The sequence below is a fragment of the Phalacrocorax aristotelis genome, chromosome 1, assembly GCF_949628215.1.
Source record: "Phalacrocorax aristotelis chromosome 1, bGulAri2.1, whole genome shotgun sequence".
In the NCBI taxonomy this organism is placed as follows: domain Eukaryota; kingdom Metazoa; phylum Chordata; class Aves; order Suliformes; family Phalacrocoracidae; genus Phalacrocorax; species Phalacrocorax aristotelis.
In genome coordinates this window covers 42,611,829-42,683,917 of record NC_134276.1, presented here as the reverse complement: position 1 = coordinate 42,683,917, position 72,089 = coordinate 42,611,829, and positions in this window count along the sequence as shown.

Genomic DNA, 72,089 nt, shown 5'->3' with positions numbered 1-72,089 from the left:
TTTGTCAGGGCAAGCCAAACATTTCTTTTTGTTTTATATCTCTCACCAGTAATATTTCCTGAACTCAGAAAATTATGGGAAGACAAGTTGTGGAGATATGTGATGCTCTCACAAGTGATGTCTGTCTTTATGCCTAGTTCACAATTTCATTGTGGTTTTTTTGTGTTTGTTATTTTTTTTAATGACTGTCTCCTGGTCTTACCAGGGCTAATGCATTAGAACCTCTGGAAGGAGAAAGAACATTTTGCATGAAACCAAAGGACTGTGGGCAAGGAGAGGGTAAGAAGAAACAAGGAGTCTCAAATGTAATGGCAGACAATCCTTTCCCTGGAGAGTCAGAGAGCACTGGGTGGACATTCTGAGGCTCCAAAAATCATTGCATTCCTGTACTGAGAGCAAATGTGAAGGACTTCTGTCCTGTCTCATTCTGCTTTGAAAAATTCCTTTGTTCTAGCACTTCCTAGTTCTCATTTAGTGTGTGAAATCCATGTTTTTGAAAAGTATAGTTCTAAATTTACAAAAGCCTTTTCATATTTTTTAAGCTCACCGTTTCAAAGTTGCAAGCAGGCCCTCCTCAAAGCACTCACCAAACTGGAAATCTGACAGAAGAGACATTCAGCCACATTTGACCTTTCAGGAAACCACCCAACAGGAAACATGTATATTTATAGATGGGATATAAATTGGATCTATACTATCCAAAAGTGATTTCTGATTCAGCAGTATAAGATTTCAGACTGTTTCAGAAAAAAAAGACTGATAAGTAAATATTTCAGCCCGTCATGTACTATATTCAGTGCTTCAAATACCTGGTGAAAACTGTGGAGGTCTACACTGTGTGCACTTGTGTACTCTCTCAGAGCTAAGATTCAAGTGGACTAAATCCTTCAGAAATGAAACATATGCATAGCTCTCACATGAATTATGACTTAGGCTGGAAAAAGAAACATTTATACCAGTAGAAGTATCGGGGCGGTAGACAACAAACACTGGGAAAATTATATGGAGTTTCATTGTATGACTGGGTCCAGCTGAAATAAGAAAACAGGACTAAAAGGGAAATAATTAAGCCTGTTTATAGAGAGGAAAAATGGCCTGTTTATAGAGAGGAAAAAGAGGGAAAATCAGGTATACTATGCTCTGGAATTAATTTGGACTAAAAGTGTTTGAAAAATCCTCACCTATGATACCAGGGAATAAATTCTGAGGAAAATAACATAAAGTTCATGATAAAGGGCAATTTATCATTAGTAACAGCATGGACTGGATGACCTGCTCATTGTTTCCCTTCCCAAGTGACTTTGAACTTATGATACAGGGGTTAAAAGGTACAAAATATTGGTTAACCACTGGCTTGAGATCTAACCACTGAAAAAATGTTGACTTGACACCTGGTTAAAGCTTGTTCAATAGAAAGTATACAACAAAGTGACAGTCAGTTATTTTACAAAGGCATAAAGATGAAAACCTGAAAAAAACTCTCAGTTATAATATTTAATTTTGATAATTGAAGTTATCAATATAAAAGAAAGTTCCCAGATTTCCAGAGGTTTTCGGGGCTTTTAGGTCTCATTAACATTAATAGGGTCAGAAGTGCTCAGTACTCGTGAAGAAGTCAGACTCCACAGTGTGATGACAGAATATGGCTTCAGGTTCCTCATTTTAGACATTGCAATTTGGCAAACATTGCCCGTAAATATTTCTGACCATGTGAAGTTGCAATCCATAGAGTATTTCTGCAAACCTATGATCATCATGCAGTATTAAACATTTAAGATTGTCTAGATTATTCATTCCATTAGCATCTTGCAGTATTAATCCTGGTCAATGCTATACAGACAGAACAGATAACTACTTATGAGATCAGAACAGTAGTGTTGCCAGTTGATAAAGGTTAGAAACATTAGAGCTGATTTTTCCTGTAGGACACAGCATGCTAGAATTTAATTGTAATCTTGCTTCATTACCCATCACATTCCCTTTTAAATAGCAAAATGATTATCTTTATGTCTTTATTTCTCACTTCCTAAATTATTGTCATTTGGGAACATAAAACAGCATTCTTAAATATTTGAATGCATTACTTTATACTGAAAATTATTTTCTTTCTAATTACTTATGAATTTATAGTTTAGGTTCCCCAATGAAGGACTTTAAACTTTACTTTTGGGATTTTTATAGTAATTTGAGTAGATTTAACAGTATATTATATTTTACCCCCAAAAAAGGAACAGCTGGCCTATTTATGTACATCAGCAAATGTCAGTTCCTTTAGAAAATGAAGGTCTTACTGCATATTTATCATCACCAAAATAACCAATAGTTAATAGAGACAGAATTTCATGTTTCCCACGGCTCTCAGGAATTCTTTCCACATTATAATTATAATTATTACTATTACTATTGCTATTGCTATTGAATATGTGGTAGATTAATAAGAATCTTAGATCGCTGGAATGAGTGTCAAACTAGACCTTTTCTCCAAATCCTAATAGCACCTGCAAAGGTAAGTGCACTTGTGTCTGAAAAGGAGCATGTTTGCCTCCTTAAGAATTACTTTGTTGCCAGAGATGTTGATTTAATTAAATTGCTCTCTGTTTTAAACAATTTTAGCTTTGGAATTTTTAGAGGGAGGAAAGAGTCCGTGGGTGACTCCAGGTAAAATTCTTTGCAACACAGAATTACACTTCAAATATTGTAAACATTTTTATCACTAATCATATGATCCAGAAATGGACCACGTAATACAGTTTTACATCCATGTCATGCAGTTTTACACAAAAACTGGAATTTCCCCTGCTTATGAATTATGTGATTAGACAGCTCACTTACACAGTTTTTCTTTAGAGCTTAAAGAATTGTTATTTTCAATAGACTGATTCAATGGAAAATGTGATAAGTCCATTAGTACCCTAAATGTAGCTTTTATGTTTATAAACCTGAACACTATTTTTAAAAAAAACAACTGAAGTCTTCTTGCATATACAGTCTGTGAATGGCAATAACAAAATTCAATCTAGTATGAAATTTGTTATCTGTAAACACAACAAGTATTTTGTTATTTAAAATACCGAGCAGTGGTGAATTTGGTATTTAGCTATGAACTCATATTCTGATTAAAAACGTGAAGATAAAAATGTTGTCTTATCATTAAAAGAAGATTGGATTTTGAGTGAATCACATAGTATACTGATCAAAGGTATGCTCTCAGATAAAATCAGATGACATATTGACATTTTTTCTAATGAAACTTTAATATTTGCTCCTACTTCTTCTCTCCTATTAATACACTATTTCTTACAGCATAGCAAGATATTTATTGCAATCTTTATTTTCTCAGTTATTCTAATAACCATGATAATGAAATGTCAGCCTAATTATTTTCATGTAGGCACAAAAATACCCAAATCAGTCCTCCACTTTGACTGTTGAAATTAATATTGAAAAATAAGAAGTAACATAGGTCTTTAAAATAATGAAATAATCCTTTTCCTACAAGTGTGTTAGTTTTATGAATCATTTTCACCTGTGATTATAACTAGCAGCCTTATGTTAAATTAATTTAACAAAACTAGAAAATAAGTATTTGAATGGCAGTCAAGTCCCAACCCAGTGAAAGCAGGATCAGGTGTACTACCTTAAGTCATTCTGCCCATCTCCACAGTGCTGAAAAGTCAACCACAATCAAACAAATACATACATACTTTACTCATAAATCTCTTTTCTTTCTGCTGACACAATACTAAAGTGTCTGGTTGTTTGATTTTTTTTTCTTTTTTCCTTTTTTTCACTACTTTATAGGTATAGAAATTGAGAAGGAGCTGGCATTGCAAGAGTTATTGCAAGCAGTCTAGTGGATTGGGGTGTTGAAGGTGATTGGCAACTTACACCCAGCACTGCAGAGCATCAAGCTTCTAGTTTATGTCAGTGTGACTAAATGACACACAGGATGATAACTATGTGAGATGCAGTAGAATACTAAAATAATAGTGGTTCCTTTGCAGTATTGCAGTGTAATAAAAGCACAGGAACTTAACGACAACTGACCCTAACCTGAATGATTTTCACAGCTTTCCATTTAGTGCCTTACTAAGAAACTTGCTGGTTTATTTCCAATGATGCAGCATTCAGGATTTCTGAATGGGAAGGTCACATCTCTTGGATAAAACTGATACCCCATCCCAAAACCAAAAACCAAACCAAAACAAAGTAAAACAATTGAAAGGGATAGTTGGCCATAAACCTTCAAAACCCTTTTGACTATTTAAGTCTTCTCACCATGTGCCTGCATTTTATCCCCTCATTTTGCACCTTTCATAAAGTGTCAAGTAGGTCTATTAGCTCAGACTGTTCTTATATTAGCAAACTAAATAAGTGCAAGGCTCAGGCACTGACCTGAGACCACTGATACAGCTCAATTGTACTATCTGTGGCTCAGTTTTAGCCTGCCCCATCTAGCACCTTCCTACACAATTTTTTGAGACAGCTGAAGGACAGTTTGCACCAAAGCCTACCCCCAGTAAGCAGTTTTGATGTGGACAGCTTTGGAGCATAAGAGAAGGTAGCCATTTGGACACCAGCTATGTCTTGCCACTTGGTCTCAGAACCAGAGAACAGTTCCTGGACCATTTTATTTTTTAGGAGAGCTTTTGCCTCAAAAAAATGCTTTGAGCCCTTTATGCATGGATTTCCTCGCTCAGCACCTAACTGCTGCTCTACAAAGACACTGAGGGCACGGTGCCCATACACCTTGCCAAGAGAACTGGGACAGTGTTCAGAGCCAAGAGGAAGAGAGGGATGAAGAAAACAAAGTCTGTGTGGGAGGTAGGGTTGACATATAAATACACCCCTCTCGGTCAAAGCGTAGCCCTGTCCATTTATCTACCATACCGCCTGCTGTACCCAAAGAGATGAAGTGGTGCAATGGGACACAACAGAGGGCAAGTGTACTTTCTGTGCCTACTGGAACAACAGATGGACCTAACTTCCTCGTTACTCTGTTTCCCACCACACTGCTATTTACCTTTGTCTCCATCTGCTCTGTCTTGTCATGAGCTTATGTTGTGAATGCTCTGGATCAGTGACTGCACCTTGCCAAGCTCAGTGGGGTCATGATTACTGCCTGGAGACAGGCTGTTAGGCTATACATTCACAAGGGAAATTTATGCCACAGCTACTTAGTGAAATTCATACTGTGCAGTCCAAACAGCTAGTTGCTTTGTGTTTTGTTTGGGTAGAACTTGGTGTTAAAGAATGGAATATACAAAGGTCGACACAAAAAAAAAAAGACAGTGACTTAGGCAGTAAGAATAACTGTAGGGAAAAATGGGAACTAGGGGCATAGTCATATAACTCCCAGCTCCAGAGAACACTTAAATCCATATGAGATTCATATCTGTATGTTTCTTCAGAGATTAGGGCCCAGAATATGATCAGAGACCTAATATATTTCTGAATAAGGCTGGAAGAAAGGGATGAGCTACTGACAACACTCCTTTCTCTGATAATTCAGTAATAGCGCACTTCACTTGTGATATGGGACAGCTAATTTCAAATTTGTTTTTCTGCCTGGGTAGATATGAACACATATCTCCAACTCTAATCACTAAGCAGCTGGGTATTCGGAGATGAGATTCAGTCCCACCCACCAGTTGAGTACTCAGTGGAAAGGCAGTGTTTTCTGTCTCAAATAAAGACTGAAAGCCAGCAAATGCAAGCGTGAGTCTATAACTTCTTGCCATGGCAGTCAGCTTGAAGTTGGCAGGCCTGGAATTCCATGTCCACTATTCAATTTTATGTTGGATCCCACTGCATATGTCCTACACAATAACTGGATCAGAAGCCAACACTCCTGCTCTGAATTCCTTGGTTCTGTGGTCTTTTCTGTCTGTCTGTCTCCCCTTGTGCCTATGCATGTGTTCTGTACTCGTTTTTCTTTCCTCGGACCCTTTTTTCAAGTTAGGTGCAGTTCTTATTTTTTTCTGCTTTCTCAGTGGTAACAGCTGAAGCACTAAAAACCCTACAGAGGCAGAGCATACCCGTGTAATCTAGTGCAAGAGTGGGTTAGAGGTCCCTGAACTAACTCTAGTGAGATAATAGCTTCCCTTCCAGTAGTAGTTTAGCAGGTGTGGGGTTTTTTTTCTTTCTTCATGCTGTAATTATTTAACAGCTATTTAACTGTTAGGGCTCAGCCAGAGCATGAGGCCTGAAAGATTTTTGCTCATAATGAGAGCTACTTATGGTGAACAGGGTTGACACAGCTAGTGGCATGAACATGGGAAATGCAAAACAGCAACTCTTTAAGCAACAATTAGTAGGGTTTTAAAAGCATGTTCTACGTATAGCATAACCTTAAATTGTGAAAAATGAACCTGTTAAGTGGTTAGATTACAAAATGTGAAGCATATAAAAAGGATGGCATGAAAAGAAAGGTGTATCTCAGAAGAATAATATTTGTTGTCAAAGCTACCCTGGAAAAATTGTAACAATAGAGTCATTTAAAAATATTCATTATAGAAGGTGATAACACAAATAGGAAGAGGAGAATCGATATGCCTCTAATGAGAAGCTGTGATTTCACAACCTGTTTTGTGAGGCGCTAGCATCAGTTCAGTTTGACAACAGATCAAACCTAGCTCAAGACATACAAACAAAATAAGCTTTTGTTATTCTGTGAGAAATAAATGTAAAATTAACTGTGTGGGGGTGGTTAGGTCTATGCAGACATATTTCCAGAGTCTTGATAGGGATTTCAGTGACACAGGCATCTGCCATTGGACATCAGCTTCTTAGTGCTAAAGATACTTTCAGAGTATTGTAAAGCCATATTGAATACCAGCTCAGTGAACAGGGTATATGGAAAAACACATTCCTCAAAAAGTATTATCAGAATCCTAATACTATCTTTTGAAAATTCCTGCAGCCTATCTTAAAAAGAAAACATGCACTATAGTTGTTATCCAAAAGACTGGGGATGTGTAATATATGCAGCATTAAAGAGCCTTGTGAGAACAATTTTGCAGAAGATTTCAAAAGACGAAAGTCTTTTAAGCCTTCCATGTTAATGGAATTAACTAGCAGAATGAAATAAATGCAATATCTTTGCTGAACTTATATTTTGATACCTGAACATGATTTAGCACTGTATGAATGGAAAGGACAGACATTTACAATTTTCACTTGGTAAGGTATCAACAGCTTGATGTTTATAAAACCGCAGCAGTTGATGAATATGAAGTCAAATGTTATTCGGTCTGCACTGGCAATTATGGAAGCAAAACCTGAATGACTGCTATGACAACAAATGTAAACTATCACAAAGTTGGCTTAGAACAGCAGGCCATAACCAAACAGAATCCAACAAAACAAATATTAAAATATTTTAGTTCTTACAAACAGTAAGTATGTGAGTAACAATAATGATACTAAATGTTAAGAATGCAGCAACAAGGCTGAATTTAAAAAGCTTCAGCTGAAAACGGGTAAAATAATTCATTGCAAAGGCTCAAAAAAAACCATCATTCCACCTTTCTATTTAGAAAACTTCCACTTTTAACTCACTCCTAGAAATCATTACTTTATTCTAGAGAACGAATAGTCTTACATACAAAAGATCCATAAAAGTTTATTTCAAGAATTTTACTTAAGACTGAAGCATTTAAGGAGGAGATTATTTTTTATTAAGGGTGCAGTTCATCTGCAGGCTCTGTTTTGCCCCCTTAGGTTCATCATGGAAGTGATAGTGTTTTTGTCCAAGTTTTAAGGAAGAAAACATCTTCACAGATAAAGTTCACCTAAACCATAACAAAACAGAGATTTAAGAAACCAAATAAATCCTAACACCCAAATGGTAATCTATCTTTCTGGAATCACCTAACTCCACAGGTACACAGGTGTCTTTGAGTATCTACAGTTATTTACCCATACATGCAGACGTATGTTCTGGGAAATATGATGGCAATTCAGGTTAACATGGGCAGCCACTTAATCTCCCATGACTGTCAGGAGGAGATGACGACAGCAACCTTAAGCATAGGAAAGTAGATCAGGATTTAAGTTCTTCCCAGAGGACAGTGAGAACCCACAGCTTTCTTATTTGCAGGGAGAACCCTGAAGCAGTGGTAAAAGCAGCAATAAGAATAAAAGGACGTAAAAATGATCTGAACAGTAAGAGATGAGTTAATTTCTTGTTACACAGATTAATAGAAGGTAAACTCTAGCTGCAGATACTCTCAGTAATGACACCTCATTATGGCATATTCTGGCCAAGACCCCTCTTCACTCTTTCAAATGCAGCTGGGTCAGTGTGCAGCACAGGAATGCATGAATCATCAGACCATTAAGAGAGTGCTATATTGTGTGGGGTTATGACACTCGGAAGGAAAACTAGACACGTATGGGTTTTTTGTTTGGGTTGTTTTTTCTTTCCTCAGGTGGTTTTAATTTTTTTGTAGCCTATGTTGGTTGTACATTATTTGCATCCATAGTCCAATGAACAATAGTCTGCATTCTCTTGGATTAGATTCAAATTTCCTCTTACTATCTCTCCTTCCATCCCCAGGATTCTTGCGTTTTTGACGATGCAGTAGCTCACCTCTAAAGCTGTTTCTCTCCTTTCTTACTGTTATTATAGCCTAGTGTTATGAAACTCTCCTGCAATGTGAGACATGAAGGCTGAGGGCAGCTCAGACTGAGTCAGGATAAGACCATATGTATCTTATTATTGTGACTGATTGTTCTGATAACTAAGCTAAGAGGCAATAAGTGGGGATTATTGTTTTCTTTCTGAAAAGGAAGTTTGCTTTCCTCCATTAGACAGGTGTTCTTTGGAGATGGATAGTCATACCAGATACTAAGTCAATGTGACCACTGAGGATTTCTTATTTCTTCCAGTGCAGGGAAGAGCATAATACCACTGAAGAGAGATAGCCTTCTAGTTTATACTGGCTCTTAGGCGGAGGGGAAATTCTCTGAGGCGCTTATACTTTCCTGAACTATGCACCATGTGCGGAGATGTGTATGTTGGGAGGATTATATCTCCAAAATCAAATATGAGGACATTTTAAATAAAAACAGTCCACTTGACACTGATTATAGGACAGGGAGAAAGTATTTTTGCTGCAGACAGGAAAGGCTAGCCAACTACTTCTATAATATTTCAGCGTAGTAGTACTTATTGTCAACAAGGAGGAAAACCAAACTTAATTCTTGTAAAAAATCTTCTGAGAGTAGGATTATGTTCAGTGCAGAAAAAAAAAAAATGCCTGAAGCACTACCTTTCTAGCATCTTGCTATTACCTGCCATAGCTAAAGACAAACAGAACTGTAATGCCCACTTTTTCTGGAAAGAGAGAGAATTGAATGGTGAGGGAAGGAATACAGAAGTCACTCATTAACATCAGTGATCCATTCAGCAACCTCTTTTTCTTTCTTTTTTTTTTGAAAAGAGTGCATTAACATGATATATGCTTTAATAAGGGTGTGCAGAAGACACATCAGAGCACCATTTAACTTATCTCCCTTCTGTGTCTTTTGCACAAAACATACATGGCTATACTGAATTACTGAGGAATGCTTAATACAGTCTTGCCTAAATGAATTCCAGAACAAATGATAGCATGGAATTTTTACTGGAAAGTCAAAGAAAAATGAAAGGGTTTGGTTGAGGTTTTTTGGGGGTTTTGGGTGGTTGTTTTTTTTTTTGCGGGGGTGGTGGGGTGGGGGTTGGTGTTGTTAACACTGTCATGAATTGACTATTTACGTACTTATTGTTGAGCATACATTCCTAAATTAGAGCCGCAGACCCTAACCATATTCCCACTAAGATTACTGGGACTTGCCGGGTAATCAGCACTTTTAAATGTCAAACAGCTTTAGCTGCCCAAGCTGTAACACTGTATAAAGATTCTGCCTATTAAGGGCTCTGCACCAAATTTACGGGCTCTAACTGATGAGTGTCTAAATGAGACTTTTTCAAAGAGTTGGATTTTTAGAAACTGCTGTGTGCCCACCCTCAGAAAATCTGGTTTTTCAGTGTATTCTTAGGGCTTTGATTGACAAGAAGGCTAAGACTGGGATGGCTGAAAAGGTTACTGTGTCCCCCATCCCTGCTGTTCTAGAATCAGATCCTGAACCATGGCAGCAGCATGCTGTCAGCTCAGCCTCTTCAGTTGACTAACAAGCAACTTGTGCAGGGGAACAGGGCAGGCAGAGGGAGTGGTATGTTCTTCACCTTCCTAGCCCACACCACCTCCCCCCAGGCACTGAAGAATGCCCTAAGGAGATTAATTTTCTGAGAGTGAACACTCAGCAAATTCTGAGCTCCGTTAGGGAATCCTATTTGGACAGTGAAATCTGTGGATGCTATACAAAAATTGTAGGTCACACAATCCCAGATAAGCAACCTATAAGTTCCCTTCCTGAAATCCTTATTTTAGACTGTAGAGTTTGCACTAACGCCTGTGTAAGGCAGGTAACCTTACTGTACCACCATCTACACAAAGTAAGTGTTTTTCAAGACCTCCCTTAGTAGCTTACTTTTCTTAAATGCCTTAAGTGTTGCAAAGCCTTGCGAGTAGGTCTTTGTTAATATATTGCATGCTTGTTTGTGACAAACTTCATCATGTTATTTTGTACTATTATTTCTATTGTTACTTCAGTCTGACTATTAAAATGATATAAATATTTTCTGTCAGAAAAAGATGTTTAGTGAGCAGCATAGGGAGAATGAAATGAACCTTTGCATTTCTTGAGTCCATGCAAAGAGCACAGAGAACTGAACTGCCTGTTTCTCAGTGGCCCATATTGTTCAAACTTTAGACTGCTGTAGATCTTCACATGCAGGGCTGTATGTCCAGTGACTCTACTTATGATCCTATCCGTATGTTGAATGAACTCTAAGAATGTAAAAATTAAATTTAAAAAATATTGTAGGCTCAGTAGGAAAGAGGTGCACTGTCCCAGAGCAGGTGTTAGAAGACGCTCTACCTCATTAAGACAAAGTACCGAAGCCTCCTGGCTGTGAAACAGAGAGGCAACTCTCTTAAGAGTTTTTCTTCTCTCCTAACCTCACTAACTAGCATATAAAACTATGGAGCTTTCTGCACATATTTCTCTTGTTTTGGCTCATTTTTCTCTTGTACTTTTACTCGCCTGTAAATTCCATTCTGGTCTTATATTGTAGAAGGTGTGTGATGGAATAATCTTTGCCAGCTCTTTTGTCCTCAACTTTGTTCAGTCATGTAAAGGGATATGGATAACCAGAGACAAATGGATGTACTGGTACAGTGGTAGGCCAAGCATTTCAGTGCCTCTGGCCTTCTTGCAGAACTGAGGGTAGTAAGAGTCCAGCTAGAGGGGGATCAAGATTTCTTATAGTGAAAGAAGGGCTGTCTGGACTTCCAAATTAGTCTAATCCATAATAAGCTTGCTGTTCTGTGACAGAAGTGTTTTGATATAGAGAAATATCTTTCCAAGCATTCAGCAGATAGGTTTGAGCTTTTTTATAAAGCTGACTAATTCTGCAAAGAATGTATTTTGGTTTCACAGATACGTAGGCTTTAAACATGTATTATTCGCTTTCAAATTACACTTTATAGAGTATTATACCCTGGGAGAAATTATTCATAAATGGCACTAATGAGTGTCAAGCTGCATTGCAAGGCATTTTGAAAATTGTCCTATTAATTAATGGAGTAATTAAGCTTTTGTCAGTGACATATCATATTTCTGACAGGAATAGATGGCCTGTGTAAGTCTGTGCTAGGCAGCTATCCAGGCAACCACTGTGTTTAATGGATGGCAGCAATTTAGTCCAGGTTTACGGTGATGGGACCACCTGCATAGGGAGAGCTGGCAACCTGCATACACAAACAACACTTTGCACTTTTCCTCAGTAAAATCGTCTTAGTTCTAGATTGATGTAGCCCTCCCTAAGATGACACATTAGCTTTTTGCCATTAAACCATAAGTACTGTTTCTCTGAGCTTTTGTGACAAAAATGTCAATTAACTTCCAACTTTCATTTCCATTTAATTTTGTATTCTCATTCTATTTGCATATTAATGTGAACACGGTGCAGAACTGTTAGATTAAAATACCTTGCTAAGGCTAATAGCATGTAATGCATACTTATTGAGTGCAATAGTTATGAAAACCTAAAACTTCTAGAAAAATATATTTTCAAGTTACCATCTCCTTCAGAAAAAAATTTGTTCAGACACCTCTCCCATCATCCTGCTCCCAAAAACACTGAGTGGGTGACATGTACAAAGATAAAGAGAAACACTAAAAATAGGAAGAGGAGGGGGAGAAACTTCTAAGTGCCGATCAACACAATAAATATATATATTATTTCATTCCCTTAGCAACAGATCTCTATTAATTCTAATATTAATAATTTATAGCCTGGCTTCATTTAACAAGGTCTTAGAATTGGATCCAGAAGAAAAAGGGCATGAAAGGGGAGAATTGCATTGGTGAACTGATTTTACTTCCATGTGGTTACACAGTCCGTATGCTTAGATTTATTAGCTGCACATCTTAGAACACATCTGAGTATTCTCCAATGTAGATGAGCAGAATCATTGAGCCAGCATTGCCATAAAATATCCACTGTCTTGCTTGGGAGAAAAAGCAGCAAGCTAGCCTCAGCACTACTATCAGTGCAGTTAAACACTGTTTTGCAGCTGACTTCTCTGGCAGTGCACTTCTTGCAAAAAAAAACCACTCACAATGGAAAAGCAGGGAAGGATTTTATGCTGATCAGTTCCAAATTTTCCCTTCTTCCAATTTCAGATGATTAAGAGTCTGTTTTTCGTCAGTTTCATGAAGCTGCTAAACCCAGCATGCTAAGCACAGCATAACTGATGTGATTAAAGTGTGGAAATGTCTTATATTTAAAATATTGGGCCAAATCTAATTCTGGTATATCTAACTGAAACAATCAGACTCACACCAATGATTAAATTGTACAAGAGTGAATACGATAACTAAATACCAATGTATGTGAAATAATTACTGTCTGATCCCATTCAAAATATATGATTCTGAACTGAAATTTTGTTTGGCTGCTGCAAAGATCAGAAGATACGGAAGTTAATTCAAGAGATGAAATAAATATAACATGTGGATGACAGGCCCGACACTCTTCATGGTCAAGAAGGCAACTTGAATATCAGCTTCCAGGATAACTCCATTGTCCTGAAAGAGTCGGGATTTTGATTGCTTAGATTTCATTTGTCAGAGGTTTTAGAATATTCTTTCAAGCATTTCCAACATCACTTTGGGAGGTTTGGTAAGTATGAAATACATTTAAATTAAAATGGTGATTCATTACAATGCCTAAGACACAGAGTTACTTTGTCATAAATTACAGGTAATCTGCACTTTTACATTAGCTCAATTACCAGTAATAGAGTTTTAATGCAGTACTTACATGGTGTTAGAGGAGAAATCTTCGGTACTACCGGATTTATCTCTAGGAGGAAATGAAAACTAAATTGGAAAGGCTGGTACAGAAGAAATTCTGATAGTACACCAGGGAATGGAAGCGAGGACAGAAAGTCATGTCAGTCACATGAATGGAGAAAGAAATAGTAAAGATAAGAAAGAAGAAGATTAAAACAAACCACGTGAAGGAAAAAGGTAGTGTACTAGGGACACCTGAAGAAGCAGAATAGCAAAATCTAGTAGGGCAGAAAGGGTAGTAAAAATGGGGGAAGAGAAAGAGAACGAGAAGACTGATAAGATCAGTTATGCAGAATTGGCCTGCTTCTAGATAAACTTTGAATAACAACATCAGAAATTTAATAGAAAGCACAAAGAGATTATGCTGATTGCATACTTTTTCCTGCAAAAGTCAGATCTTTCTTGAAGGAGAACAGCGAAGTCTGTTTCAAATGATTCCCAGTCAGTCTCTTCACTGCTTTAATTCAAATGTTGTTTCTGATTAAATTTTCAAACCCAAATTTAGGTGATTTCCACAATTGTTGAGCACTTTTACCCAAAGTTTAATGGGATCTAATTTTTGCAAAATCAGACTGTTTCTACTCTAATGAAATATCTAACAACAGATTGAAAAATGTTAATTTTGTCACTCAAGTTGGAAGCATTTTCCAGTTCTGTACGCATTGTCCCTTACATTCATGAACCGGTCTTTTGAAAGAAAGGAGTGATATCAATAAAATTTAGACCCCCACATAGCTAGAGATCTAACTGCATAGTTGTTTCGGTCTTCAGTTAACTGAAGTGCAGATCATTGGGTTCAACAATTTGTTAAGAAAAAGAGGAAAAGGAAGTACAATTGAAAACAAACTCCACCTCCAAAACTCCCATACTTCTCCCTTTCCTGGCTGAAATACCACAAAAAAATGTATTTGAAAAAGCATCACAGGAGAGGGAAAAACAACGGACCAAACCCACAAAAACATACAAAAAAACCCACATAAAACTTCCAGAATCAGAAATGCAGGTGTACCTCAAAAAAAAAAAAAAACAAAACCAAAAACCATAAAATGCTAGAATCTGGAAAACCCAGAGTCAATATCCCTCTGTATCATACTTTAACACATGGTAAATTTAGAACGAGCTGCTAAGGGCTCATTAAACAGCCTTTGATGAGGTTATTAATCTGGAATACAAGAGATTGAGATTGAAACCTCTCATCTGTCTCAGACAGCCCAAGGACATGAATCAGGCATGGTATTCCCTCCCTAACTAACACTGTTGATCACAAGGTTATTTGTAGCCCTGGGATCCAGTACCTGCTCTCCTTTTGACCAGAAATTCCACAGTCTAACTGAGAAATCTTTCTGACTAAAAGTTCTGTGAAAAATGTTATTCTCCCACCATCAATAAATTCAATAGTCATAGAAAATGGCTGTCCTGTACCAAGACTATGACAGGTGTCAGCTCTGGTTTTGATTCGTTGTTGTATTTTTTTAGGTAAATCTCCTTTATCATTCCTCTAAATTGCCTATACTTTACTATCTGACTCATCCAGGCCTCTTTGCTGCTTTAGAATCTTAAATTATCTCCAAAACCTCTCTTCTATTTCCCTCCAAGTAACAATTGACCACATCATTTAGAGCTTTTAGAGCCTTCTGGAGTCAAATAGCCTACTCTTCATAAAATCAACTTCAGCAAATCAGTTGCAGAAACAATAATAATTTCTTCTTTGTTGTTTTTTATTTTTTCAAAATATGTACTAGAAGAAAAAAATAAAAAAAGTCTGAGCATATATTGCTTAGAAAAAATATTTCCATACTAAACCGTTTTATCGTGCTTCTGGTATATCACAGAAACCTTGTCATATAAAAAAATAAAGATAACCGTAACATCATACTACCTATTTTTCCTTTTTCTTCATCATATGAATTAAGGCTGGAATTTCCGCAAAATTTCAGTAGCAGCTTTGAGCTGTCAAATTTTGCCCAGAAGTTAATAGCGCTTTTTAAATTCAAATTTGATTCAAGAACACTTACAGTACATGGGTACATGCACCCTTTAGATGCGTGAAACAAAATTATTTTAAATAATTGCTTGTTTATTAAGCTGCAAAAATCTTTTTTTTACCATAACAAGTTTAAGAATTAAAGAAACTGAATAAAACCTTTACTACTGAATGGAGTCAGAGTAAACACAAACGTTGCTGACATTGTTCAGAGGTTCAAGAAAGCATTCATTTATTTTAAGTGTCTAAAAATATGAATTACTACCATCAAAATAGCTACTAAAATTACTGAAACTGCACAACATTCATGAAGCTCAAATTTTATCATCATTTAATGATTTCTGTATCATGTAAGCATTTTAAAGAATATTTATGTTATGCTGGGAAGGCACAGTTTTTTCTGACCACAACAAACTCAATCCAAACTGAGAACAACTGAGATGGAAAATACCCTAGTACATATCCGAGAGCATAAAAGAGACAAAATTATACCCGAAAGCCCTTTGTTTTCCTTCAGGTTATATATTCAGTAAATTATATTAATGTGAAATTCATAGTTTTCTGTAATTTCTAGATTAATTGTATAAGAGATTTCAGCATACTAAAAAGTTCTTTTGGTGATGCATGAAAACAAGTGATAAAGGAAACCCTAAAGGTTAGCAAGTCACTAGTTGTGTGATCTCTTCTTTTTTTTTTCTTTTTTAATTTAGACACAGTTAAGATTCCTGAATACAAATGAGGAGATATAAGCAGTAACCGTTTTTACAAAGCAATGTTTTCTGAAAATACCTCAGAAGCAGATGTCTTTTTTTAGTGTAACACATTTTAAATGTGTGTCCTGGTTTCAGCTGGGATAGAATTAATTTTCTTTGAAGTGGCTGGTGTAGTCCTGTGTTTTAGATTTAGGATGAGAATAATGTTGATAACACACTGATGGTTTAGTTGTTGCTAAGTAGCGCTTACACTAGTCAAGGACTTTTCCAGCTCCCCGTGCTCTGCCGGGTGTGCAAGAAACTGGGAGGGGACACAGCCGGGACAGATGACCCAAACTGGTCAAAGCGATATTCTATACCATATGACATCATGCTCAGTATATACACTGTGGGGAGTTGGCCAGGGGCACAATGACTGTGGCTCAGGGACTGGTGGTGTCAGTCAGCAGGTGTGAGAGGTTGCATCACTTGTTTCTTTTCTCATGGGTTTTGCTTCTCTCTCTTTCTCTTGTTTTCCCTTCATTACAATATTACTGTTACTATTACTATAACTAGTTTATTTTAATTATTCAACTGCTCTTATCTCAACACATGAGTTTTCTTATTTTTTCTCTTCTGATTCTCTCCCCAGTCCCACTGGGGTGGGGGGAGTGAGCGAGTGGCTGTGTGGTACTTAGCTGCTTACTGGAGCTAAACCACAACCATCCTTTTTGGCACCCAAAGTGGAGCATGAAGCGTTGGAGATAAAAACAGTTTCTGGTCACACCATTAATTGATCTGTTCTCTATATTAGTTTATCTGATCTGCACCATGGTCTTGTTTTTGCTGTACATGTTAAAAGATTGGTGGTGTTTTTTGCAGCATTGTGCTGGCTTTGGCTGAGAAGGGGTTAATTCTCCTCACTGTGGGGGTCGGCTACCTTTCCAGCTTCCCGCGCTCTGCCGCGTGGCGGGGGGGGGGGGGGGGGGGCTGGGAGGGGCAGGGCCATGGTGGGGACGGCTGACCCCGACTGGCCAATGGCACGTTCATTCCATACCATGTGACACCATGACCAGTATATTGAGGGGGGGGCAGTTGCGGCTCAGGAGCGGCGCGGCGTCGGGTCGGCGGGCGGCTGCGGCGCGGGCGGTTTGTTTCGGCGGTTCGTTCCCGCCCCCCCCTCCCCTCCCTTCACCCCTCCCCCAGGGCTTTGTGCCTCTCGTTGTTCTCCTTTACATTGCATTTCTGTTGTTGTTTCTTTTAATTTTAATTATTAAACTGTTCTTATCCCAACCCACGAGCGTTACCCTTCTGATTCTCTCCCCCATCTACCGGTGGGGGAGTGAGAGAGCAGCTGTGTGGGGCTGAGCTGCCGGCTGCACCACGACAGGCATGCTGTGCTCTGCAGTGATTAGTGATGATTTGCCTAGGAGATTTGCTATTAAAACACTGGCCTTGAGCTTTATTGGGTATTTGTGTTTTGTGCTGAAGCTGTTACTGTGCTTAGGGTATCACTTAATGGAGGCAATTTGCAAATATACCTCTTCCTCTGAGAGGTTGTTTATTGAGGAAATACAGAATGGCACCTTTGCTACCTTCTATGGCTTTTCCTCCTTCATTACAACAAACTTTCAGTATCTTAAACATCCTTGGGTAGTTAAGATATATTTATTGGTATTTCTTGGAAATATTGTTTTGGTTTTGTCTAAGATTAATAAGCAATTTAAGAATATCATCCAGAGGTCTGCCAGAGATCTTGATACTTATGAGTGGCCGGGTATGTGGGACAGTCTAGGGAAATACCTAGGATGGTGGGCACCTCCAGTGTTTTGGAACTTCACCCCTGAACAAATGCAGAATTCTGGAAAGCTAGTAAAGCATTTGGAGAAAGTTTGTTGTCACCCTGGCAACTCCAGAGATACACAAGTCATTGCAGTGTGCTGGGACCTAGTCCATACCTACCAAGCCCTGTTTAACACTATTCAGTACCCCCAAAGGGAAGAGAATGTCTCTGGATCTGAAGACAAAATGGCAGGCACTGTGGCCTTTCCAACCCAGGAGACATGCATTGTGGCCACTCCAGCCCTCGTGACAGGCACAGCAGCCTTTCAAACCCTCACTACAGGCACTGTAGCTGAACCAGAAAACTAACCTGGGCCAGTATCAGTCACCCCTACACACAAGAAGAAATCTTGGAAGTGAAAGTCAGCTGGTTTAGAAAGAGATGATGGAAGGTAGGGTCATCACAAGGAGAGGAGGAGGAAGTGGAAGAACTCATAAATGAGACAGAAACCACCTGATCCCTATCCGTGAGTGAGTTGTGAGATATGTGAAGAGATTTTGGCTGGCTGTCTAGGTAAGCATACTGTCCCCTGGCTACTCCAATGCTGGGATAACGGGGCCAGTAGCCTGGAATTAGAGGTTAAGGAAGCCAAACAACCCCTTTCTAAGGAAGAGGACATTGACAAAATGATTGGAAAAGGGGCACAAGCCCTCACCCTCTGGAAGTGACTCTGTCCAGTGTGAAAGAAAGGTATCCCTTCAAGTAAGATGTTATATATTACCCAGCAAAATGGACAACCATGGAGAAAGGTATCCAGTACCTGAGGGAACTAGCTGTGCTTGAGATGATTTATGGTGACCTGGACAATCAACGGTCATCCAAAGATCCAGGTTAAGCCCAGTGTACATGATCCATGTGGCAGAAGTTTGTACAGAGTGCACCATCTTCATGTGTAAACTCATTGGCAGTAAAAGCCTGGAAAGATGAAGAGGCATCAATGGTGGCAGAGGTGATTGATAGACTCTGGGATTATGAAACAAATATCTCTTCCTCCCTCATCTTGACTGTGGAGACACAGTCCCAGGAGGTTCAGCAAATCAAAGAAAATATGTCCTACTCCCCACCTCTAAGGACCAGTATCTCAGCCCTTAGGACTAGGCATCCTTTTGCTCAAGAGAGAGGATACACGCCAAGGGCCACCCTGTGTTTTTACCTGCATGACCACAGAAAGAACATGAGGAAGTGGGATGGAAAATCTACCTTGACCCTAGAGGCATGGGTACATGAGCTGCAAGGAAAAACAGTCACTCAGGGGCCTCATCCAGGAAAGCTGCTGATCCAGTTTCCAGTAAGCTGGTCCCCAGACAGAGGAGTAGAAGCGCTGATTTTTGTTCTGATCTTAATAAGGAGACTTCTGATTCGTATTTACAGGAAGTGAGTAGTGAATACTACAGTCAGGACTAGAGGTGCTGTGCCTCCAGCCAGGTGGAGGAAAAGGACAACTGGGTTTAGTAGACTGTGTGGATCTGATGGGCTGGCACATCCGACCCACAGGAGTATAAGGCTTCAGTGGACACCGGTGCACAGTGCATCCTCACGCCATCAAGCTAAGTAGGGGCAGAACCCATCAGCATTGCTGGAGTGACAGGGGGATCCCAAGAGCTAACTGTATTGGAGGCCAAAGTGAGCCTAACCAGTAATGAGTGGCAAAGGCACCCCATTGTGACTGGCCCAGAGGCTCCGTGCATCCTTGGCATAGACTACCTCAGGAGAGGGTATTTCAAGGACCCAATAGGGTACAAGTGGGCTTTTGGAGTAGCTGCCTTGGAGATGGAGGAAACTGAACAGCTGTCTACCTTGCCCGGTCTCTCGAAGGACCCTTCTGTTGTGGGGTTGCTGAGGGTCAAAGAACAACAGGTGCCAATCGCCACCACAACAGTGCACCGGCGGCAATATCGCACTGAGACTCCCTGATTCTCAACCTTGCGTTCATTCAGTGACTAGAGAGCCAAGGAGTCATCGGTAAGACCCACTCACCTTTAACAGTCCCATATGGCCAGTGTAGGAGTCTAATGGAGAGTGGAGGCTAACAGTAGACTATCGTGGCCTGAATGAGGTCACTCCACTGTTGAGTACTGCTGTGCCAGACATGCTAGAACTTCAACACGAACTGGAGTCACAGGCAGCCAAGTGGTATGCCACAACTGATATCGCTAATGCATTCTTCTCAATCCCTCTGGCAGCAGAGTGCAGGCCACAGTTTGCTTTCACTTGGAGGGGTGTCCAGTACACCTGGAATCGACTGCCCCAGGGGTGGAAACACAGTCCTACCATTTGCCATGGACTGATTCAGACTACACTGTAACAGGGAGAAGCTCCGGAACACCTTCAATACATTGATGACATCATTGTATGGGGCAATACAGCAGAAGAAGCTTTTTGAGAAAGGGAAGAAAATAGTCCAAATCCTTCTGAAAGCTGGTTTTGCCATAAACCAAAGTAAGGTCAAGGAACCCACACAGGAGATCCAGTTCTAAGGAATCAAATGGCAAGATAGATGTCGTCAGATGTCCAATGAGTGTGATCAACCAAATAACAGCCATGTCTCCACCAACTAGCAAAAAGGAAACACAAGATTTTTTAGATGTTGTGGGTTTTTGGAGAATGCATATTCCAGATTACAGTCTGATCATAAACCCTCTCTATCAAGTGACCCAGAAGAAGAATGACTTTAAATGGGGCCCTGAGCAACAACAAGCCTTTGAACAGATTAAAGAGGAGATAGTTCATACAGTAGCCCTCGGGCCAGTCCAGGCAGGACAAGATGTAAAAAACGTGCTGTACACCGCAGCCGGGGAGAATGGCCCTACCTGGAGCCTCTGGCAGAAAGCAGTCCCTGACTTTGGAGTCATGGTTACAGAGGTTCCAAAGCCTGCTACCCTGCAGCTGAAAAAGAGATATTGGCAGCATATGAAGGGGTTTGAGCTCCTTCAGAAATGGTTGATACTGAAGCACACACAGATCCTCCTGGCACCCTGACTGCCGGTGCTGGGCTGGATGTTCAAAGAGAGGGTCCCCTCTATACGTTGTGCAACTGATGCTACATGTAGTAAATGGGTTGCACTGATCGTCCAACGGGCTTGACCAGGAAACCTCAGTCACCCAGGGGTGGCCAATGTATGACAAACTGCTAGAAAATGAGAAACAATATGCCCTGTTCACTGATGGGTCCTGTCATCTTATAGGAAAGCATCAGGAATGGAAGGCTGCTGTATAGAGTCCTATATGACAAGCCGCAGAAACTGCTGAAGGAGAAGGTGAATTGAACCAGTTTGCAGAAGTAAAGGCCACGGGAAAAGAGGCCAGTGCTCTGCCTCTATACTGACTCCTGGATGGTGGCAAATGCCCTGTTGGGGTGGTTACAGCAGTGGAAGCAGAGCAACTGGCAGCGCAGAGGCAAACCCATCTGGGCTGCTGCATTGTGGTAAGATATTGCTGTCCAGGAAGGGAACCTGGTTGTAAAGGTACGTCACATGGATACTCATGTCCCCAAGAGTTGGGCCACTGAAGAACATCGAAACAACCAGCAGGTAGATGAGGCTGCCAAGATTGAAGTGGCTGAGGTGGATCTGGACTGGCAACATAAGGGTCAATTATTTCTAGCTTGGTGGGCCCATGAATATCAGGCCATCAAGGAAGAGATGCAACATAGAGGTGGGCTCGTGATCAAGGGGTGGACTTGAACAAGGACAGTATTGCACAAGTTATCCATGAATGTGAATTGCAAGCAAGCAAGCCAAGTGGGTAAAGCCTATGTGGTATGGTTTTACCACAGAGAGAGTCCTGGCAGATTAATTGGACCACACTCCCACAAACCTGCCAAGGCAAATGCCATGTGCCTACAACGGTGGAAGCAATCTCCAGATGGCTGTAAACATACCCCGTGCCCCATGACACTGTCTGGAACGCTATCCTGGGCCTGGAAAAACAAGTCTTATGGTGACATGGCACCCCAGAGAGAACTGAGTCAGACCATGGGACTCATTTCCGAAATAACCTCATAGACAGCTGGGCCAAAGAGCATGGCATTGAGTGGGTGTATCACATCCCCTATCATGCACCAGCCTCCAAGAATATTGAACGGTACAATGGACTGTTAAAGACTACACTGAGAGCAATGTGGGGTGGGATATTTAAACACCGAATAAAGTGCAGCGATGATGGAACCAGAACTGACTTCAGCATGCACTGATCCAACACCACATACACAGTCTCTCCTGCCTGAAAGACTGTTATGATAGATAGAGCCCAAAAGGCATGGGCTAAATAAAGTCAACGGACGTTTTAGAGGGATGGTCCATAGACTAAGGGAATGATATCTCTGTATATACATATATATATATGTACCTCAAAAGACAGGGGAAGTGGTGGTGATTAATTGGTATGTACTGGAAAGGGTAGGACCTTGGCATGTCATATTATTATTATTATTACTATTATTATTATTACTATTACTACTACTACTACTACTACTATTACTATTTTATTTTAATTATTAAACTGTTCTTATCTCATACCTCAACTTTTCTTACTTTTGCCCTTCCAATTCTCTCCCCATCCCATGGGGGTAGGGGGAGTGAATGAGCAACTGCATGGTGCTTAGCTGCTGGCTGGGGTTAAACTATGACAATATGTTACAGCATGCTGAATTCTATGATGTTGCTAGATTGATAGTGTCAGAATGACTGAGTGCAGACTTTGTCATGCACAGTCCCTTCGAACAAAAGTCACTCAGGAAAATGTGTTGGTGAATAGGGTCACTTTGTTCCCCAGTTCTTCAGTTATGCAAATAACAGAAACATACTGTTTTGGACTAGCATTGAGACAGTATATCAGCAAAGTTGAAAGCCTAATTAACTTCAAAAGCCTCTCTGTCTTTTGTTCACAGTTTGAACCTCTAAGCTGGAAAATAAAAAATGTCCCCAAATGAAGACATCTAGAAGAAAATTCTTGCTTGCAGCCTAGTGTTTTGGTGAGCTACAGAGTATTTTCTGTAGTGAGAGACAGTCTGTCTTAATTTACTTCTATTTTATGCCATATATTCTTCACTTATTTTCACTCTTTCTAAAATTCTGAGAATGAGGAAGAAATTCTCAGGCACTAAATGCATATAATTCCTTAAAGTTCTTGAAATACTTCTAAATTCTCTAAGATGAAGCTGCTAGACCAGCTTATTTTCCCAAGCTAGATCCCGTAAATAGCAGGAAGGGCATACAAAATGAACAGGAATATTTTAGATCTACTAATTTAGATAATGCGTGCAGATCTGCATAGTGCCCACAAACATGCTGTATTTCATTTTTATTCTCCCCATAAATCTCAAGCACAAAGTTGCACTGTGAAGCACAAGTAAGCAAATAAGTCTTACTATAGTAGATGCTCTGATTGCCGTCATGAGAGATGTTCTCCCACAGAGGACTAATTTTTCCTGAAGATTGAATTGATGGGATAGTTTTATTGCTCTTCTGAAATGGCTGAGAGTAGAAAATGTTTTACAGGTTTTCTTAATTACCGCAGAAATCAAATGCTTAACACTAATATAATGATGGTAATACAGTATAGAAGACAACTGACAATGCAGTTATATGAGATAATATACCTGACTCCTGAATCATACTTTTGTTTATGCATTACTGTTGGTCCGTCTTCAAAAAAGCACAGCATGAAAGTTACTGCATTATAAGTACCAAACATGCTGAAAAAATCACTCAACAAAATACATATAGTTCTTGTAACAATTTGAGAGTTGATATTCCAGTTTTACTAATGTCTTCATCTTTTGTGTGGTAAAGTCTTTATGACCCTATGCTGTGTTTATGGTAATCCAGTTGTACACATATTCAAACCTGCTAGTCATTCCTAATTTTCTCAAGTCAGTAAAGAGGACATAGTTCCACTAAAACACTAGAGGAGCTGCTGCATTCACATAAGCCCTGTTTGTAAACTTTCTGGATAAAGTGTGTTCATTTTCTTTGAATTTATTCAGAACTGAGCTTTTAATTTTATTTACTTCTTCTTTGTTCTGCTCATTTATTTTTGAAGTGTTCTTTATATTTGTGACTTGCAAAGCTTTTTCCCCTCCATTTTTTCTAGTGATTTATCATCTCTGTCATTCAGGCTCTTTTGCAGCTCTCTTGACTTTTACTATTTCCAGTAATGAGTCTGTTTTCCCTAATAGCACTAGCTTGAAGAAGAGAGTACCAAACCTAAAAATAATCAAGGGGAAAGGCTTACCTCTTTGGGCACTGCTTACTTATCTCCTCAAATGTGACATCTTCCTCCAGAGTGGCTTAAATTCTAGCATGTACTACACAGGATCACTGTTAACTCGGGATTCCTGACTCTAATGGCTTGATATTCTTTGACCAAAACTTGTTTTTTTCCTGAAGGTCTATTAATTTACCAAGAAAAAAAAAAGGCAAACCAAAAACCCAAAACCAAAAGCACACACACACAAACACAAAAGCATGCACTACTATTCCTGCCTATGACTATTTTAATAATAAACAGGGACGAGAGACTGATTTCTGGCCCTAAGGTGAAATGGTACTGAGGCTGTAATTAGCTGGCGATTAACTCTTTATAGTAGACTTGTTTCAGAGTGAACTAGCTGGAGTAATTGCAAAAGGAGGCAGAGAGCAAGCCATCAGTTCAACAGTGTGGTTGCTCTCGGTCATCTTTCACTTAGCAGGGTAGAAACATTCATATTATATGTTTCTGGGATAGGAAGTTCCCTGAATCATGAGGAACAGGGATTTAAGCTTACTTTCCCATATCTCAGATGAAGACCCTAACCTTTGTCTAGCTCTTGGACAAATTTTGACTAGCTAGAATGACTAATTTTAATTTCTTCCTCCTTTCTTCTATAGAATGAGGTAAAGATATATATCGTCTTCTCAGTATTATATGCATACATGCCCACATATCCACATAGACATGCCACATATGTAAAAGTATGTACAGGAAAATGTAGGTTTTCAATTGCTGATCAAAACTGCAACTGTTCAAGACTCCAGCCTACTGTAAGAGGAATGGGGAATGAAGGAATGCTTTTCCTGGACAAGTATCAGCAGAAATCATGCAGAGTGAGACTTATCTAACTAACTGTATGTGGTGGGTTGACCTTGGCTGGATGTCAGGTGCCCACCAAGCCACTCTTGTCACTGTCCTGCTCAACAGGACAGAGAGGGGAGAAAACAAGGTGGAAAAAACTTGTGGGTCAAGGTAAAGGCAGTTTAATAAAGCAGAAGCAAAGGCCATGCATGAAAACAAAGGAAAACTACCCACCAGCTACTTCCTGGGAAGCAGGGCTTCAGTACATGTAGCAGTTACTCTGGAAGACAAATTTCCTAATAACGAATGCCCCCTCTGCTTCTCCTGTCTCTTAGCTTTTATTGCTGATCAGAGGTCACATGGTATGGCATATCCCTTTGGTCAGTTTGGGCCAGCTGCCCTGGCTGTGTCCCCTCCCAAGATCTTGCCCACCCCCCGCCTGCTGGGTGAGGCGGGGCCATGTTGGAGAGACAGCCCCGATGCCCCGCGAGCATTGCTTAGCAGTAGCCAAAACACTGGTGTGTTATCCACACCTTTCTAGCACAGCAATATGAGGGCTGCCATGGGGAAAATTAACTCTGTCTCAGCCAGACCCAATACAATGTAAAAGTCTTTATCAGATCTGTCAGTCTTTCTTCATAGCTAGTGGAGAGAAATAAGCACTTCTAAGATGTGATTCATTCTAAGGAAAACCTCTAAAATATATCATGGTTATCTTTCCCTAAAAGTAAATAATTCTCTCCCTTGCCTGTGAGAGAATGTTGGGGTGATTGGCTCAGCTACAGTAACCTATTTTATAAGTGAAATGAACTCTATCTGCACTGTAAGAGTAAGGGCAGTAAGGGGCCCTTATTCATAACGTCTTTATGTTTTTCATGGTTAACTCCATTTGAAGATAAAATATTATTGCAATACTGTTTTAAAAATTAATAGCTCTGGGTCAACTGACACAACCTGGCTGCTAGCATTGTGGGATTCCAAAACTTTGGTATATATTGAAAGCAAAAGAAAGAAGTGATAACTTACTACATTTACTTCTTTATATATTAATTAGATTTTATTAGTTCTAGGATTTTGGTTTTATTTTTATTTTCCTTTGTTTATTAACTTAATGAACAGCTGCTTACTGAAAAAATACCTACAGAATAAGGAATTGCTCTATGATAAAGCTGGGCCGATTAGCACTGGTAAAGTAGTTTTGTTCACTGAACTAGCCACCTGAGGAACGTACTGAGAAGAAGTTAAATCATTCACATTGAAAGAGTTTGGGGTAATTTCTTATTCATTACTGACAGAAACTAGAATTCTGAATCATGCAGAGTTCTGCTCAGAGACCTCTTTATACATGTTGATGATGCTGAGGATGTTCTGCTTCCACTGCTCATCACAGTGGGTGGAGAGGAAGAGGAGGGGAGAGGAGGTGCCATGCTTTTTATCTGCATGATAAAAACTTGAAAGTGGACTGCTTAAAACTTGGAAGTGCCTAAATCTGGCTGACAAGGTGTGTCTCATTTTAGCAGAAAGAGAATTCAGTTCTCTCAGAAAGTAATACATTAATAGTGTTACAGCTGTCAGTATTATTTCTTCTCCTCATTCACCAGGACTGACCAGAGATAATGTGTCCTGAGAGGGCTTATGGGAGAATTTTTCTAATTTATATACTTTTCATTATGCAGTAGTACCTAATTGTTCTAAACACCTGCAAGAAAATGTTGTTTTCTGTCCCCTGAACTCTTAGACAATCTACATTTTCCAGTGAATTTTTTAAAAGGATACAAGAGCAATCATTCCATATCTCTGCAGTGACTGATCACGGATCACTTGCTCCTGGTAATTGCAAATCCAAACACTCCCTGCTATAAAAAGCACAAAGAATAATTCCATTAACTCTGACATTTGCTAATTCTGAGTCCTTACCACTAATATAACATTTTAATAAAGCACTAAACCCACTTAGGGAGTAGTGGATAGATTCTGATGCTCTCAAGCTTAGAGCAGACACTAACATGGTGATATCAGAATGCTCATTTTGTTTGTCTGGCTGTTCTGTGAGCCAGGGAAAGCATTCCTTTTTCCTGATTGTGGAAAGATATTTGACTTCTGTGGTATGTTCAGCACAACAGGTTTGGTTTACAGTCCTGGATTAAGTCTGCAGTGATCAAGCACAAAACTGCCAGTAGGTATCCTCAAACAGCACTGATTACATGACTTGTAAATTTTATGTCCCTTTTGCCATTTTTTTTCAGGATCCTGTACCTTCCTTTCTCCACCCTAATCTCCTCCCCAAATTAAAAAAAAAAAAAAGATGTCTTAACAAAAATTTGTTTATAGACATTTAATATTGTAATATATTGTCACGGTGATACACTAAACAAAGGAGAAGCTCAAAAAAATTTATTTCATGAAACAGCCAAAACCACAACAAAAAAACAGTGAGAAAAAGGGGTAAACTGAAATCAGTCAACCCTCTGATAACATATAACACATAACAGGTTTGAGTTGCCAGTTGCAGTATTATAACTGCATGTTTACACAGAACAATGATGATCCAAATTGTGCCCAAACACACACATGCGCGCGCGCGCGCGCGCACTCACAAAAGGAGGTCTCTCCTTCGCCTGGGTACCCAGAAGGTGTAATCACTCGCTTGCCAGGGGTGGAGGGGGTGAGGACTCACTCAAGGATATATCCAGAAGAAATCACTCACCCAAAAGAAAGCAAGGGCAATCCTGGGAAGTTTACTCAGATGGCATCCCAACCCAAGGGCAGAGGCTTCAAACAGAAGCCTGTTGCTCCAAGAAGACTGCTCCAAAGGGGTCTCTGGCGGACCCCCATTTATACTCTGGGTCGGATCTGAGCTATGGTCATAACTGGTCATGATCCAGAAGCTCCTCTGAAACAAGATGCCTGACTGGCTGCGGGCCGGCCCTCTGTGTTGGCCAAGGGGTCTCACCTTTCCCACCCCTGAGGCAGGGTATACTTGCCTGTGCCTGGGGGCATGGCAAAGCACAGAGCGCAAAAACGAGGCACAAAAAGCCTGCAATCACCATGCCAAAAGCCCAGATCTCCGGGGGGTGGGGGGTGGAGGGGGGGGGTGGGGGACGGGGGAGAGGGAGGGGAGAGTGTACCTGTCACGTATATTAACCACGTGCCGAGGTCGTCATTTTCTAGTCTGCTTTGGAGATACTGAAAAATCTAGTATCTGCGTAATTTCTTCTCTCTGTGTTACATATATCGGTTATCTGAATAAATTCTGCAGACTGTTCCATTTTCTGTAATTTTGTTCATGAGCATGTATTTCCACTACAAAAGATACTAATAGAATTGCTAGGTCTATGAGTCATCTAATGTCTAGTCCCAACTTCTTTCACTTTCACAGCTATCCATTAAGTTTTAATGAATTCCCATTGTCTTTGACATGCTAACCCCTTGGCTTTGGCATGTCTTTGACATGATCCAGTCAGTTAATCTACAGTGAATATGGATGAAGACAAGTAATATGGTAAATTGCAACATAACAATTTTGTGATGACATCTGAAATGTAAGAGTTTATTTAGGGAGAGATTTTCCACATCATGATATGTCTCCTTTCTTCCCTTCAAATTATGGGAGGCAAGCAGGCAGGCAGGCTAGCTAGGTGGCTGGCGTTATTCCAAATAGCTGCTTCTCAAAGAATGTTGATGCAAATGTTATTTAAAAATTTTACTAAAAGATTCAAAATAAGTTGTTATAAATATCAAAAGAAAAATTAATTAGTGGTGTAAATTTTAAAACTTGACAGAAATCACAGTACAGTTGGGGTTGGAAGGAATCGTCTAGTCCAACCTGCTTGCTCAGACAGCATTAGATTGTTCATGACTGTGTCCAACTGGGCTTTCAATATCTCCAAGGATGGAGACTCCACAGCCTCTCTGGGCAACCTGCTCCGGTGTGGACCAACTTCATGGTAAAAATGTATTTTCTTGTGTTCCAGTAGAATTCCATTCATGTGGAATTCCATTCCAGTGGAATTTGTGTTCATGTTTTCTTTTCTGTCACTGGCCAACACTGAGGAAAGTCTTGACTCCCTTGCCTTCATTCCACCATCGGGTTTTTATACACATTGATAAGATTCCCCTGAGCCTTCTCTACTCCAGGCTGAAGAGTTGCAGCATTCTCAGCCCCTCATATGAGAGATGCTCCAGGCTCTTAACCATCTTTGTGGTGCTTCACTGAACTTGTTCCAGTATCTGCTCTCTTATACTGGGGAGACCAGTACTCCAAATGTGTCTCATCAGTGCAGAGCAGAGAAGAAAAATCACCTCTCTTGACCTTTTGGCAACACTATTAAAATTGACATATTTTATAAAATAAACAAATTTTGGTAATAAAATTACTACAAATTTTAAGACAATCAGATATACTGGCATGTAGCAACCTTTTAGGGCTAAATTTTTGCTGATTTTAGATAGTAAACTGCAAGAAAATAAGGATTTGTCTTGTTGCACCTGCCAGAGAAATACTGCGCCTTATCAAAGTCCAGCTTTTACTATCTAGCCACTGTTATAAAGCTGCATTATTAAAAAACAAACAGAAAACAAAAAAAACCCACATGATAAATAGATGCAAACCCCTGTTTTACAGCAGTTTTGATGAAAGTTTTTGTCTATATCATGGTTTAACCCCAGCTGGCAACTAAGCACCACACAGCCACTCGCTAACCCTCTCCCCCCTGGTGGGATGGGGGAGAGAATCAGAAGAGTAAAAGTAAGAAAACTCATGGGTTGAGATAAAGACGGTTTAATAGGTAAAGCAAAAGCTGAGCACACAAGCAAAGCACAACAAGGAATTCATTCACTCCTTCCCATGGGCAGGCAGGTGTTCAGCCATCTCCAGGAAAGCAGGGCTCCATCACATGTAATCGTTACTTGGGAAGACAAAATGCCATAACTCTGAACATCCCCCACTTCTTCCTTCTTCCCCCAGCTTTTACTGGTAAGCATGATGTCATATGGTATGTGGTCAGTTGGGGTCAGCTGTCCTGGCTGTGTCCCCTCCCAACTGCCTGTGCAAGCCCAGCCTACTCGCTGGTGAGTTGGTGTGAGAAGCAGAAAATTCCTTGACTCTATGTAAACACTGTTTAGCAATAATGAAAACATGCCTGTGTTGTCAACACTGTTTTCAGCACAAGCCCAAAATATAGCCCCATGCTAACTACTATAAAGAAAATTAATTCTATATCAGCCAAAACCAACACAATCTAATTGGTAGTGCAAGGTAAATTAAATCAATTTAGTCCTGTTCGGTGGCCAGTTACATTTGTGCAAAGTGAAAAGTTTGTTCCTTTACTACCTCTTGCCCATTTCCTTAAATTCTTCCTCCCTTAACACTTATTTTTGGCTTAACTTAGTTAAAAGTTTTAAATTCCAAAGCATTGCACAAGAGATCTGCAAAATCTATTAGAAGTATTGCAGCCTTTCTGCAGCTGTCTCTGCATGTTTACTATTTGTTCATAAAGTCAGGAGGGTTTCTTTTTATTTTTTTTAGTATTATTTTACATTTTTTTTAGTTTATTTGTAGCACCTAATCTAATGAAGTCTGCTGCCTCTAGGTGCAGGTAAAGGTCTCCAGAGGTGCATCATACAAGATAAGTAAAGGATGCATAAGAGTCTGTTACCTTCCTTCCCATCTATATATTTTTACACTTCAACAAGATAAGACCATGGAGTTTTGTAGGAGGCAGCATTTATATTCTGCCTGCCATACTTATAAATTTGACCTACTCTTTTAGTTTGCTACCTTCAGGCTGTAATCTGTATATGGCACCACAGAGCAACCTGAAAGGTGTAGCACTTCTTCCAAATTTAGCTAGGAGTTAACTGGAAGCTACTGTTTCTATAGTTTACCTGTACTCTCTCTATGGCAACCATTGCAAGGTCTTCCTAGCTAGGTCTCATGGAAGGTCACTCTGCCTTCATCTTTTTTTATCCCTGGACCGGCTCTTTAAAAAGCATTGGCTAATTTTGTATCCCTTGGTCTCATTCTAAAATTAAGAATTTAGGTTATAGTCACAAAGTTTATAAAGTTTCTCAGGACTGAGTAACTCAGAAACTTCACAAAAATATATAATATACAACCAGATAGTTTTCTGAAGTAATGTTCTATTCAGATTTCCACTGCAGCATAATTCATACGCCCTTCTCTTTGAACCTTAAAAAATTTCTTTTTGTATGCCTCAAGCTCTTTTTCAACAGTTTGTTTTCATTATTCATAGCTGTCATATACGTGTGTGTATGTATAAACACTTCTAGAACTTTTGCCCTGGAACAACAGCTAGACTCAAGTTCCCAGAGGGCAATTGGTTTCATTCACTAGTTTTCTCAAAAGCTCTTTCAGTAGAGAGAGGCAGTGGTTTAAAAGTCTTCTACCAAGACATATCTGCTTCGCCTTCAGTAGTTGGGCAAAGGTTAGGTATGAGTTCTTGAAAACAATTAGCATGTACTGGGTCCTTACTGTCTGCAGATTCAGAGCTTGATCCTGATTTGCTTTACAACCTGTGCCCGACTTCCTTTACCATAGCTAAGCGTTGTCTTTTTCTAGTTCAGATTAACAAATAGCCAGTGTGGACAATCAGAAGAATTGGACATGATGCATATTCAAATCTACCAAATGAGGTGTTGCTTGTGTAGATTTTCAGTATCGGTTGCCAAACATATTTGGCTTTTTTGGTCTCTAATCCTCACCTCTTCCAACTGTTATTCTTTTCCCAAGTTGCTAGCTTCTGTTACATCAGTCATATTTAACCTCACAGTTGTAGCTACTTCCTTCTTAATGGAAATCTTTCTTACTCTAATCTCTGCTGCCCTGAATCTTTCAACTTCAATATTCTTTCTGTCGTACTATTTGTGGCAAAGACTTCATGTCACAGAGAGAAAAAAAGGGATGGCTGCCAGCTCTTTTTAGTGAGTCTACTACACCTAACCTCAGACAACAGAGTCCTACAGGGCCACCTATTCAATTTTTTTTCTCAATAAGTAGCAGTCAGCCCTCACTGTGCACACAAACTCAGCAGCTGCTTCTTCTAGAGCCAATCATAACTCATGTCTGTCTACTAACTTCACCCAACATAAGCTAACTAATATGCTCATCACTTTCAATGTGAGGAGTCAGTGCACAGGGAGTTGCAAAAATTCCTTTAAAATGCTTTCACTGTTATTCTAATGCAATTTTCAGTCCTTCATTGACTCAAAGATGTCCCTTGAGTATGACCTTTAATGAGCACATCTAAATTGGTTCAGATCAGTTATGCCCTAGAAGTGCCACTCTTTTTCCATTAGCTATAAATGGAATTTAGGATGATGACCTTAAACATAACCATTGTGAAAACCCTGGGCTCAGATTGTCTACATATAGGCCTCCCTATTCTGCCTGAGATGCAAAGCTTCTAGCTGCTGCTTCTGGACAGAGCAAGTCTTCTGCAATGAAATATGCCATATCTGTCAGTCTAAGTTGCTGGCTTTGTTACACAAACCAAAATAAACATTTCTGTTTATTCCAGAAAAGGATCTACTATTAATGGTATTTAAACTGCTTCAGTGTATCTCTACTGGCCAAAGATGAGGTTTAAAAAAGTCTGCTGTAAGTCTTCTGTGTCATTCTGCCAGCTTTATGGAGATGCCTCAAATATCCTTGAGTTCCTCAGAGAGTACCAGATACCCATGTTTCAACAACTGAATCAAGACCTAAGTGGGATTCAGTTGTGAAATTAAGGTATCTCAATTTATGAGACAAACTACTTAAATTAGGTCTCTAAATGAAGGTATCTGCAATGAGGTAGATGTCTAACTTTTCATTACTGTCCACAGAGATCTTGAACTTAATTCATTTGTGCACATGGTATCTACTGCCATTTGAGAGGCCTTAGGCAATTAAAGAAATACTCATGGGGTAGGTTGATCTTACACAAGACTTATGGACTACCCATGCAGTTTTGCAGTGGAAGTTGGAGGTTAATTATTAATTAATTAATTATTCCATAATTCAAATAGCACTAAACTGCTGTGTATGTGATCAAACTTTATCAACTCCCCAGTTAATACCACCACAGACTCTAAATATTAGTCTAAAATCCTGAAGAGACAAACTGGATCTCACTCCTAAGCTAGATGTCATCAGTCTTATTAGTGATTACTTGAGTGTTTAAGTGGCTGGATGGTAAAATGATTGAAAAATCGAAGGAATATGGTTCTTGTAGTTATTATCAGTTCTATAGAATAAGTGGTGATCTCAATAAAGCAAAAGACTGAATTAAAGTTCTATGGGTTTTTTTATTATTTTATACATTTTATAAAAGGCAGCTTTTAATATAAATTGTTTAAAAAGCACCTGAAGCGGTAAAGGCTCTCCTAATCCTTTTTTTTTTCCTTAGAGAATAAATTAACTAATTTATTTTTTTGTACAAGAAGACAATTAATGGCTGCAAATATAATACCAGATTTCTTTCAGATCTGTCAGCTGAATAGGGTTCATCATATTTCTTCAGTCTGTGCTTTATTTTGATCAAGTTTCCAATGCTTTTGGTTTTGTATTACTTTATTCCAGTCTTATAGAAACTAAAATACTCCCATAGTTTAAGGATATCACTAAGGTCTGAAAAATGTATCTAAAAATAGTTTCTTCCACAGGAATAAGAAAGATAACATGTCTTCCCTGAGGAGAGACTGAGGAACCTTAAATCTTGTCTGCTTTTTTGCTTAATAAATTTAAGTGCATAACATCCACCATGGTTGATTCTGGGCATGGTATTCAACTGAACCAAATCTACAGCTGTGTTAAATTCTCCACAGTGAAAATAAAATCCATTGAAACTGATAAACCTTTACCCCCTTTTTCCTTATACAGATCAAAGAGAAGAATACCTTTTTATGTTTCCAATGCTTGTATTTTAACAAGAGTTATAACCTCATTTTTAGCACCTCTTCTTATATTATGTGACCTAGTGCAGAAAACAATCGGTATCTTCACTGTTTATATTACCATTTCTTCTTGTTGTTATTTTGAATATTTTTGCTGATGGCTCAGAAAATGTTGGAGTCAAATATAGCTACAAAGAGAGAATTTAGTTAAAGGAACAAAAGAAAGGCTTCATAACCAGGAGAAGAGGCACCACATTAACTCCTCCCATTCCCCAAGGGAAAGGGATAAAGATTACAAATGTAATAGGGGCATTTAACCTGAAAAATCACTAGGAAAAAAAAAAGAAAAGACTGTTTCCCAGCTCATTGCTGCTCCTAATAAGGACATCCAAGTGTTTTGGGAACTTATTCCTTATGTAACATAATGGGACTTTTTCTGTGCTTTGAAATTTCATAATCCTTAGGGCTTATCTCAACAATAATTAACCTCCATGGTAACTAGCCAGATAAAACTCCATAAATCTCCTGGAATCTTCAACCTAGAAACTAACTTATTTTTTCCTTCTTCATTTGAGGAAACTAAAAAACAATCATAACCTTGAATTTAAGTGACAGCAGAGTCATACTGGAAAATTCTTACTTTTTCATTGTATTTATTACTTTTCAAGTAAAAATTCTTGAACTCCTAATAGGCTTGAACCAACACAGGCTGAAAGGTTTTGAGAAATTTCTTAAAATATAAAATCAATATTTCCCTTATGGCAAGGTGGGAGAAAATAAAAACTCCTTCTTTCTCTGAATATTATAAAGAAGGACACTGAAATAGAAATTGCTGATACACAGATGGAGAGAAAAAAAATGGATTAATAGTCAAATACAAATTTTTTTATATTTAATAATGACAGAGTAAAGGATATTTCTAAAGTCATCCGTGTCCCAAAACACTTATCTAAGTATTAGTGTGAGTTACCATCCAAGGATTCCTTACTCACCAAATCATAGAATGATAGAAGTATAGAATGGTTTGGGTTGGAAGGAACCTCTAAAGATCATCTAATTCTGACCCCCCTACCACAGACATGGACATCCTTCACTAGATCAGGTTGCCCAAAGCCTCATCCAACCTGACCTTGGACACTTCTAATGATGGGGCATTCACAACTCTGGGCAACCTGGTCCAGTGTCTCACCACCTTCATATTAATTAATTTCTTCCTCATGTCCAAACTGAATTTAACCCCTTTCAGTTTAAAAACTGTTACCACTTGTCCTAACATTACAGACCTTTTTAAACACTCTCTCTCCATCTTTAAGTGTTGAAAGGCCATGATAAGGTGTCCTTGAAGCCTCCTCTTCTCCAGGCTCAACAACCCCAACTCGCTCAGCCTTTCTTCACAGGGGAGGTGTTCCACCCTCTGATCATTTTCATGGCCCTCCTCTGGATGCGCTCCAATGGCTTTGTGACTTTTTTCTGCTGGGGACCCCACAGCTGGATGCAGAGCTCCAAGTGGGGTCTCACGAGATTGGAGTAAACAGGGAGAATTACCTCTCTTGACCTGCTGGCCATGCTTCTTTTGATGCAGCCTAGAATACAATTGCCTTTCTGGGCTGCAAACATACATTGTCTGCTCATGTCTAATTTTTCATCCATCAGTATCCTCAAGACCTTCTCCACAGGGATGCTCTCAATCCATTAATCCCCCAGCCTGCACTGATACCGGGGATTCCACCAACCCAGATGCAGAATCTTGCACTTGACCTTGTTAAACTTCATGAGGTTCACATAGGCTCACTCCTCAAGCCTGTCAAGGTCCCTCTGGATGGCATCCCTTCCCTCAAGCATATCAAAAGCACCACTCATCTTCGTGTCATCCGTACTGTCTATGTTATTTATAATATATGGAACAGTACCTGTTCCAGCATGGAACCCGAAGGAACACAACTTGTTACCAGTCTCCATTTGGACATAGAGCCATTGACTGGAACTCTTTGGATCAGCCATCCAGCCAATTCCTTATCCACCAAATAACCTATCCATCAAACACACATCTCTCCAATTTAGTGACAATAATGTTGTGTGGGACCTTGTCAAAAGTCTTACAGAAGTCAAGGTAGATGACATCAGTAGCTTTTCCATTGTCCACTGGTGTAGTCACTCCATCATAGAAGGCCACCAGAGTAGTCAGGCATGATTTTCCCATGGTGAAGCCACATTGGCTGCCTCTAATCTCCTCCCTGTCATCCATAGGCCTTGACATATCTTCCAGAAGGATCAGTTCCATGATCTTCCCAGGCAGAGAGATGAGGCTGAACTAGGAACCTAGTTTATTGTAGCCACATACACCAATTAACGATGCCATAGAGAAAAATTCAGCAACTGAAAATCTGTAGAGTCTGTAAATCTGTAGCTCACCACATTTACTTTGCAATTAGCAGTGAGTGATGTATAGACAACCTTTTACATTCTTAGCCTAAAAGTGCTATTAATTGGTTATTGATTTCTCTTAAGAAATACAGCTGAATTCTTCCTGTTTAAACTGAATATGAGGTGGAGAAAAGTTGCTGTGCTGGGAACAGGTGAAGGATCAAATAGTAAACAGCCTTTTGAGCCTACGTCTGAAAGGTAGAGAGATTCTTCTCCATTTTGTCTTTCCTACTCTTGTGACTGGCTGCACACTCTCAGCACCTCCCTCAAACTGGCTCTGATTTTCATCGCACTCTTACTGAACTGAGTCAACTCATTAAAAAACTGGAAGAACTACCCAGTCAAGGGGAAATAAAAAAAGAGGGGGAAGGAAAGGAAATATTTTTCTGCTACATTACTGAGATGAATACATTCAGCAGAGGGTGTGAAGAACTCTAGTTTATTTGACAGAAAGACAGCTCAGCTGGGACAGGACCAGACAAAGAGAAGGGCAGAAGATAAGCAAGGTGAGGAGGAGAATTGTAACTGTTCAGGCATAATATGCAACTGTAACCTAAGATCCATTGAATGAGTGGAGAAAGATCAAAAAAGAAAAAAAAAAGGTTTATAGGACTTCTGCACTAGAAAAAGATAAATGAAGAAAGGAGTGTAAGCAAAGCTGCATGAAATAGTTATAACCAAGTTTTTTGTAATGAACTTGCATGTAACAATGGTGTACATATATGGAAAAAATTAAGTTGTTAACATGTCCAAAGGAAACTATAGAACCACTGATGGACAAAAGTTAAAGTTTCTAAACAGTTACACATTCCCAAAATAATCCAAAACACTAAATTTTTACCAAAAGTAAAATGCATCAAATTCTGGAAACACTGAATTCAATTTATAAAATTAATGTTTTTTACTCTAAGTGTGTTGGTATTGGTTATAGCTTTTTGTTTGTTTGGGTTATTTTTGTAAAAATATTAACACAAACTTATTTTGTGTAGAACAAATTAAATTTCAAATGGATAGAGATGTGAATTTTGGAAATACAGATTTCCTCCATGTGTGCTCTTTACCCTTGCCTGAGACCTGCCACTTTTTGCCATGAAAACAAATGTGTTTGGGGGTTTTAATAGACTTCAAACATAAATGCATGAATAGCGTGGCTTCTAGTTAAGCTGGAATCTGCAGGTTTTCACGGTTTCTGTGATGTGAAAGACCATAGATGATGAACCAAACTCTTAGGGACAGCAGTTTATGATTTTTACATTTTTCAAGGAGATCTATATCTTTGTCAAAACCTGATGAATATAATTTTAAAAGCTTTGAAAATTCCAGGTAAAGAACTTAAAAGTAGGATAATTGTTTAATAATTAAATTTAATTATAAAAGAAAATAAGTAAAATGAAAAAATATGGAAATAACAACTTGTTTAACAGATGGCTCTACTAATTTAAAAGTTAGGAGCATACGGTAGCTCTCAACTGCCCCTCATTAGAAAAGACAGCCCTCATTTTAGACCCAAATCTCACATCAGCCCACTCAGACCTGCTGTTCTCACATATATTACTGTAAATTATTTACATCAGATAAGATAAATCGTGAAAACAGGACTGCTGAAAAGTCCCATTTATTTGCTGGGAAGATAGAATTTCCAAAACTGCTCAGAATCATTCTCTTCCAGCATCTAAGTGAGGGTCAGATATCCAAAAGAAATCAGAACTGACCAATCCCTCTCAATCTTACTTTGGCCTTGAAAGCACACAGAGATCTTGTAACTCTGGTCCCATTTCACAGGAGTTGGATTAATATCACCTAACTTAAATACCCATAACGCACATACCTACTTCTAAGCTAGTTGAAACAGACTCCTTCCATGCCTAGTGGAGACAGAAGGATACCTTTAAGTGCACAGTTTAGCTAGATTGATTGCTTTAGACTATTTCAGGATACTAAGAATTTTATCCCACAAATGTGTATTTCTCTACTTTGAAAAGGGTGTCTAGTGTGACTAGCTTATATGTAAATGTTTACACTGCAGACAAGCAAATTTAGGTGAAAAGAATCCCACCCTACATGGATATGTAGAAGTTGTGATAATGTCTGAAAACTGACTTTTCTTTTTCTTTTAGTAATCTATATCCTGAATATGTATTTTCAAATTGCTCTAAAATACATCATCAGTGTGTCCTTTATGTAATCTTTATCTCAGAAAAAAACTATATTTAGTTTGATGCAGCTTCTAGCAAAGGAGGCAGAAAGACTTTGTGACTTCAGGATGAGTTCTGGGAAGAACTGTAATATGTGTACAATATACACACATATATGCATAGGATGTTCACCTGCCAGCAGTGATGACTACACTTAAAACTGAATTAATGCTGTGTATCAGCTTTCCAATCCATACACAGTCACAACTTCCTAAATACATCTTTATATATTTGCTAATTACCAAAATAAGGTTGTATTTTTCTGATTTAAAATTTAAGCAAAAAAATATTTTCAGAGACATAGCAGTAGGAAAATTTAGGTGATCTCATTGTAAAATGTTTTTTACATTTGTGTATAGGTATATGTATATGTGGTGCATTTCTTGACAGCACACAAATGACTGAAAACAGAAATTTGAAAATTATGCCTACATAAGCGCATGCTTTAGATTTTACTAATAAAACTAGACACACAGTATAGAAGATATAAATACCTTAAGATAAAACTAGTCCTGTAGATTGAGAGTAAGCAACCAAGAATGTCCTAAACATATGAGATAAGGATTTTTTTTTTGTCTTGTGAAACACCCAGTCAATAACACTAAGCCTAGTACACTCGAATTTTTAAAAGTGGTATTTAGTTTTCTCCTGCTCCTGCGTTGAAGCATGGTTTACCATGAGCTGAAACATAGGCTGTCAGTCTGAGGGGTTTCCATTCTGTCTTGTACTATGCCAGAGTGCAGCCAACAACACTACACTACATCTGACTCTACTGTAAGAACTGAGCAGATGATTGATTTATTTTCAAAAAGGCTTTTTTCTTCAGAAAATGTTTTTTGTCCACACTGAGGTTTTATATGGAAAAACATGTTTCAGTTAAAGATCAAAATAAAAATTCTTTGGATGTATTAGAGAGTTGGCCCTTTAACAGCCTGATTCAAAGGGCAAAATATCTGTCTACCAATTAAAGCAGACATTATTCATTTATTTCTTTAGTGACAGATATTTTAAGTGCTTTCTGTGACAAATTTGGGTCCTCTGGCAAGCTGAGATACTGTACTATACAGGCATATATAACATATATAGCATTGACGCTGTTACAGCATAGACTGCTAGGAGTCAAAACAATGGCAGAGGGAAAGAAAATATGGGATGCAGTAGAGGTTAGCCTGGGGAAGTTGGGGTGATCTGATTGTCAGATGAAAGAACACTGAGTTATTCCTTGATTGATAAATATTGCTGCGTGATAAATCTGGGAGTGGGATTTAGTGGATGCAAATCACAAATCTATGCAAAGCCTAGCAATGACAAGAACATAAAAGGCATTACACTGAGAATTTTAGAGAGTTCAGCCAAACCAATACTTTTTTTCCCCCCAGAATCTGCCCAAAGAAGGGGACTGTGGAGAATGAGAAGAATAAATCATATATATGATAGTTCCACTGAATATTTCCTTAATTTTCAACGATTTATACTGACAGATTGCATGAGAAAGAGGTGGCTTATGTGCAGTCAGTAACGTTCAGAGGATTTCTCTTTTATGAACTTGGCCAGTTTGCATTTGTATCCATTTCATGTTTAACATCCACAACTTCCCCTAGCCTCTCCGCTTACCCTAATGCTATTAAAAGAAACACATCTTCTTTAAAAAAAAACAAACTTGTAGCCCCTAAATGTTGATTTCAACTGATAGTCCCTGGTTCTACTGCATAAATAAACAGTAGACAGCTGATTGTTCTCCACTTTTCCATGCCACTAAAGATTTTGTAGGTGTCCATCATAGTCTCTTCAGTTGCCTGTTTTCCAGAATGAAGAGCCTTAACTTTGAAGTTCACTTTAAGGAAGCCATTCCATACACCTGGTCATCCTTCACTCCCTTTTCTGAATCTTTTCCCATTCTACTACATTATTTTTGAGAAGGAAGGTTCAGAACTGCAGGAAGTATAACAGGTACTATTATACAGTATAATTACATGGTATTTGGAGCTAATATATTACTGTGTAATACACACTATTGTATAATGTGTGTTTTTAAAGAGACATTAAACTGTAATATCTACACTGTTTAGAAACTTAGTCCACTAGAAATATAGTTTAATTAAAGTACTGCAGCTCAGAAATAGCTAATAGCAGATCAGAGACTATTACAAATTATTTGATGAATATTGGTAGAAGTGTCATGGATGTATGAAGCAAACATTTTTTCTAGGAGTGTACCTTTTACTTGGATGTAAAAGTGAGATACTAAGAGTATGTAAAATCTTTCTATAATGTGACTGTTCTTACTTAGGATTAATGCAGAAATAATATAAGATCAAATTTTACCTACAATGAGTAATAATGTATGCAATCATACAATACTGGATCTTAAGAAGGTGTTAAAAGAGCAAACAGGACAACAAAGTTAATAGAAGACAGTGAAGTAACAGAAAATGTTCACACAACCTATTAAACGTGTAACAAGCATACTAAACAAAAGTCAGTGTAAAATACACTATTGCTGCTCTATTCTTTGTCATCTGTCTTTTTTCCTATTTGTTTTGTTTTTATGCTTTTATTTATGATTATATTATAATGTCTTATTTTTTCTATTCACAACTTAATGTTTTTATTTGATTCTCTTCTGCTTTCTTCAGCTCTCCTTATATGCATACCATTGCTCTCACCTCTTCATTTACTATATTTTAAATCAAGTATTTGATGTCATTGCACCTTTTTGTGTATTTATACCTTTTCATCCTTTTACATACTTACACCTCTCACACGTGCATTCTATTTTTCTTAGGCTTTGACCATTTCCTACTTATGCACTCTCCCATTCTTTTTGTATCTTTAACCAATTTTACCTCTCCCTTTACATCTCTGGATGCTGTAATACATAATGTACATTTTATTCCCCAGCCAGTTGTTATCCAACTAACCTCTCCCTAGTTCTCCTGTAGTGTGGCAAGTATCTCAGAGACAGTATTGGTTTGTTTCGAACTGTTTAATAATTTCAGTATTTGTTTTACTAGCTTTTCTTTCTCTTCTATTTTCAACATATATTGATAAAGCACAAAATTCTTTTATTCATAAATGTTTGACAAGGAGAAGCAAACAAAAACCAGAGGAATGGAAAAAAGTTATGTGTCAGTGTCACATCAAAATGTGCTATAAAAAGCATCATCATGAATGCATTGTCAGAAATCTTTAAAAATGAAAGAAAGAAGAAGGTTTCTGTGGTTTTTTTTATTTGTTTGTTTGTTTTATTTTACTGTGTTTTTACTGAATATGTGAAGAATCCTGGCTTTCTGCAAAGATGAGTGGTTCATGTGACAGGTCTTATTTTATAACAGGCATAGAACAAAGAATATGAAAACCTGACAAAAAAGAAAAACAAATTTACTAAGCAATTTAAAATACATAAATTATGAGCATCTATTATGCTCTAAGTATTGCTCAGCTAAAAGTGCAGAAAAAGTTTATAATGAATGCAAGCTAGACCAATAAATTGGACGTTTACTAATATCTCTTTGCTGCCACTGAAAACAACAGCAACAAACAATAGAGCCAGTGCCTGTAAAAAGCTAAGGAATATTGCTAACTAAAGCAATTCAAACTGCTTTTACTCTGGTCACTCTGCATAAGTGGTCTCAAACACACAGTGAATCATGAAAAATTTATACACCTATTTTGTTGTGAAGCCAAACATATCCTTAACTATGAACTACAGAAGGTAAGAACACAGAGTAGTTTCGAGGTAAAGTGTAAAATTAAGCACTGACAAAATTACTAGATATACATGAAAGAAAAGTTTATAGGCTGCTGTTGCTATACTCCACAGGCAAATGATGAAAGTAAAATCTTGCTTAGTAATGTTTTCTCAAATGTTTATGTAATTAACAAGTCTTCCCAAACAGTCCCAGGGAACAGTATTTTTCTAATCCATATTTATTCAGGAAAATTCTTTCATTCAAAGAGATTGTACTTTAAAATGTAGGTCTGAAAAAAGGAAGGATGGGTTGTGTCATAAGATAAGAATACCCTTATGGGGGAGAAGAAATGTTCTTTTAATGCAGTATCCTGTCTCCAGCAGTGACCAGTTGCAGATGCTTGAGGAAAGAATGTAAGAGCCTGTGTTCCTTCTACCCTTGTAGGTTTCAGTAACCACCAGCTTAGGAGCATCCTGAGCTAAAAGGTGCATCTGGAGCACCTCTATATGGCCCACAGTCATAATCAAGGTCATTTGGATTATCATTGTTAAGTCATGCAGTGCTTAACACTTATTGTTTTTAAAGGTCATCTTAATTTCGTTACTTCACTCATGTGTAAAGACCTAATTTCCTCTTCTGTGACTCTTAAGCATTGTTCTGAAAGTTGTTACCTGTGTTCAGCCTTCACTCCATGCTAACAAGTTTTACTTGATTGCTTTATCTGGGAAGTTTTCTTGTTTTCATTCTTCTGTAATATTTAAGACCTTTTCATTACAAGGAATAAAAAAAAAAAAAAAAAGCAAACTGCATAGGAAAGAAACTACATTTCTGTCCAAACTGTCTTCTACTGTCAGAAGGTGATTCTTTGTTACATCCCCCCATCCCCCACAAACTCCCTGTCCCCACCTTTTTGTTCTTTGTCATAATAGTATCTTGCTCTTGTCCCTACCAGAACATTTTATTTCCTATGTTGTTCCATGTGTGTTTTCCAGATACCAGAGCCATCTGGATTTGGGATGTTTTAGTGAAGTCTCTGACACTTAAACACAGTTTTTGAAATGTCCATCATGTCATCTGTGCTTTGTAGAAACACATTGAGTCAATGTGGGATAAAAATGTGCACAACAGCTGTATGAATTTTATTATACATGAATAAAACCCTGTTAGCATCTGAATAATTACATACTCAGCTGCCTCCTGACAAACAAAATGCACCACTCTTTATCAAGATTACAGAATAAAACATGAAGAGTTTCTTCAGCTTACTACTTTGAGACAAATGACTCCTAAAATTTTTGAGGAAAAAAGAAATATTGTAATCTTGAAAGACAACAGTATTTTTATACTTCCAAAATGTTTTTCTCCAGCTGACCTATTTTTAAAATAAGTTTCGTAACTAATTCTTACATTGTCTAGTATATTTTATTGTTTTTATACAGTGGATCTAGGCTTTTATTCTATATATACATATAAATATACGTATGAATATATACAGACATATAAATACATACAGAAATACATATATGTGTATATGTGCATGTATAACATCTTAGCTATAGCTATATGCATGTCTATATCTATGTCTGTGCCTGTGCCTATGTCTATGTCTATTAAAACTTCTTTTTGACCTTTGTATGATCCACTGAACCCCCTGCAATTATATATGGAAAACAAAGACTGGCTACCACCCTTCACTGAAGATGGAAGTAGTTTTATCAGATATGGAGATGAGAGCAGGTTGGCATTATTGTTGGACAGTAGGAGACCTGAGGTGGTCAAGGAAAGGTCTGAAGCAAGGAATACTCTGCAACCAACGTCCCAGAAGAAAAGGTCAGCAGCTTTTTCCCTGTCAAGCAGCACTTTGAAACACTGGTAACTAAGATCAATTCACCAAGACTTTTTTAAGGACCTCTGGTATAAAATAGAGAATTAAGCTCACATAAATATTTCTGATTACTATATTAGTCCACAAAAGCCACATATGTCCAGATTTAAGAGCCAATTATTTCAATAAATCTGCAAATCAAGAAGAAAAATTATTAGGTAAAACAAGTGAATTTTGTGCAAGTGTTACTATTTTAATAATATGTATACAGTACAGAGACATAACCACATATATATATACACATATATAAAATAAAATCACTTGTACATGCTGAAGGCAAAAAAGAGAACTTGTTAACTGTTTGTATTTAAAAATGAACTTATTTTTATTCTTATCACAGGAATTCATTTTCCTAGAGTGGATCAAATGTAATGAAAACTTTCAAGGGAACAAATGATAAAATCGGATTCATAAAGTAAGTCACCTAAAAAGCCTAATAAATGGGTCTTTGTGTCACTGGTGATAATATATGGTGGTGTTTTTAAAATGACCATCATATTCTTCTAAAGGCAATTATATTAAAAAGTATTATTTCTATGAGAACCACACAGCAGATGATGATGTGATTAGTTTCCTGATGTGTGTTAGCACCTGAAAAAAGAAAGAGAAAACAGAACTTACTTCCCTGTCCATGTTTTCCAGCTACTGCATCTCAGATAATCAGTAACAGAACATTTTTCCCAGATGTTTAATGTGGTTTTGTCTGTTAGTCTGTCAGTCGCTGACTCCAGGGCTGTGTCCCTTCCATTCAGTTCTGCGTTCTCCCTTTCTCACATCACATTCTGCAAAATCCTGTGAACATTCTGCGAGTTATTGCACTGCGTAACTGAACTTTATCTCAACTCCAGTTAATTAAATCAATAGTAAGCCCTGTGCTTTACACTAGCAATATAGATGGGCATTGACTGACAGCGTTGGCTTTATAAAACATCACAACATAGGCTTTGTATGGCAAGTTATTTCTTTTTCCTTCTCTTCATCACAGTTGCTGACATTTTGGCTATATCTAGTGTGTGACAGTGATGCAGCCAGGGCAGTACCATGGAGTGTAATAAGAAAACAAGAAGGCATTGTCTATGACTGAAAGCCCCTAGTGAGAGCTATGGTGTGTAAACAGGCTTGCTGCTGCTAACATGTTGGAAAAATTTGACCTTAACAAGAAGAATGAATTAATACTTCTTAAAATCCCTTAGTTAATGCTCTATAAAGAAACTTCTGTACCTACAAAGGTACTGTAATCATGATAATTTCCCTGTAAATCTGAGGAATTCATTAACAATGATCCTTGTGTATAAAGTTCTGGAAATATATTTTTACTCTTACAGACATATATTCAGGGGTTGCAAAGGTGAAATAAGAGACAGATTGCATACATTCCCCAAGAGATGTACAGCAACTATTTTTTCTAGATGCAGGAAATTACTTTGAAATATGAAGTTTTCAAATTCTTTTAACTGACAATAAAGACTCACATATTAATGTATGTTCTACCTAGAAATATTTGAATAGGAACAATAATTAATACTAATATATTGGGGTTTTCTGTCATATACATACCTTCTTGAACTAAATGAAAGGTTTGACTTGAAAAAAGTGTATGAAAGAGAAAAGGTTAATTAGAGGATCTTGGTTATAATGGTTTTATCATTGTCAATGGCTGCAGCAAAGCTCTCAAAGAATGTATGAAGAATGTTTCAGTTGAATAAGCTGTATTGAAGAAACAGTAGGTATTTTTTCTCCTAAATTATTTTATTGTATCCAAAACTTCTACTTTTAGGGCTTACAGAAATAACTGAATACTCCTTCTTTAAAAGGAATGGTTCAATATTCTTCGATTAAAGTTGTATGATGCTTCCATTATAAGAACCTATTTTCAGTAGGTTATAACTGACATAGTTTAACATTCATATTGTTATTGCCTGTGTCAGATGCCTGTCTTAGCCTGATTATACTTGTTTTCAGTTTCTGGGAAGATTTCATCCTTAATAGCCCAGCTTTTTCTCTGATGTTCAGCTAAATAGGTTGTTTAAATATAAATAAATTTTAGGTCACCATAACAGTTTCTTTGATAAAACAATTTCTCCACACTCTGGAACTGATAGTTTGACAAGGAATTTTTCTACCTTTTTAATAACTATTTTTGAAACTGCAAGTTTGGATGATATAATAATTTTTAATTAAAGAGACTTACTAAAATTTGAAAGTTGACATTTCAAAAGAATCCAGTATTTCTCGAGACACCTAGGCCTTTCTTGATCATGGTTATAGCAAGAGTAAATAGATGCCCTTCCCAGAGCTTCTGAATATGTTGCAAACTTCAGAGATGGAGTTCATTTACACCTTTCCCCAAAGCAATCAGTCATCTGTCCTCCAGGCAGGAAAGCAGAGGTCATGCCAGTCTCTGCGTCTTCATATCACGTCTATGTTGTTCCAGACAGGATGGACAGGAAGTGAGTGCATGTTACTCCAATGATCACAATGACCGTAAGACATTGATCTATAGGCAGCATGGATGCCGAAGACACCCAGCTGAAAAGTCAGAGCCTTGATTCTTGTGTTGTAAAAAAGGGAGGAATAAGACAAGTAATTTAGAAAGCTTTATGGTTTCTAAAATGGGGTCTGAAAGTGGAGAAGAAATCAGATGAAAGATGGAGTGGAACTGAAAAATAGTCCCAATATTAGCAAAAAATGAAAAGGATTTTGGAAGGACAGATCAGCAGTACACATTTCACAAGTAAGGAAATTAAATAAAACTAATCAAAACCATGACAAATCCTAGAGAGGGACAAAAAGTTTCCCATATTTCTGTCCCAAGACTGTTCCATGTCTTACTGCAAAAATGGTCAACTGGGGGGGAGGAGGTAAGAAAAGTTATGCGGAAATGGAAAGAGAATGTCACTGAAAAAGTGACACATTCAGGAAGAAATGTACCATTTCCATGCAGTTCTGATCAGCATAACTGCACAGAACTCCACAGTTCTTGTTAATCCAATTTTATTCAGATGATTAAATATTTTGAAATAGCAACTGAGATATAGCAAAAGCAGACTATCAGTCATATTTTCTCTGTCTCTGAGAAAAGCAGGAACTGAAGGATAAAAGGACATCACAGACGTATGTGTGTGGGAGTTAGGAGAGCACTAATGCTCAGAGGGGGAGATCAAAAGGACAGAAGAGGTTGTGCATACAGATCCAGCTGCAGGCACTGGCCGCTGTTCCTAGCAACGTTGTCTCCAGCTGGGGGTACGGTACTATACACTGCAAGCATCTGCAGGAAAGCTCTCTGATCTCCCACTCATGGGAGGCTTCCCTGCAGTGCCTGAGGGCCACAAGAGAGTCCAGGGGCAGACTTGCTGCATTACTTTGGCCCTTATAATGCTCTGTCTTGCTACTGTGCTCATACCTAACACTGTCCACTCTGTCTCTGCTTAGCTCCATTCAGGGCACAGAAAATCAATTTACCTCAGATAATTACCCTTTACCCTCTCTAGCTTTGTGATAATCTTTAGCAAAATGAGCTCTGACAAATAAATTTTTCTAAAGAACTTTTCAACATGCTATCCCCCCTTTGCCTTGTAAATACTGTTACTATCGGTATAGCTATGCTGACAAAGCTAACCTGTATTTTTCATAGTGTTCCATCCCCTAGATTCCTTTATTTGCTAGATGATGGAAACTTAGGCTACTCTGAAGCACTGCTGGTGGGCCAGCACCTTGTTTTCCTTGAGTAGAATTCCTGTGATGTATTTGGTAAAAGCCTTTGTCACAGCTGATGGAGGTGAGGGAGCAAGGGGAATGCAAACCTGCTGCAGTTTACCTAAAGTGCAGAAACATCTGCTTGAGTCATGAGTGGTTTGGTGGCTGAGTTCAGCAGGGGAGAATACAGCAATTAATCTAAAGTGTCACTATATTTGATAGAAATTGTTGTAGAGGGCTTCTGGGGACATAAAGGTATCTCTGGTGGCCAACAATTGCATATGTTTCTGTGGTTTATTCATTTTTAAAGACTTTACTGCACTCAAATAGCAAACTTTTTCTAAGAATAAAGTCTGCTTAGTGACTTTCTCCATAAATGCTGACCTACTTTGTGGAAATAGATATGTCAGCTTGGATATGGGAAATTCTAAGAAGATTCATATACCTACAAATTCCTGTCTGTAGAAAAAGAGCAGTTATTAGATCTTCTCTAAAGAAATAGGCTCTGAGATAATCAAATTTACAGTGCTTGGGGCCATGTTTGCCCTTTGGATACAGACTTCATTGGATTAATTTGCAAGCACAAACACAGAAGCAGAATTTGCCCTTTAATTTACTTCCTTTTCAATGACTTCAGTTCTGCACTTCCACCTGTTTGAAAACAAGATTCTACCCTGAGATCATCCTACAGTCCCTGGACGAGCATAAAAGCCTTAAAAATACTATTTTTCAGGAATCTTGCCTAAACTGAAAGCCAAAGAAGAGTATGAAGTGCGGAAAATAATGTACAGGATATATACGAACAACAGAGCTTTCTCAGTTTTCAGTTATAGCCTCTTCCACCTGTTGCATAGTATATCTCATGCATCTCAATATTACTAACTGTGTCATCCCAGATGACTGATCCAAAAAACACTTAAAACGGTATAAATTGATCTGAAAGGGTTTTGGATCAAGCCTTGACAGACTTCCAGACTCCAAATTAGCTTAATCCCTGTTCCTTTTTTCAATTTTTAAGTTATATTTTTTACAGAAACCTTTGCAAATAAAGACTGGATTTTTCAACCAAGCCACATAAAATTTTGTTTTTTGACCCAGACTAGCTACCAACTGAACAATCCTGATTATATTCTACTTTTCTGATAGGGCATATACTGATATGTGAGTTACTTCTGTTCCATTTTTATCTCTCTATGAAAGCTTTAATTCAACCATGAGACAGCTGCAGATTTTTTTTTTTCCATTTTGGTTATTCTTCTGAGAAAGGAAAATCTAGAAGTTTGACATTTTCTCTGTCCAGTTGCTTTGTGGAATTTTTTGTCTTAAAGTACTTGAAACAATAATAGTAAGCAGATACTCCAACTTATTTGAAATGTTTAGCTCCTGGGAAAAATAATAGAAGAAACTGAAGATACCAGAAATTAATTTTTTAATTTTTTTTTCCTTTGACACACATCATCTTAAGTGGTCATCCACCACAAAGAACATTAAACTTTGCAGCTGGGAGAACAAATATATTTCAAGATTTATTTTCTATTTCAGTCCATCTGTAGAGTACAGGTAACATCTATCATCTTCCAGAAAATACTTCATGCAGATTTTTCATGAAAATTTAAAATCTACATACTCATAATTAAGGTGGAATTTGTCCAAAGAACCATGTGCAACTGATACAAACTGTAGTTTTAAAACACGCTTTTGTCCCATGATAGATGACACAGAGTAAGACTCATTCAGTAAAAAACTTAGAACACTGAATCATCTATTTCTCTTACACACTTGCAAGTAAAGGAGTTAACACACACTGTCTTTGTAACCCTACATTTTGAAGAACGTGAAGGTGAAGAAGGGTCGTTTGCAAACAAGAACTTATTCCCCTTGAGAAGATACACTGTTGTGTCTTCTACTATTTTTTAGAAAGGGTGCCTTATGGATATGACCTGCTTATAATATAATTATAAGCTAATTTAAAAGGAAAACAAAATATTTTGCCTAAGGAAATTCTTTGCTAAATCATTCTTGAAATTGTTTAAAAATGGCACTAATTTCTTCTACATAGAATATTGGTTTGAAGTCATTGAATTTTCCTCGTGGCTACTTTAAAATCTTGTTTCTCATTCATTACCAGCCTAAATGAAATCATCAATAGTTTAAATTATTAAACATTTGGAGAAAGCAGAGAGGGAGGGCAGGGAAGCATTGTACCTGGCAGTCAACCAGGTCAGATATGTGACAGGCAGCCAGACTCTTGGACATAACACCCTTATTGAGCTATTTTTAGCATTCAGAGAAATTTCTGAAGCATCAGGCTTACACTTATAACAACATTAGAATGCAAGAAAATAAGCAAATATATTCTAAAACCTGAAAACAAGAGTGGCAAACTCTCCAGCAAAATTCTGTTCTTCACTGGATAATCAATCATCCTCAGAGCAGAAAGCAGCAAGAAAGACTGATAAGATGCATCTGTCCAGATCACAAATTTTCATTTTTGCAAATTTCTTCTCAGTTAATTTCCAGTTTCCTTTATATTTTTATTTCCTCCTATAGGAAATAAGTGGGATATTTAATCAACATTGAGAATTCTGGTAGCTACCTGTAACTGTTTGTGACTGTTAGTCATGGGGTAACCCTGACTGAGCCAGAAACTCATGTATCATAACAAACACATTGATCATTGAAAGATGGTTAAAAACATTCAGGTCTTTTTAAAATTTATTTCACCATTCTGACAATGAGTCCATTCATCTTGATATTTTATATTTCCCCATTGCCTTTGCTGTTTCTGCTCTGTGCTGCCAGCAATGTCAAGTCTGCTAGGACTGGTTACTACAGTGCATACTGCCTGTATTTCCATTGCAATAGGGGCCTTTAACTCACAGGGGCAGCTTCTAAATCTGACATGTTCAGCCCCTTTGTGGTACATCCCAAAATGGTCAGGTTATGCTAAGTCTGGCATGCCTCTGAAATGCCTTGTAAGGATAAAAGTCTCTGTGTAACAGGTACTCTACATTTACCCAAAGAGTTAATCTTTCACCTTCTACCAATGACTCCAAGAGGAGGAGGGACTGTAAATTTTGCCTTCTGAAACCAGTAAAAATTTGTACTTTGAAAAGCTTCTTCTGTCCCTCTTACTATGTGGAAGGTACATATGAAGGGAAAGTGTGGAACAAGTTGTCCTAAGAATATATAAATGTAGCAATTTACAATTTAAAAAAACATACAAAAACTAAAATATAAAGAAATGCCCTTAAACTTTAGTTGATAATGTTTTTTTCCTTGTTTTGGAGCAACAGCAAATGCAGATATATATACTTGTATGTACTTGCATGATTTAGAAGCATTATAATACTGTGCCCATTGTCCCTTTGACATGACATCTTATTACAGCTTGTTAAAGTCTTGATCCTGGAATGCTTCTTTAAGCAAAGTAACTGAGACTGTAGAGATTCTCATACGAGAGAGTGATCAAATCAAACCTTCTTAGAGATCATGGTTGCCTATTAGTCCCCAGAAGTCCAATTTTCAATATTAAAGTCTCAATTATTGTAATTATTTTCAAGAAAAACTTCCAGAGGCTTTTTTTTTTTTTTTAAAAAATGTTATTTTAGGTATCTTCTTGGGATCTAGTTGTGGATTCTTGGGAAAATTAGAACAAAATGTTCCAAATTGCCACACATTTGTCTTCTGGACAACAAAGAGGTTAAATATATCTCATACAAATACATAAACTGTGGGAGACCTTAAAATGGGAGTAAATTTTTAAAAGTTTATGGAGCTACCAAGACTTTCTAAGCTTTTCTACCACTGTCCACTGATCTTCAGACAAATAAGAATCCAGAACTGTTTTAACACTGAATTCAGTGAACCCTTGCATTCCTTACTAGACTTAAGTGAAGGTACTTGTAGTCAATGATTCTAACTGTTCTTACAGTTTTCCATTTTTCACTTCAGTCCTGCTTTCTAGTTAGATGCAAATTAGGGGTGTCTTACTCTGTGGTTATAAACTATTTTTTAGCAGTTACCCATCATGGTATACAAATGTATAAGCTGCTTAACAATTGCAAAGTCAGTTTTCGACAGAATTAAAGCTATTTACACAATGTGAGAGTCTGACTACATAAAAATCCCCCTAAAGTACACTGTCCTTTGCAAGTGCCATGGGAGTTATTCCAGAAACACTTATTTCTCTTACTTCTGTTGGTTTCTCATTCTGCTTTCTCCATTAATCAAAACTGTCTCACTATAGTCCCATATTCCCCCCATTTACTTGTCAAAGCCAGTCCTTGATCTTATATATACGTAGATGACCACTAAAAGGAGGGGGAGGGAAACACTTGCCTCATATCTGGCTACATTATCTAACACAGAATGAATCCCTATCTGGGTCTTTTGTAAAGCAACAAATTATGCATTTGTCCCAGCAAAAAAATAAATTTCCCAAAATTATTTTTGTCTATTTTAATGTTTTGTTCTTCAAGATTTAAGCAGGATTTTATCACACCACCACCAACACAGTATTTTTCATCATCTCAAGTTCCCTATGAGAAAAAAATAATATATATTTTAATTGTAAATTATTTTTTTAGCTGTCATTTGTTAAAAATGAAAACCTGATTTCTGGCTTCCAGGTTTAGGAGATTTCCTTCCTTTCTTATTTTTCTTTTATTCTTTTCCAGATTGCTCACTTTTTCTAAAAATATTTGCAATGTTTTCACCTAGCTGTATTCTCTAGGTGTTGTGGTGTAACAAAAAAAAAGAAAATAAAATTTCTCCACCCTTAAGTGGCAAGTCCGGTGGCCTTTATTTTCATTACCGTCATATTTATCTGAAATAGACACCTCACCTACCTTTTGCTCTTTTGCCTATTACTCTTTTATCTCATTCCACCCTATAGCACAGCTCAGAGCTGGAATTGAAGGCAGTTTTTTTCAGACAAATGTGTCTATTATAAATCTCACCATAGGCAACAGATTCATTCATGCCAGGTTAGCATGAGATAAACATACTTGATAGATGACATTCACTTCTATGTAAAATAAATAGCTTGATTGATTTATCTATGTTTTCCCACAATAAAGTACGTTTGATACTCCCTGCCTCAGACCTGTTGTTTTTAAAAACACATTGGTAACATGACTGCATCTCAAACTACACACTTTTGTACACAGCACATGATATATATGCAGATCAAAAAAAAAAAAAATCCCATCTTCTGGAAAATATTGCATTCAAACATAAAAAATATGGCTCTTTGGGGTCATTTATGCATTACATGCTTTTCTTCAAATGGAAGCATGATTTAATTATGTATTTACTTCTATTTCAATATGGTTCCATCTGAGATCCTTGCACCATCCAAAGGTGACTACCTTCAAACATTATGAAGAAAATCTATCTAATAAAAGGTTAAAAGTTATAAAACAGGCATAACACTGCCAGGCTTCAAGGTCCATCAACCAATAACAATAAAAAAAATCATAGTGGTAACTCTTTCATCACACCATAACATTTATTTGCCTCGGTAGATGTTACCAGTGGCTTTTATTCTCTCAGTGAATTTCAACCACCATTTTCTAGATTAAAAAGAAAAAAACCCAAAACCAGCACAAACAACAAAACTTAAATAATTCCAAGGAAAAGATAACATAAGCAGGATTTTTATGACTCTTAAAATTTAGCTTAAAGACCTTAAAACTATGGTCAGTCATTAGAAACAACCTGTCAGCAACTGAAAATGGATATATTTAATAGGTTATGTTTATACCCTTGCTAGCTCTGGTAGGTATGACACTCCAAACAATTCATCGATTTTGACGGTTCTCAAAAGAAGTCAGTGAGGTTTAACAAATACCACAGTGCTCAGTTTCTTACCAGCATCCTAATGGTTGAGCCAATCATAGCAAATTTATTCAATGTCAGTAGAGATACCAAAACCTGATCGACTGAAAAAACCTCATGATTTCATGTGGCACCTCTAAAAATTACAATGAAACATAACAAAGTGGGTCAAGATAAAAACAGTTTAACAAGTGAAGAAAAAAAAAAAAGAAGAAAACAAACAAGTGATGCAAAAGTAATCACTCACCACTAGCAGACCAATGCCCAGCCAGTCTCCAAGCAATGGCTACCTTAGAAAATTTCCCCTTGGTTTCACTGCTGAGCATGAAATTATATGGCATGGATTATCCCTTTGATCACTTTGGGTCAGCTGTCCCAGCTGTTTCTCTTCCCATCTGTCGTGCACCTTTAGCATACTCGCTGACTGGGCAGAGCAGGAAACAGAGAAGGCCTGGTTGTTGTGTACACACTGCTCAGTAAAAGTGAAAACATTGCTATCGACACTGTTTTGGTCACAAACCTAAAACACAGTACCCCTTGGGCTGCTGTGAAGAAATTTAACTCCATCCCAGCCAAACCCAGTACACTCCCCATTTAAAACGTTCAGGTATGCATTTCTTTTGGGTCATGGTGGCATAATCTGCACCTAACCAAAGAATAATGCTCAGAGGTGTACTCCTGATTCTGCAGTGGAATGTGTCATGTGATCAGATGGTTAGAAACACCTGTTTTATTCTTCTAAATGTGGAAACATTGTCATGAGAAAATAACTTTTGTGCCATAACATTGCCAGGAGACAAGGTCCTGTTTATTTACTCTTCCGGCAATACGTAATGAGAGTGAAAGTGTTAATAACTATAGAAACAGCTTTTGGACAGACTAAGTGATTATAATTTTTTTTCTGGGAAAAACCTTTGATTCATTCCTTTTTAAATGCATTTTAAACAGTATATGTACTTAGAACATTCTTCATCTTCTGTGGAAATATTGCATTATATTCAAAGAGACTTCAGTATGGAAGAATCCTAGTGGTGGAGTTTTATTTGTTTTGTTTTAATTATTTCAAATCCTAGTTTTTATCCATTTTTTTTTTATCCATTCACTTCTAATCTCTGGACAATCTAGTCAATTTCTCTACATTCAAAATAAATTCTAAAAATCAATTTAGTGTAATTATTTATGTCCATAATTAGTTATTAATACATTGTTAAGCAGTCATCTTGGAGTCATTAGTAAAATGTGTAATCCTCAAAAGAAGCATGTGCATATAACAGTCACAACTGCCTAGCATTTCATTAAAGGAGTGGAAAAATGAGATTTAGGTAATGACCAAAGAGTCTCTTAATCAGTTTTTGTTTTATGGACACAGCTTGAATACAGTTTGAGGAAAAAGAGAGAGAAGGCTGAATAAATGTTAAGACCAAGGTTAAAGCATAAATTACACCAAAGACAAGTTTAAATTAACCTGGCCTCTTATCTTGGTTGTTTGGAGTGGAGACTAGGAAGGATATAATTGCACTGGAGACAATGAAGTACATAGATGAAATATCAGGTCACAAGCATTTATGCTGCAAGAAGATGTTAGGGGATACAGTATTATTGTGATTGAAAAAAAGAAGGGACTTGGAGGTTACATCTGAGAAGTAAATTGTGATAACCCTTTTTCTGTAGTTTGACCCACATTCAAAATTTCTTCTGATGAAAGTATTTTTTAACCTACAATAGAGACAGGAATTAGAATCCCCTAATTCATACCTTTTACCAGAAGACAACTGTGTGTGCATCTCTACAGATTGATTATGCTGAGCAGTAGAAGAGAGATTGTCCATAACACACTATTGTGGTTTAGCCCCAGCCAGCCACCAAGCATCAGACAGCTGCTCGCTCACTCCCCCTGCAACGGGATGGGGAAGAGAATCTAGAGAGCAAAAGTAAGAAAACTCGTGGGTTGAGGTACGAACAGCTTAAGAATTAAAATTATAATATCAATAACAATAAAAAGTGTAGTGAAAAGGAAAACAACAAGACAGGGGAAGAGAGAAACAAAACCCAGGAAAAACAAGCAATACAACCACTCACCACCCACCGGCTGATACCCAGCCAGACCCTGAGCAGTGATCACTGCCCCCCAGCCAACTCCCCACAGTTTATATACTGAGCATGATGTCATAATGTATGGAATATCCCTTTGGCCAGTTTGGATCAGCTGTCCTGGCTGTGGCCCCTCTCTGATTCTTGACCACCCAGCAGAGCATGGGAAGCTGAAAAAGTCCTTGACTTAGTGTAAACACTACTTAGCAACAACTAAACCATCAGTGTGTTATGAACATTATTCTCATCCTAAATCCAAAACACAACACTATACCAGCTACTAGGAGGAAAAATAACTGTATCCCAGCTAAAATGAGGACAACAGTCTACCACCAGCTTTTAAAGGACTATTTTGGTTAATGTCACCAATTTACTAGATTGCCACCAATTCATTCATATTCCTACAGGAAGATAACTGATAGCTTTGAATCTAGTCTAGCATGAAACAACAAGTTTCCAGACAAGAAAAAGTTTGAAGACTGGAGATAAAGCTTCCACATTTTAAATGCTTGTAACTGTAAGTATTATAGATGGAGTGAAATCACAGCATCACAGAAACATGTAGGTTGGAAGGAACTTGGGGCAATCCTTTGCAACCAGGTTCCCGCTTAAAGGAAAGATAGCATAAAACCTTAAATAAGGCTGTTCACAACTTCTCCAGTCAAGTTTTGAAGATCTCCAGAGATGGACACTCCACACTTTCTCTGTTCTGGTACTTAACAGCTGTCATTGATTGCAGTTAAGCATTCAGCTTCCTAATGCACAGTTTGGATTTCCCTTGTTGCAATTAGTCTTTTGCCTTTTGTCTTTATGCATCTGAGAAGGGTCTGACTCCATCTTCTCTACAATCTTCCTTTCTGGTAGTAAAAAAATGCAATTACATTTCCTTCTTACCCCCATCCTCCCTAAATCCTTCCTTTTCCTGCAACAAACCTCTCAGCCTCTTCCATAACTGCAGTCCCTGTTCTCCCCTGGCTGAAAGCAGCCTCTGGCTATTCCTTCCTCTGAGAGATGTGGGGTTTGGATGTCTCTACCTGCAGTCTTTGTGCAGTTTCTGCAGATCTCCTGTTCTTAGTCTCTGAAGTTACACAATCTGGACACTTCCTTTCATAGCTGCTTCCCTCCTTCACTCCTTCTGGACATGGTCCTGGGCAAATGACTCTAGGTGATCCTGCTTGAGCAGGGGCATTTGGCTGGATGGCCTCCAGAATTCCCTTCCAACCTCAACCATTCTGTGATTCACCTGGCAACTCAGTGCCTCAAACCAAGCACCCTGCCCACAGCTGGCGCCACTGCTAAGTACAGGCCGAGGATCAGGACGGGACAGCATGCTCTCCCCTGACTCAGCCAGAGACCTGGATGTCACCACATTCCTACAGAAGAGTCAAAGACTCAAGTGTTTTCTTTTGGTGCCCAGTTATGATTTACTCACCTTGTGAATGCCAGGTTCTTTTGTCCAAGATGTACTTCAGAATGAAAGAAGATGCCCAACACTAGTCTGTTCTGCTCCTACAAGGCTTCCCACAGAGCAGACAAATCCTGTCTAGTGACCTGGTTGTTACACCAGTTAAGACTGTGCTCCTTAAAAATAGTGATGAGCAAGTTCTTTGTTACTACATTCATCTACTGTGGTTTTTGCTTGTTTTCCTCCACCTGAAGTGAGATTCAAGCTGACTTTAAGTAAGAAATGTTGTATTCGATTGCAACTTCAGAATTTGCATCCTTCTCTAGACGATTGCTTTACTAATTTTTTTGGGATAACTGAGTATATTTACAGCTATACATTACAAAACAGGTCAAAAGCTATAACTTCCATGTGTAAAATTTTTAATACTAGTGGAGAGGAGGCTTCAAAATAGAATCCTGCTGATGTACATTTATATTTTATCTCTTTAACAACTTTCAGAACTATTGTTTTGACTTTTATTTGGAGTTGAAATAGTATTATTGACTTAAAATAAGTCTCAAACTTTTCGAAAAAAAATACTTTAACCTATTAGACTTGAGTATGTCAATATTTTCAACTAACAATCTATATAAATACATACTGGATCAGTGATTCCAGCAGAGAAACGTAGTGCTGGGAAAAAATGCAATTGGCTTTAATTTGTTGTATTCTTGAAATTCTTAATGGAGCCAATTTTTGTTACCACAAGTTTATAGTTCATTACATCAATATTTACAATTACAACTCTCCAAAGTAAACTTTATTATTTCATATCCATGGCTTACATACATTCCCAATCTTTATTTTGCTAGTGTTGCCTTGTGGATGCCAATTCCTAGAGATCCTCCTCATTTATAGACATAAACAGTTTCAGAGACTTTGCTTTCATTTGACAATCAGCAGTTCTCTTTTTTTCTGCTAACCCTGACTAAAATGCATGCCTCTGAATATCTCCCTATTTTTACTCATGACAAATAATTTTGCACTCCTGCTTTTTGTTAAGACTCCTCAAAATTGTATAAAGTTCATAAGATAAAGCATAAGGTAGACCAGTGCTTTTCCCTGAAAACTCTTGTGAAAGTGATCAACTTTACATTTGGATATAAGGCAAGATGGACACTACTGTTGTTTCCGATTTTGAGCAGACTGCTGGAATACAGAAAAGCACTCTCTGCATGTCCCTTTGCTCAGACTCTTCTGCACACATCAAGATAACCTTTAGACAACAAATTCTTTGGTGTAAGGAATACCTTGTTATAAGCTTCTACAATATCAAGTAAGTGCATGCTAACAAGCATAAAAAAAAAAAGATCATTAATGGTGGACAATCATACAGTTTCACCTCTGTTGTAACTTCTGGCAGAACATCTGATTTTTTTGTGCTACCTAAATCTGTTTAATTACCAGGAAATACAGTTAGAAGTTTTGTTTCTTCTTTCTCAATTATAGTAAAATCTTTACATCATACATTTAACCAGGTTATCCATTTTAATTTTGACTTATTAGTCCCATCTTTCACTTCTTGACTCATTGCTTAATAAATTTTAAGTTAATTTTTATTCTTCTTGTTTAAGAAATCTGTCAGTAAATGTGTCTAAGGTTCTCCAAGTACACAAATACGGTCTGCAGTGTAAATCTTAAATTAAGAATCATCTATATCAGTTAACAGATTACAGTACAGTAAACAAGAAATGAAGCAGGGTCCCAGTATTCCAGTACTGCAGGTCATAAGGATGAACAGCAGAATTACTATAGTTTCCTTAACAAGTTGTAGAATAATCAGTTAATACATTTGTCATTAACTTTTCTTCAATAGCAAGGAAAAAAAAAACCCACACAAAACCCCAAAACAAATCTTCAATGAATTTTAAAGCCTTTTAACTAACAGAAATGTGTTTTTAAAATAATGTGAGCAAAGATGCCATTAGGCATAGCCACTGTGCTTGTGCTATGTCACCTGGAATTAATTTATATCATGAGTGGGCAGGCAGGCTTGTTAAACAATTGTCAGGTAACCGGGTGATCTTGCTTGTTAATGTGAAACAAACAAAATATCTTGGAACAACCAATATGGGAAAAGTTCACTGAGAATTACCATGTTAGTACCATACAATGCAAACACATTACAGAATCTGACTTTGTTTTCATCAGGTACTAAATAGAAACAGAAAAGAAGACGAATCCTCTGACTGCTCCTCTGTCCCGGGAGGACATGAAGGTGACTGAACAGCTACAAAGCCAGAAGCTGATGTTAGGGTATTAACACCTAGAGGAAATTTGAGTAAAATTATTTATTTTTACCTTGAGAAATCTACTCTATTGTAAAGGATTGTTTTAACTTTTTTCATGGTTTTAATTATATTTAAAGCAGCAGGTTGAGGTTTGTATGATAAGATATAAATAATTTGAAATGTTTTCTTCTTGCTCTTAAAAAAGGCCCCAGAAACTGATATTCTTCTGGTTGTGCCTGTGCCAGTAGTTCTTGCTGCGGCGTGTAGTAGAAGAAAAGTAACCTCCTACAGCACAGGCACATCGATATATTGTGAATATATAAGGCTGACACTTCTACTTCAAACCAGCCCAGAAACTGCTAGGTAGTACTTTCCTGCCAGACGTCATATAAGGAGGCTAAAACATTTCTAAAAGCTCACAAGGGAGGAATACAAAACTAGCTCTAAATATAGGCAACGTTTTTATATGGTTATGAAGCTGTAAATGGAGTTGGGCAAAAGGAAGGAGGGGTTGGTAGGGAAAGGATGCAATTTTAAGGGTTGTGACAGTGACTCTGTGTCTATAATGTGTTTCTGTCAAGGTCTAATTGGTAGTGCATACTATTTATCTGTGTAGGTGTTTTCGCATTGAGTTTTAAAATAACTTTAGGAAGTTTATGCACAATTTAGCAATTGGCTATCTGGGGATCTAGAAGAGCAGCATGATGCCAATAAGCAGGAATAACTACTACTGTGCAGTCAGCAGCCTCCGTGGCAGTACACTATCGTTCTGTCCCTCAGCAGCACAGACCAAATCTGTACTGTGCCCTGCTGTAATCAGCAAATGACCCAAGTGCTTTAGAGGGGGTCATAGCCTCATTTCTTTGGAGATTGCTTCTCTTCCTCCAAACACATAAATGATGTTGGTCACCGTTAAAAATAACAGAGAATTTAAAATTCATCAAAATAAAATACCCTGTGTGTGTGTGCGTGCTAAGTGACTGTGAGTCTCCTGAGCAGATTCAGCCTAGTGAATCATGGCTAGTTGGCAGTTACCTTTACCAGTCCTCCATAAATAGTCCTTTTCTTTCTGGTCTGCACACAGATCATCTTGATTTTTTGATTCAGTGCACTAAGTGAAAAACTTCAATAACACGAAGAGAAAGGGACCATAAATAGAGACAAATTTATTTTGCTTCGAACTACTGCATCCCATGGTATATGGGTCTGGTGAATATTAAGCTGTAGAGAAAATCATCTTCTAATCTGCCCCAAATTCCTGGTCTGGACTGAGACCAAATCACCACTCCTGAAAGCTTTTCACTGCACATCAAAGCACAAGCATTTACTGTCTGGTTGTTATCATTGTGTGTACTTCCTCTTCTTTCTCTGCTGCAGTTTTAGGAGAAACACTTTCCAGAACATATTATCCTCAGAAAAAGTCAGAAATAAGGAACTTCCTCCTGTGAAAGATCATATCTATACCTCTGTCTTGTGAATTTAGTTCACAACAGTCTGCTCATATGCAATTTTCTGAAGTAGAAAGAGGACAAAAACAACAGACTATGAAATTTCTAGAAAATCACCTGTTGTAAAAAGAAATCAGAACATATCAGATACAAAGTTCTCATAAGCGGACCAGAATTTCACTTTAGAATTCTGTCAGCTTCATCTCTGGCTCTGAAAAAAGCTTAGAATACATATTTTATGATCCAAAATTCATGTCATAATAGTTGTACACATATGTTTATGCTAATAGTCTACAGTTCTGAAAAGAAGCTTTTTGCTGTTATTACATCTGAATAGTTTTGCTGTAGAAAATATGAGATAATATATTAAGAATATTCCTCAGTTCACACTATTGAATTTTAATACATATGTAACACCTTTAATATTTTGAGAGACTTGATGAAAAATCAAACTATAAAATAACATGCAATGCCAGGTGGTTTGTATGGTGAGGCCTAAAGGCAAATTTCTCACATTTTCCACTGAAATGTTTATTAATACCCCAAATCCCTGAACATTTATTAAAACTTTTTTCTAAACCTGAGTGCTGTTTATGCTTTTTTTCTGCCTTTGATATAATTAACTTCCTTTCACGATTATCTGAGCAAGGAGAAAAAAAATATAAAAGAGGGAGCTAAACTTCTCAACCCAACAAGAGATGAGTTATACAGGCTCTGCACTCAGTAACCAGCAGTCATATGGTATAATTAACAGAGCCAAGGGCAGAACTAGCATCTGTCAAAGCTACAAACCAGATGACCATACACTTACAGTCAACACATCTGCAAATCTTATCCCAAAGTCCTTGTCTGAGCTTCCATTTGGAAAAATGGAATCCAGGTGAAGCTGATGATAGAATAAAATGTAGAAGAGTTCTCTACATTCACTAGCATTATCCAACCTCCAACCATGAAGTAATGTTGCTGTCCATTTCATGTGGAAATTCTCAACATCAATACAGTTATCAATTTGGAAATCCCATCTTATCAGTCATCTCTATAATAATCACTATTTAGAATATTCAGGAAACACTTATGGCTACAACTTCTAGTCATTGCCTCTATTAATAACCAGCTACAAAAAATAGATTTTGATGTACTGTACACAATTTAATTTAAATATAGGGGGGTTATCACAGTTGAATTTTTTCTTAGTTTATATGATATTGTGTTTATGATTTAAACTATAAAATACCTCAAATATCCAAGATGACTTACAGATAAACTGACAAGATTGTGCAGACATTATGCAGTCCTGTGACAGACCAGGTAATAGTGTGATCTCTATCATAGGCCACATTGCAGAAAACAGAAAGATAACTGTACAGCTGAATATATGCAAGAAGAAATTGTAAATCAGTTTTTAACAGCAAATCATGTGCTTCCTCTTGTCGTTTGGAAACCTGATCACCTATGTCAGGTACAGTGGAAGAGCATGTATATGTTTGTTCATATTCAGTTCCTCTAGCTAAAAAATCTTCAATATTCAGCCAGTAGAGTATGGGTTGAATTCCTATATGCTTCTGTCTTCTAACAGGCTGAATCCCTGCAAAACCTTCTGCCTTTTGGAATGTCCCTTTTGCATGTCCATTTCATATCGAGAATCATATGTTGTTTTAACTAAAACTAAGACTTCTACAGGGCACAATACCATATTGCTGACTCATCCAGATCAGCTCCGCTGTTGCATTTATGTAGCACTGCATTGTTATAAAACACAGTACAGCTGTTGAATGTCTGAATAAATTTAGAACTTTAAGAACCTAAGAAAAGTCAACACCAATGTGATAGCACACCATCTTCTCAAATATTTGTAGTCTTCAGGATTTAAAAATTAAGTGTGGTTGCGGAAATAGGGCATTTCAGCTCCAGTCTGCCAGAACTGTTGTTAAAGGACATCTTGGCATATGTTATAATGAAAAATATGTTATAATTTTTTTTTCCTTTCTGATTAAATTTGTCTAATGGATAAAGAAAAAAGTCAACAACCTGAAAATTTAGAGTTAACAGAGTGAAGATGTAGGATATCCTTTCCAGTTGTTTCTAAACTGTGTGTCCAAAGTCTTGGTCTAAGGTACTGAGAGAGTGGATGATGCAGATTTTTCTCTATATCTGCCTGCTGACATATTCTCTCAGTGAAACTCAGAGTGAGAAATCATCTCAACATGCTGACAGGACAAAGTTTGAGTTAGGAGCTGGACCTCCCAAGCTCCTAAGTTCTACAGTTCTACAGTTTAGATAATAGCAGCCAGCCTCCTCCCTCCCTCCCTCCCTCCCTCCCTCCCTTCCTTCCTTCCTTCCTTCCTTCCTTCCTTCCTTCCTTCCTTCCTTCCTTCCTTCCTTCCTTCCTTCCTTCCTTCCTCCCTCCCTCCCTCCCTTCCTCCCTTTCCTCCCTCCCTCCCTTTCCTCCCTTCCTTTCCCCTTTCTTTCTTTCTTCTTTGTCTCTGCAACCTCCAATCTTATGCTTGACCTGGAGTGGTCAAATGCCATTATTTGTCTGAATTGGTAACAGGTTAAATTAAGGGACAGTGCAACTAATTTTTATGTTTTATAGCTGTTGCATATGTAGGTAGTCCCTTAACATTTTTCACAGCCTAAACAAAGAAAAGTAGTGACCTTTGAAGGACATGTGTTCAGTGTTTTGCCAACATAAACAGAAATTAGAAAGAGATGTTGATTCTATTTTTTATAAAATAGCCAATAGTAGGGAAATGTTTTGAAAGCATGGAGAATTCAAAACTGGTGAAAAAGCTCAAATTTTTTTTCCATTGTGGGCGCTATTTTGCAGATCCTTTACAGATATATTTGTTTTTTTTTTTCCTGTGTGTGATATTTACAGCTACAGCTAAGTTTATGGAGCTGCATATGCCAGAAATGTATTTGCTATTCAAATGTCAGTTCTGTTTTCCTCTACTATATCAGAAATACTTAAATCTGGGGGTTTGTGCCTGTGATGGGCTAGTTGTTTTATGAAGACTGCAAGGTCACCGTTTTCACCTGAAAGGTTTTTAGGGCCCTTCAGTTTAAAATTACACATTCATACTGAAAATTTACTTCACATTATCTTGCTTTAGGTTACTTTTACATCAATATACAGTATCAGGAGGTACTGAAGCATTTTTTTCTGCTAATTTGGGAAAGGGCATACCAAACTTGTACCTTTTATTGTTACATATAGTGCAATTATACATGAATAGTGACATAAAACTCCATCCTCAACCTTACTGCTCATTTTCTAGCTTCTTTCTGTGTCTTTATTAGTCTTAGCATGGTATTTTTGTTTTAAATACAGAAAAAAAGTGCATTTTTAACAATATGCAGACTTGGGGAAGAGTTCCTGGAAAGCTGTCTGGCAGAAAAGGACCTCCTAGGGGTGCTGGTGGACAGCCGGCTGACCATGAGCCAGCAGTGTGTCCAGGTGACCAAGAAGGCCAACAGCATCCTGGCTTGTATCAGGAATAGTGTGACCAGCAGGAGCAGGGAAGTGATCGTGCCCCTGTACTCAGCACTGGTGAGGCATCACCTCGAGTACTGTGTTCTGTTTTGGGCCCCTCAGTGCAAGAAAGATGTTTAAGTGCTGGACACACTAGAGCACAAGTCTTATGAGCAGTGGCTGAGGGAGGTGGGTTTGTTTACCCTGCAGAAAAGAAGACTGAGGGGAGACCTTATCGCTCCCTACAACTACCTGAAAGAAGGTTGTAGAGAGGTGGGTGTTGGTCTCTTCTCCCAGGTCACTAGTGATAGGGCGAGAGGAAATGGCTTCAAGCTGCATCAGGGGAGGTTTAGATTGAATATTAGGAAGAATTTCTTCACTGAAATGGTTGTCAAGCACTGGAACAGGCTGCCCGGGGAAGTTGTTGAGTCATCATCCCTGGAGGTATTTAAAAGATGTTTGGATGTGGTGCTTAGGGACATTGTTTTAGTAGTGGACTTGGAAGTGTCAGGTTTGCAGTTAGACTCAATGATCCTAAAGGTCTTTTCCAACCTAAATGGTTGTATGGTTCTATGATTCTATGATTTATTTGGCAAGTATAATTTTGCTTTATTGCTTTATGAGTATTCATAATAACTTGTAAATGTTCTGTAATATATTTTGAAAAAGTAAGGAAGTGTTAATAACTTAAAAGTACAGTACAACATTTTGCCATGAAATCTTTATTAGGAAGATACTTAATTTTAGATGTGAATTAAAAAAATACAGCTTTCCAAAACACAAAATAAACCCTTTTATTGACAGCTATGTAAAGCTTGTCTTTTACTTTATTTGACCATGTTATTTTTCTTAGAAGGTGTATATCTGGGCAGCATGATTACTCCTTTTTCATGTCTTGGCTACTGCAAAGAGAATTAAAGGGAATTTCATTGGAGGGAGAAGCAGACTGTTTTATGTCTGGAAGCAAATGAGCACACTCAGCTGGAAGAAAGCTTCTGAAGTGTATCATGCAGAAGTGGCCTTCCAAACCACATCTGGCAGAAGACAGAGAATCCTAATTTCTGTCTCTCAGGAGAGCTCTCCAGTATGAGACAATAATGGCAGAATTCAGTTTGCCTTATTTAGACACACAGACATTAGTTGTTAAAGCCTGACTAGGTCACCCTAGCCTATCTTACAGTCAATGGGAAAAAAAAAAAACCAAACAAACACCAAAATAAAACAAACCCCATCTCATCTGAAGAAAAGCAATAAAATAGGTCAGTTACTTTTTCTGCCAAATCTGCCCCTTTCCTGTATTACAAACAAGCTTAAGGTAATTAGGAATGACTATGGTAGCTGAAGTTAGCTGATACATACTCCATTTTCTGCTATGGAACTCAAAATGGAGACAGAAGTCAGGGACTGCAATCCATGCTCTCAAACTTTATTCCTAATGTTAACTTTAAAAGCTTAATCCAACGTCCTGGAACCTGGCTGGAAATTTTAGAATGTTGCTTTCCATTTGAGAACTTTAAGATGTGAACTACTATAAATTTTTGCACTGGTGAGGCCACACCTGGAGTAATGTGTCCAGATCTGGGCTCCCCAGTACAAAAGAGATATGGACATACTAGAGAGAGTCCAAGAAAGGGTCACAAAGGTGATGAACAGGCTGGGGCATCTCTCTTATGAGGAAAGGCTGAGAGACCTGTGACTACTCAGCCTAGAGAAGGGGTTTACTTCAAGGGGATGTCATGGGCAGAAATAAATACCTGAAGGTAACGTGCAAAGGTGTTAGAGCCAGGCTCTTCTCAGTGCTGCCCAGTGACAGGACAAGAGACAATGAACACAAACTGAAACACAGGGGGTTCTGTCCAAATATCAAGGAACACTTTTTAACTGTGAGGGTGATCAAGCAGTGGCACAGGTTCCCAGAGAGGTTGTGGGGTCTCCATCCTTGGAGATATTTAAAAGTCATCTGGACACAGTCCTGGGCAACTGGCTGTAAGTGACCTTGCATGAGCACAGGGATTAGCCTAAACGACCTCCAGAGGTGCCTTCCAAACTCAAACATTCTGTGGTATGAAAGGCAGGTCTTGACACTAAAACTTTTATTACTTTGAATGCAAAAAAGTTATTATTCCATTTTATGAGGAGTGTACTGCCTCTATATGATTTAGGAATGTGCAGAGCACTTAAGCATCACTTTGGGGAGATTGTCCAAGACTATCCTGGAAACGCTCATAAATACCGTTGTGACTAGAAATCTAGACATTATTTTTGTCCATATAGTCATGTTTGCCAAGCAAGACTGGGGAGGGGGAGGGCAAGAACAGAGGAGTGGTCAGAACACAGTTAGTTTGTACTCCTAACACATTTTTCCCTTTGTTCTCAGCATCACAACCATTTGTGGACTTGAATATAAAATCATGCAATCAATAGCTTGTGGAATAACAGTGGAAATAAGTCTAGTGCTTATAGGGATCGCATAGCAATTTACTACATATAGCACAAAGCTGTAGCTAGCGAAAAAGTCCTACAAAGTGCTAAGTTTCTCATCCCAAGGAAAATTGATTGGAGTTTTTTGTTGGTGTGTTTGTTTGGTTTTTTTCTTTTAATTTTATTTTAAAGGGCACCTAACATTGTTCAGGACACCTATCTCTAAATTGATACCACCCAGGTTTAGAAAGGTAATTGACTTGTCTAAATTTATAGCGCAGTTGCCCTAGGTTTCTGTTCCATAGCTTGTATTCCCAGTTGCATCTTCCATTTCAACACCTTGTTCTGAGTTAGGTTAAACTTAGTGAAGTTGATAGATGCAATGTCTCTTATTTAGCTACAGTGTAAAAAACCCTGTCCATCCTGTCTACATCCTTTGTAGAACAGGGAACTGAAACAGTAAGGTCTTCTGCCTGTAAAAAGATACACACAGGGCTGGAGTAAAAGTTACCAGTGTTTTCCTATACCTTGCTAAAAAGGAAGGCTTACTGTGATCTGGTGATAATCTTAGACATCCAGGAGTGGCTGGACTAAAGCCCTGTGTGTGAGAAAGGAATAGCAAGTTGCAATTTAAAAAAAAAAAAAAGAAAAAAAGAGATGGAAACAATATACAGAGATACACAGAAACAAAAAATATTGTTTTGAGTGTCATTTCAACATAGAGCTTTTGGAGGTAGGTGTCAGGGATATGTGGAAAAGGGTTAGAAATTGTGAGAAAGAAAAATGGAAAGAGCAGTGGCATTTTCTTTTCTCATAGATTCTAGCTGTTCAGGCCCTGTGTTAAGAGAAAGGAGATTTTGTATATTCTTTAAATAATTTTGGGCATTTCACTCTACAGCAGTGTATCTTCTCAGTAAACTACTCTAAAATATCACTACCGCTACCTCATACTGGCTAGTTCCTTAAATTTAAAAACTACTTAAAGGTAAGCCGGACATAGGGCTGCTGTTTTTCCATTTTTATAAAATGCCTAACACTTGAGACTATGGAAATCAAAAAGCGCTTCAGTCTCTGACAGTAAGTTAATACCCCATTTTTTCATGAAGACACTGAAAAAAAGACATTGGAAGACCAAGCTATTTTATCGTAAGATATATAGTTTTATAGCAGATGTGTCAAGTATATTGAATTGTCTTATTGTAGTTGCATCATTATATTAACATAAAAGGAAAAAAAAACACTGAAGATTAATGAATGTTCTCTTTCCTTGTTTTTTATTCATCAAACTCTAAAGAAACACACTTTCTGTGCAAAAAGAAGAAAATATTTAAAAACACTGTTAAATGCTTGACACATTGAAATATCTTCATTTAGATTTTGACCCAAAGTCAGTTCAAAATATTGGAAGTCCTTCATTGATTTTGGTGGGATTTGGATCAAAATTTACTTCTGAATAAAACAGAGATAAGGAACCTGAAGTCAAAATTATTGCATTTTTTTGTTTGTTTTGATTTAAGGTCTCACATGGCTGAACAAAATATGAAATAAACATTATTAGAGATGAAAGAAGGCTTGGGACTAACTCTGCATATGCAACAAACTAAATGAGGTAAATGTATTTCTAAAATCTGTGAAATTAAATCATAGAATTATTTTTTTCTTGGTGTGAGATAAGGAAGTAGTACGAGGTGTATGATTAATAAAGGCAATGCAAAGTTACTAAGGATATATTGTAGCCAGTGTCATGTAAATAACAAACACATAAAAGACACTATTTATTGTGATTTGGAAAAGAGCATAGACACAAGATTGAAATATTTTAATAATTTTTATAAAACCCATATCAGCATTCCTATCTTTTCAGAATTCACATTGACTTATTTACATTTTGGTTCCTTTTTTGTTATTTTGGAAGGTCCTTTTTGAAAACCTCTTTGTAAACAAATATGCTATACAAACTTCCAGTTACCATGAAAATAATCTCATTTAAAACTTTTGTATAAATAATATTTGGCTTTTGTGAGTTAAATCTTCTTCCAGAGGCACAGACATGCATTCTGACCTGCCACAGACAGTCTTGCCTGTGTGACCTGTTTTGCTTGTCCCCATTCTTTTCCAGAAGTGCCGCTGACAAATCACTGCTGCTCAGTGTGCTGGAGAAAAGCTGGCTTTCTCACCATGTGTTCTTGCTCGTGCTCACCTTGGTAAAGTATGCATTAGACTGCAGTTAATCCCATCTATTCCATTATCTATAGCATTTCTCAGAATGGGAAGGTAAAAATCCTTTTATTTTGATATTTTCCTTATTAAGCTTAATATCTGAAACCACTCTTCTTTTTATGAGAGGGAATTGAAAGCAACTGGGGAATTAATATGAACATGCATTAGAGCAGTAGGAATGTCAGTTTCTGAGGTATGTGTATCAGGTGATAAATGTCAATTATGGTAAGCATTTCCTTCAGGGAAAAGGAAGAGCCATACTAGTAGTCCATGTAGAAAATCTGTTTGTTTGTCTTTGCTGGGTTAACTTTATGTATGTGTATACACATGCCAATGATCTTGCTTATTTCTGCTGAAAAGTCGTAGAACAGAATCATCCAAGTTTTGTGGTGATGTACTATAGCAACAAGTAAACTTTTGAAGGTAACTGCTGTTTTTATCTAATTTTATGTCCTTTTATTTTTATTTCCTTTAATAGTTCTGACACATGGGACAGACTGGAACTTTCACTTTGACCTCCTTTGCTGTACTATCTAATTCCTGATGGAGTCACCTTAGACTCCCTAGATTAAGTGTACATCTGAGTGCAATATCAGAATGCATCTGCAGTTCATTTTCTTCTACTGTTGAACTCAGAAACACATGCAATCTACACAGACATATCTCCCTCTATCCTTAAAGACATACTTGACGGGGATACCATCCCCTGATTCTAAGCCAAGACCAGGGTATGCACACAATAATTCCAGGGACCAAGTAGGCCTGCATGTCTCTTACTACTTCTAGAAGCCTCCATTTTCTTTTCTGTGTCCCTCATGTTTAGCAAAATGTCATTGACATTCACTTATCCATAAATGAGAAACCAGTCTTTCTTTTTGTCTTCTACTTTTGATCCTGCTGAAGCCTCAGAAAAATAATATGTCACTAATAGAGTTTTCTTGTTATGAGTTCAGATTGGCTTCTTCAGCAGCACTTAAGCATCCAAATGAACATCCATTAGTCACCTTGAATTTGGGTTGTAGTCGTGTTCTCCATTAACCCACAAAGCATTCTCTTCTTCCCTCCGAATAAATGTTATTAGACAGAATTACAGGAAACATGCCTCAAGTACACCATCGACAGTAAAAAAGTCTGCACTCCTAACACTTCTTATTTTCACAGTGGCAATATGTCATGGGGAAAACACAAATCACAAATATTTTATAAAAGTCAATTGCACACTTGCCTGAGAAGAAACCAAGAAGAAATTGTATTTATGTAAAAGAATGAAGGCCACTGTACCAGAAGCCTTTCAGATGTTTTCAGTAGGCAAATTACTTGAGGAAGGGTGGGAGATTTTCATAAAGCTATAGCCACCAGTGGGTGACTAATAATCCTTATCGTTTAGGAAAAAGTTGTTCATTAAGAGTTTGCATAAGACATTCTAACTATTGTTGAGTATTACTAGCATTATGTGATTAATGAACCAAAAAGATTATGTGATTCCTCCATTGACACTGCAGTGAACACAGCTTAGAATATTCTCAAAGAACTTGGTAAAGTTTTTAGTCAAGCTAACATATTCCAGATATGTATATAACAACCTGGGTCACCTATTCATATCTAGGTGCTAGCAGTGAGGGCTGCAGGGGCGGCCTCTGTGAGGAGCAGCCAGGGCTGCCCCGTGCCGGACACAGCCGGTTCCAGCCGGCTCCAACCCACCCACCGCAGGGCACGGCTGAGCCCCTCGGCCAAGGTCGTGGTGCCTCCAGGAAAAGGTATTTAAGAAAAGGAAGAAAATTATTGGGGAAGAGGGGGCAGAAGAATGAGGAGTGCAGTTGAGCCTGGGAAGAAAGGGGGGGTAAGGGGGGAGGTAGTTTTGGTTCTGTTTTTATTTCTCACTATCCTATGTTATTAACTGGCAATAAATTAATCTTCCCCAAGTCAAGTCTGTTTTGCCTGTGACAGTAATTGGTAAGTGATCTCCCTGTCCTTGTCTCAACCTACACGCTTTTTCACCTTATTTTCTCACTCTGTCCTGTTGAGGAGTGAAAGAGCAGCTGGGTGGGCATCTGGCAACCAGCCAGCATCAATCCACTGCACATTCTCACTAGAGTGGGAAAAAAATGCACAAAACAAGTTTATTGTTTGTAGGAAAGTAGATGAAGACATAAAATCTAGCAAATAAAATAAATGCAGGAATTAATCGCTACCAATATCCTTTATAAAATACTGCATTTGTTCTTTCTGTCCCCTTAAGGTTTTTTTTCCTATTGCAATATCACTTTTCTGCTTCTCACATCATTCCCTCTACTTAATAGGGATTATTATCATATATGAATATAAATTATATATGTATGACTGAAGCTCAAAAGATTGTGAGTAGAGAAAGACAGCAATTCTGTATTTGTTTCTCAGTGCTGAAAAGGTGGCAGATATGAAAACACTGCTATTCATGTCAATATATTAGCAACGAAAGGCTTGCAAAGAAGACATCAGAGTAGTGATATGCCAAGAAGGCACTTCAGTCTCAGAAAAAAACACCAAAAGAACCATACAAGGATTAAAGACATTTTGATTATAAACAAGTTTATTATTGAAGTATCAATTACTGCATACATCAAAACAACTAAATAAGGGTTACAGTACAAATGGTAACATCAAAGCAAAAGATAACTCTCATTTTGGTTGAATACTAGTGTGAAAACACATTTTAATGGACTCTGTTTATTAGTTCCTGGGTTTTATTCTATGAAGCTACTTTATCCCCCACAGCAATAGTTATTCACTGTCACATATATTTTGTGTGATGTCTTATTCAAAGTAGAGAAAAAAGATATGTGTGGAACCACGTGCCTCTGTAAAATGACAAATAGCTTGTTATTATAAGATTTGTAATACAATGTATATGTATGTTAAAAGTACATATATGTGCATGTGTGTGTATATTTGCATATAGATAGTACATGTGTGTCCATGCACAAATTTGAATACAAAAATCTTGATACTTTGAAGACAAATAAGAAGACAGGGTGCTTACTTCAAAAAATGTACAAACTCCAAACCAGATTGGAAATCCCTTTGTCAGTGTGAGTACCACACACATAACCTAT